The sequence below is a fragment of the Cryptomeria japonica genome, chromosome 3 (genome assembly GCF_030272615.1).
Source record: "Cryptomeria japonica chromosome 3, Sugi_1.0, whole genome shotgun sequence".
Lineage (NCBI taxonomy): Eukaryota > Viridiplantae > Streptophyta > Pinopsida > Cupressales > Cupressaceae > Cryptomeria > Cryptomeria japonica.
Genome location: NC_081407.1, coordinates 31967965 through 32040053, shown reverse-complemented (window position 1 = coordinate 32040053; position 72089 = coordinate 31967965). Strand labels below are relative to the sequence as shown.

Below are 72089 nucleotides of genomic sequence, written 5' to 3'. Positions count from 1 at the left end.
TGGAATTGCAGGGCAAGAAAGAACGTTTTGCTTCATGCTTGTTCATATGTTATGACTTGATCAGACCAGATGTGGCTTTGGAACTTGCCTGGATGAATAATATGATTGACTTTGTGTTTCCATACCTACTTCAGGTTCTTGATATACTTGATGATTATGTGAATATTTTAAATTTCTCTTTAATAAACATTTTAAATCTTCTGTAGATATAAATATGTGCCTATTTTGTTTATAGAATATGTATGCTCAGCTTCTTCCCCTTTGCTTTGCCAGCACCTCCAATGCCTGGCATGGGAGTGGGCATGGGAGGTTATTTTCAACCAGGTATGAGTGGAATGGGAATGCCTCCCATGCCATCTTATGGTATGCCACCTATGGGTGGCTATTGATGGGATTGAAGAAGTTAACGTGGGACACAATTCTTCAATCATACATGGTGTTTTGAGGCTGGTCTTCGAGTAGAAAGATTAGACTGTCAAATTGTTTTTATTGTCATTTGGTTGGTTGATACAAAATTATTGAATCTTTAGTATTATCGTATTGGTCAATTAGTTCAAATTTTTCCATCCACTAAGCATTCGACGCCCGAACCATCACATGATTAGATTGTCAAATTGTTTTTATTGTCGTTTGGTTGGCTGATACAGAATAATGAATCTTTAGTATTATCGTATTGGTAAATAAGTGCAAACATTTCCATCCACCAAGCATCCAACGAGGATGTTGTATGTCCGACAGCATCCTCATTGGATAAGCAGTGAGGGGGCATCGGAATTCCGAGCCCCACTCAATTTATTCCAATGACTTATCAAGTTTTGTCGACGGCTAAGCAGTGAAGGGGCATCAAAACCCAAATTATTCTGACAACTTATCGAGTTTTGCCGACGACTTATCGAGTTTTAATGACGGCTAAGCAGTCAGGGGGCATCAGAATTCTGATGCCTACCCAATTTATTCTGACGCCCGGACCATCGCACATACAGAATTCTTGTCGGTGCGGATGCCCTCGTTGTCATTGGAATTTGGATGGCTAAATAGTGACGGGGTCATCTGACTTCAAATGCCCAAACCGTCGCACATACAACATCCTCGTCGATGCAGATGCCTTGGTTGTCATTGGAATTCCAATGACTTAACGAGTTTTACCAATGGCTAAGCAGTGAGGGGGTCGTCGGAATTCCAATTTATTCTAATGCCTGAACCATCGGAACATTACTTGCAAGGCGTCGGAATTCCGACAACTTATCAAGTTTTACCGACGAATAAGCGCAGTCATGGTCGTCGTCGGAAGATTCTTTGATGTCATCGAAATTTCGACGGTCTTGAGCACCATCGGAATGTCCAACTACAAGTTTTCGATGGAATTGCTCATTGGTAGTCCGACGAATTGTAGTCGGAATCCCGACGAACTACCGTCAGAATTTGAGGCCAAATGTACTAGTGAATAATACAACAAGACTAAAATGCAATTCATACATTAACAACAACAATACTAAAACCACTAGAACTTGTATTCTATATTCTGAAACATAACACTGAAAAGACACCAATAGCAATTCTTCCAAAGATTACATAGTTAAAGTTGCCAAAATAAAGTATATATGCATACCTGCACTCCTGCTCTAGACAGTAAGTATTTACTCTATCATCAACAATAAACCCTAGACACCATTCTCTAGTTGATCTTAGGCCTGTTCAAAACCTCACTCCAAAGGAAGCCTGGAGTGTTCACAAGCCTTCAATGGCTCATCTTCAAGTCTTTGGATGCTTGACATATGTGCATATTCCAGATCAAAAGTGGAAGAAGTTGGATGCCAAATCCCAACTTTGTATCTTTGTGGGCTACTCTACTACAACTAAAGGCTACAAATTTTATAATCCCAAAACAAAGCAATGGATAGTTAGACGAGATGTGATTTTTGATGAAGGGGGAGTATGGCAGTGGAAAGATGATGTGTAGAAAAAACCATCAATAATCATAAACATGGAAGATAATAGTGTTCCTCCTCTTCTCCCCACAAGCTCAAGTGAAAGTTCAAGCTCCAGTTCCAATCCTCCAAGCTCACCTAGTTCTCCAAGTAGCACAAACTCAGGTGAAGATTCACCTCCAACATCCGTTCCAAGAAAGGTACAAAGTTTGGTTGATATTTATTAGAGGAGTACCAACATAAATCCGGTTGTTAATTTTTCTTTGTTTAGTACAATTAAAGTTTAACCCTCTGTGTATGAAGAAGCAATGAAACAACCCATATGGGTTAATGCTATGAATGATGAAATAAATTTCCACCTATTACAAACAATAGTCCAAGCAATAGTATTATAAGGAACATCATTGCAAGTAGGATCAAGCGAGGAAATCCCCTCAGAGTTTTTGTCTACGCCTAGAGAAGACTCACTAGGAGCAAACTATTGTTGCAAAATAGGAGCTACAAGAGTAAAAGCCTCAAGGACAGAGAAGGCCACGCCAATGGTATCCAAGGGGCCAACAGAGACCTTAATAACAATAAGAAGCACAACCTCATCCCGGGAGGATTCGTCATGATAAGAGTCATCTGAATTAGAAGCATCGATAGTCAACTAATCAACAACCTCATCTTTCCACCAATTTGCATAAACCTTTATGACGTGAGAGAGAGAAATCAGAACCTAAGTAACTACTTGACAAGCATCTACGACAATGAAAGGAGAGGTCCTCATAATCTAGCAATTGAGTCCATGGCTTATCTCCAACCATAAGAACCACATCTCTAGGGAGTTTCGTAGAGATGTCAATGTTAATTAGAATGCGAGAAAAAGTAGAATGACCCATGAAGGATGTGGTATCATCAACCTTCAAGAAGATTCTGATAGAGTTGCCAATGGCCTCATAACAAGAATGCTCCCAAAAATGTAGAGGAATATTGGGAAGATGAACCCATACTGATTGCACATTAAGTGACTCAGTAAGAGGGTTGGAAAAAGTTGTCTAGGGTTTGATCGAGAGTGAGTAAACTCCCCAATCCCATAGCTTTCTTAGCACCAAGTCATGATCCATAGATTAAACGAAGGAAGCAATAAAAAACCTTTAGCACAAGGGTAAATCTCAATGGTGTCAACAACCAAAGGCTTCCAAGAATCACTCACCCATTGATGAAGATTTAGAAGGGAAGGCTAGAACCCAATAAATCTGCACACCAACCCACAATATTCGCATAAGCGAACATGTTCTACCACATCTTGGCCACAAACCACAAAGGGGAGGTATTGGAACAAGGGAGAGGATGAGATTTGCCTTTAGGAGGAAGAGTAGTAGTATATTTGGCAACACGAGCAAAGCTCCACCTACCAGTGGAAGAAAAATGCCCGAGAGGAGGGGCTCCAACACAAGCCCTAGAAGGACCACCAAGAGCAACATCAGACCCACCCATAACCAAGGGGATGAGAGGATGCTCACCAACATGAGAGGTGGGAGAAACCATAGGTGTAGGACCACACACACCACCAAACAAAACAAGAGCCCAAGCAAAAACCCCCATAGAGGAAGTAGGGGTGGCAAGTGCAAACAGAGTCATAGAAGGAGTGATTGAAGATAGGGTTGTTGTAAATAGAGCCATTGCAGAAGGAGTAGCAGTCACCGATGAAGCCATTGCAGAAGGGATGGGAACTCTAGCCATTGCAACTGTTTCAAAAGTCATTCACACATATGAGTATAATCCAATAAACTAATCTATTATTCCATATGTCTGTTATAGATAACATGATGTCACAGCAGAACCATAGTATTTCTAATTCAAAATGAGTAATATGATTAAGAAACATAGCTAAGAATTTAGTTTTCCAAATATGCAATAATATAGTTTGTCTCATGGAATTAGCAACCATGTTATTATGACACCCAAGACACAAAAAAGCTTCTTTCTAGCTCAAAACATGATAAAAAATAGAAGGAAGTTGATAAAATATAGCAAAATGATCTACATAATCCTACTTTGCTTAAGTTGTCTTTACTCCTACTTTTCTAATAACTATATACTCATAGTATGTAAAGACCCATGTCCCTTTTTTTCAGATTTGGTTGTTTGACATTTTGTCAAACACTTGGCATATGTTTACCTTGAGGTCTCATTTCTGAGTTTGTTATTTTTCTTGGATGCTTGGAATAGCTATTATAGCAATAATAATACAACAAGACTAAAATGCAATTCATACATTAACAACAACAATACTGGAACCACTAGAACTTGTATTCTCTATTTTGAAACATAACACTAGAAAGACACCGATAGCAATTCTTCCAAAGATTACACAGTTAAAGTTGCCAAAACAAAGTATATATGCATACCTGCATTGTTGCTCCAGCCAATAAGTATTTACTCTATCAGCAATAATAAACCCTAGACACCATTCTCTAATTGATCTTAGGCCTGTTCAAAACCTCACTGCAAAGGAAGCCTGGATTGATCACAAGCCTTCAGTGGCTCATCTTCGAGTCTTTGGATGCTTGGCATATGTACATATTCCATATCAAAAGCGGAAGAAGTTGGATGCCAAATCCCAACTTTTTATCTTTATGGGTTATTCTACTGGAACTAAAGGTTACATATTTTATAATCCCGAGACAAAGCAATGGATAGTTAGACGTGATGTGATTTTTGATGAAGGGGGAGTATGGCAGTGGAAAGATGATGTGCAGAAAAAACCATCAATAATCATAAATATTGAAGATAATAGTGTTCCTCCTCTTCTCCCGACAAGCTCAAGTGGAAGTTAAAGCTCCAATTCTAGTCCTCCAAGCTCACCTAGTTCTCCAAGTAGCACAAACTCAGGTGAAGATTCACCTCCACCATCACCTCCAACATTCGTTCCAAGAAAGGTACGAAGTTTGGTTGATATTTATGAGAGGAGTACCAATATAAATCCAGATGTTAATTTTGCTTTGTTTAGTACAATTAAAGTTGAACCCTCTGTGTATGAAGAAGCATTGAAAGAACCTGTATGGGTTAATGCTATGAATATGAAATGAATTCCATTCATAAGAATAATACTTGGGCATTAGTTCCACTTCCCAAAGGTAAGCAAGTGAATGGTGTGAAATGGATTTACAAAGTCAAATATCATATAGATGGTTCAGTAGAACGCCATAAGGCAAGACTAGTTGCCAAGGGGTTTGCACAAACTTGGAGTGGATTATGCAAAATCTTTTGCTCATGTGGCTCGACTTGACACGGTCAAGATTATATTGGTTGTTGCAGCACAATACAAGTGGCCAATATTTCAGATGGATGTCAAATCAACATTCCTTAATGGTTACATGGATGAGGAAGATAAGTGGAAAAACCTATGGGTTATGAAGTTCCAGAAAAAGAACACTTAGTCTACAAGTTGAAGAAATCCCTTTATGGGTTGAAGCAATCTCCTTGTGCTTGGTATGCTAGAATTGACAGTTATTTCATGAAGAAAGGATTCAACAGAAGCCACTCAAAGCCCACCTTGTATGACCAATGTATTGGTAATGATATTCTCATAGTTTGCCTCTATGTTGATGATTTGATTTATACAGGTAATAGCAAAGCTCTCATGGAGAAGTTTCAAGCAGAAATGAAACAAGAGTTTGAAATGTCAGATCTGGGACTTATGCACTATTTTTTTGGTGTGGAAGTACAACAAACATCAGAAGGTATATTTATTTCTCAATCCAAGTATATAGCTGATTTATTGAAGAAGTTTAACATGGTCGCATGCAAAGCATTTGCAACCCCCATAGCCCTTGGTGAAATATTAACCAAGGAAGATGCAAGTCTCAAGGTTGATGCAACTCGGTATAGGATTTTGGTTGGTAGCCAAATGTACCTCACAACCACTAGGCCCGATATTATGTATGTTGTGAGCCTCGTCTCTTGATTCATGCAAGATCCACATGAGTCTCATTGGCGAGCTGCTAAAAGAATCACGAGGTATGTGAGTGGTACACAAAGTTTTGGCATTCAATATTCTCCCACTGAAAAGTTTGAACTAATTGGTTACACACATTAAGATTGGGTCGGTTCAGTGGATGATAGGAAATCTACATCTAGTTATGTGTTTTCATTTGGCTCTGGAGTTATATCTTGGAGTAGTAAGAAACATGCAACAATGGCTCTTTCTTCAGCAGAAGCGGAATGCATGGCAACTTCATCTGCAAGTTCTCAAGCAGTCTGGATTAGAAGGATATTGACAGATCTACATTTGGTTCCAGAGCATCCAACTACCATCTATTGTGATAACAATAGCATTATTTCCATGACAAAGAATCCCGTGTTTCATGCCAGAACGAAACACATACAGATCTGATATCATTACATTCATGACTTGGTTGAAGATGGACAAGTGGAGTTACAATTTTGTCCTTCATCTGAATAGGTTGCAGATATATTTACCAAAGCTCTTCCTATAGCCACCTTTACTAGTTTCTGAAATCAGTTGGGACTTACCACCTCCATTCATCATTCAGGGGGAGCTTGAAGATATGGATGAATGATTTTCTGGAAGGATATGCTACGTTGGAGATTCATCTCTAGTGTTTCTAATAAAACAACTTTATTTATGCTTTTTACTTTTATGATTTAGTAGTTCGTAAAACTGCTAAAGTTTTAGTTTTAGTATTAAAAACAGTCTTTTCACTATTTTTTTATTTTTAGATTTGCTTTTTGTTTTAGTTTAATCATTGTAGAAGATAAGCACTCTATAAAAACTAATATATGGTTACTGTAACTGCTAAGTTTTTTAAATATCAAGATTATCAGTTCTGAAAATTATTGTGTTCTTCTTCTTTAGCTTTATTTTTTTGTGTGTTGTAAATTTTAATCTTTCAACTTTATCCATTGATCTACCAGCTCGTCTCTTTGCAACTAATAAAGTTTTGTTTCGGACAAATCACATCGTTTTGTTTCCCAGACAAATCACAAAAAGGTCAAAGCATGTGTTTGCTTTATAATTTCCTCTAGAAGAAAATAATCCTTCACCAAAGATCCCAATCCATGGCGTTGGAATACTTGGGTGTGGTGACATCCGTCTTGTTACATCATCAAATTATCTGTTTCACACCAAGAGTGAAGACTAGAAGGTCGTGCTCTCTGGTTTGCCTATCCTTGGAGATAGTAGCCTCATGAAAACCTCAAGTGGCAGACTCAATGATCATAACAACACAATTGGCCAATGATGTACCAATAATCATGTTCTTAAAGATATCTCTGTGATCAGGGGCATTGATGATAGTGTAATAGTATATTTTAGTGTCAAATATCAATGGTAATACTGTATTCCCTCTCTGTCTTAAGCTGGTCAAGAACCCTGGCATACTTAAATGACCTTTCATTCATCTCAGCAACTTCTTTCTTGAGATGTTCAAGCACATGCTTGTCAATTCTCTGAAGCATGTCAATAAGGTGACCGATGGTGTTCGACTTCCCAAAGTTGACATGTATGGAAAGACAACAATGTTCATGTGGGTCTTCTCTTTTCTCTTTATTGATCAAAGAGATCAATGTCTTTTAATTTGGGAATTAATAATCTTTGACCTTGTTATAAAAAAGACTTTTTCTCTTAATTTCAATTGTATCAATTTCATTAAGGAGCTTTCTCAAAGTATCAGAAAATTATTTTGTCTTATAAATTATTGATACCAATAACAATATTTCCACTTTTGATATCAATGAAAAATTTATCTATAACATTGTCTTTTTATCTTCTTGACATCAATAACATCATTTCAGCAGTCTTTTTAGATTCTACAAAATTTTGACATCATCTATCTTGCCAACATTACCATTTATGTTTCTATTGTTTTCAATGTGCAATGCTACTTTAAAAGTATCTCTACAATTTTGAGGATCTTAGTTTCTCAATGCATACCTCATTTTAGGTTCATATGTATTATGAATATTACAAGACACATAGGCTCATTAGGTCTCATATAAGATGAAATCTTATTATAGACCTTCATGAACCTTGTGTTGAAATTAGACAGTACTTCCTGGTAGTCTGAGGAAAATTTGTTGCATTCTCTTGTTTCATTATGGATTTGCCTAAGATAGAATCTCTCACTCACTCAATTATCACAAGTGGAAATTCAATTTGGAGTTTTCATTGTTGACATTGCAATTTAAGTTTATCACATCAAGCCAAGATCCTAACCCACAGGTGCTATAGAAAAGAGAAAATGGTTTGATGGAAGAGATGAAGTTCTTGACACTCTTATTTTTTTCATTTTTTTTTATCTTCAATATCATGTTGCGTCTTGTACACATCCCAACGATATTTGGACTAGCGAAATCTCTTTGGTAAGCCAAGTAAAATGAGGAAATTTAGATTGCAGAATAAACTAATGAGTCTTGATCCTAGACATTTTGATAATATCGAAGACTTTTCCACCAAGCTCAATTCTCTAAGAAATCATTTGTCTAAATGTGTGGTTACAAAAGATGATGAACAATCGATAATTTCCATTCTCTCTAAGTTAGGTACTAATCATTCTATATTTGTTTTTGCATTCTATGTGTAGAGTCATAAAATTATGACCTTGCAATTTTCGACCGCATTTGGGTCTTCACATTGGCGAACGAATCCCTAAGCCTGATTGGAGACCCGAGACATGCTCATACCTCCCGAAACCTACATTTCCTCGCATCCTGCACTTCCTTTTGTTGTTTCCTATCCTGAATTAGGGCAGGATAGTGGCGTGGCGCCCCTATCCTTGCCCTATTTTGGGACCCCTCCACTTAAACTTTGCATTGGGCTTATCAATTTTGAAGCGGGAAAAGTCTCCCTATGTCAGCCTAAGATGAAAATCAGTCAAATAACCCTAATTGATGAATGTATAAGATGCATTTTTTCCCTCCTGTTCGCATAAGTTCAATCAATAAGTTCAAGAGTTCAAATAAGCACGATAAGCATTCAAGCTTTCAAGTGTCCATTCAAGCATCCATTAAGCATCTCAAGTCTCCTTTCAAGGCTAAGTGTTGCATTCAAGTCAAGGATTCAACCATTGAAATGGAGATCTCTTTTGACATTCAATTCTACATATCCTTTTAAACAACTCTATCAACATTTCAATTGCTTTCTCTCTCGAGGTGAATTCTACTTCAGTCATTTACTTTCATTTACTTGCAAGTACTTTTCATCATTTGGTTAATTCCAAAACCGAGGTTTGACCTGAAGGCAAACCCCCAATCCCAACAACATTTCCTCTCTTTTATGTGTGTAGGTTGTAGGTGCGCAGCTGTACTTGCAAATTTGGACTTCATTTTCAGAGACGAAAAAACCCTTTTCGGCGTGTAGATTTTTTAGAGGACCAAGTACACTTTCAACTCAGTCTCGACAACTTTGGCCCAGACTTGTAGGGGAGCTTCGTCTCAGCCTTTTACTGCTAATTCCAGGTGCAGGACTTCATCCCGCATTTCTATCTCAAGTTATAATCATTTCTTTGTCACTTTTACACTTAGTCTTAAATCGCATAATTCAACTTATCCATTCTAAAAGAGGGGTTAAAATCACTTTCTAAATTCATTGTCAATTTATTTAGCATTCAACCTCCTTCTATTGAGATTGGATCTAGTGAATTCCCCCCCCACCTTCTAAATGTAATGTGCATGAGAAGTTGAAGGAAATCCTTTGTGAAACTTTCACTCATTTTCTTGAGGAGAGAAAAGCTTTCCATTTGATCTCCTCTCATCACCTTTTTCACACCCATTACACTATGTTACACTATGGAGGCTTTGGGTAGAGCACACAAAATGCCACAGGGGCTTCACTTAGTGAACTTGGATCATAGCATGTGTATTCATGGCATACTAAAGAATCCCCCTATTTTAAAAAAAAATTGCCTGAAACTCCCTTTTTATCACCCCCTCCCAATACACGGGTTGAATTAAAAGTCCCCCTATTTTCACCAAATATTTCTTTTTTTCATAGCCCAAATTAAAAATCCCCCTATTTTCACCAATAGGCAATATATTGTACCCTCATTTTTGGGATATTAAACCCCCCAATATGAATGCACGTGATATAATATTGCCTAGCCAGTGAAGCCCCCGTGCAAAATGCCTTCTCTTGATATTTTGTAGCACAAGTCACTAGGAAACAAGCAAAGTTGGCAAATATGGGGACATTCATGCCTCCAAGGTCTCAAAAACTTCTTGCAAAGAACCCAAATCCAAAGGCTTCAAGTGGCAAAGACAAGAAACAACATAAGCATTCTTTAAAGTCTAATGAGAGAGTTTAGGATTCTCCTTCATAGCCTACTCTACGTCCAAGACCTCTTCTCAAGAGGAATCATCCAAAAAGAAGAAGATCAAATGTGCTTATTGCAAAAAGCAAGGGCATGATGAGTATAAGTGTTATACTAAGACTATTGATGAGCTTCGACACTTTCTTCAAAAACACCATATTCTATTGCCCTTGTTAGTGTCTCCATCTTCTTCAACTTCACAATCGACAACTTCTCCATCTTCATCAATACAATCAAGAATTGTAGGATTTGTACATGGGAAAGGTAAAGCACTCTTGGCTTCCAGTATTCCTGAGAATGGTAGATGGCTTCTTGATTTAGGTGCATCACATTATATGGCATCTTCTATGGATATGTTTTCTTCTTTTGAGCCTTTAGTTCACCTAACATTTTGATGGGTAACAATACATATATGAAGGTTTGTGGTAAAGTGTCTATTGTTATGGGTGAGAGATCATTTAATGATGTTTTGTGTACCCTCCTTGATCACTAATCTCCTTTCAGTTTATCAAATTACTCATGGTGTACAAGTTAAGATAGTTGAGTTCACTCCTGATCATGTATACATTAGAGATATGGAGACTAGAGATATCATTGCTACAGGGGTGGTTGATCATAAATCTTGATTGTATTCCTTTTATCATTTTGCCCTTGATGATGATGTTCTTTTGGATGATGTTCACACCCTTTCACCAAGGTAAATCATGTTTGTGGAGAAGTTTGGTCATTGAAACCTTGGTGTTATTGAGACTACTGTTGAGCTTCCTTTTCCACCTCCCGCTTCTTCATATTTAGAGATTGCTTCTATTCAACGAGTTGAAAATAGTGTTTCAAATCTTGCTATGTGGGATGAGTATTTGGCAGGTATTTTAGACTTGTTTGCAGAGTCTCATATTGCAGATTTGGGAGACATACTTGAGGGGATTTCTCTTCTCTTTGAGGATATTCAAGCACTATTGTTGATACAATGTTTTTTGAGATTGACATTGATGAATTTTCTCCTTCACTAGCTTTGTCACATGAACCTTGGTTGAGTTTGATTATGAGTATGTGGAGGCTTATTTGAGCTTGGAGACTCCTTAATTTTCCGAGATTCACTCTTGGAGACTTCCTTCCTCCTTTTAATTGGACATGGAGTGGCTTCTTCATCATTTGGTAGACTTGTTTCTTCCTAAGGGAAGATGTGTTGCTTGTAAGCATTGGATCATCTCTTGTTCCTAGGCATAATTGTGGCTTCTTCATTATGGGGGGGGATATTATGTATCTTTGTTTCCTTCCTATGGGGGGATTCTTGATTACATATACATGTTGTATGCAGTGCTTGGGGATTTGATTAAGTCCTCCATGCATCATCTTGTTTTTTCTCTCTTTTGGAGAGGAGTTTTCTCCCATGTGGTTTTCTCCTTTTCTCCGTTTGTGAGAGATTTCATCTTTTTTCATTGCATTTGCATTGTACATGGGCTACCAAAAATGATTTTGTAGCCAAGACCCATATTGCATAATAATCTTCTTCCTAAATTACACTTAAGGGGGGGTGTTCGAGTAATTATATCATTTACTCATGCTTAAGTTCAAATTAGGCATTTATTGTTTAGTTGTTAGAAGAACAATATTTAATATTTCCTAAGTGCATTAATGTTTGCATCACAGTAGTTTTACCTACCCTTGCATCTAATCAGGACACGTCATTACCTACCACCTTTGGCTCTATAAGCAAGACTTATGTACTTTATTTTTCATTTCAAATCAATTCATCTTCCAGGTGAAATATTTTGTTCTCTTCATGAAGATTAAATGTTGTTGGTTGCAGATTTTGGCAATGGAGTTTACCTCCAACAAAATAATGCAATTTTTGACACTATGAAAAATGCCCTCTACTTATCATTGGATAAGTTAAAGGGGCATTATAATGAATGAATAGGGTAGCAAGCTGAGTGGGCTTGATCTCGGGGAAACTCTTAGTTAAGCAGATTTGACTTTGAATAGTATTGAGATGGGTAACTGGTGCAGGAGCACCCTTCAAAGGGCTCCCACCATTTGATTTTGTTGTGTTCTTGCTTCTTTAAGAAGCCATTGTAAATATAATAAGAGCCATGAGCTCATTGGTCTTGTTAGGTCCTAGTTTAGGTCCTAGGCTCATGAGTCTAAGTTGAATTTTCTTGTGGAGTAGAGGGTATGTGTGTCTTTGTGTTTAGGGTCCTTCTTAGCATGGTGGTGTCCATAGGATGGCCCAATGTGGGCCTAGGAGTCAAGAAAAGCAACATTGAGAAAGTTGCTCAAAAGTTGCATGACAACTTTTCAAAGTTGTCAAGCAACTTTTCAAAGTTGTCAAGCAACTTTTCAAAGTTGTCAAGCAACTTTTCAAAGTTGTCAAGCAACTTTTCCACCTAGTAGGTCAAGATCCTTAGTTTAGCGTGGACAACCCTAATATGGGCACACAGGCCGAGGAAAGGGTATTATATGTAGTTGCAAACCCTAAGATAATGGGTTGGATGTTAGTTTTGTACGGCCCAAGGGAAAGTGACTTGACTGTGACTGTAATTTTGTTGCCAGTCGACACTAATGGAGCAATGAAGGATTGATAATGGATTGAAGTTCAAACAAAACTGTGTAGAGAGTCTTGTATGGTGTATATACTTTCATTTTGAGCATTTAGATTAGGTTTTGTTTTGCAGGTTTTGTGTGTTTGTAAATATTTTGTAAACTACCTTCTCACTGTCCAGTTTTGGACTGTTTTGAGAAAATGGGTTAATAACTCCTTTCCCCATTGTGGAATCACCATGAAACCATGGGGAAATGGAGTACAGACCCTGAACATTACTTCTAAGCAAGCAGGGCCCATGAAGATGTAGGGAAGCCAACCAAAGACCCACTCCTAGGCGAGACTAGACTGTGCCCGGCTAGGAAGGGTTGAAGTTGCAGAGGTCCAGGAGAGAAAGGAAGGTCAGATGAGGATGCACCCTTTGGAGGAGTTGTAGAGGGGTGAGTGGAGCACCATTGGTGAGAAGGAGGAGCTTCCACCAATCCAAACAAGGTGGTGAACACATCAAACCAACACTGTGACCCTGGCAGGCCTAAAAACCCTCTTTAAAACCCTTGAAAACCCCAAAATTCACCTAGGGCAGTGTACGGACACTTGGAGGCCCAAAACCAGAAAAATCCTTGAGCCCTTACCAAATGAATAGTAGGTCTTTTGGGAAGTTTCACAAGCATATGCATCGTCTGCAAGAGGGAGCCCTAAAAGTCCGAATTGGAGGCCTAATTGGGCACATTCCTTGTAGCCCTATTTTGTAGGAAAAAGACAAAATAGTGGAATCAGTAAGAGGTTGGAAGGTTGAAACCACTTGGGGGCACATGAATGGATGGAAAACCATGTCTAAGACATGTCCTATCCTTGCTAGGACCTAAGAAGGTGTGGGACAAGCCAAACCCTTATTAGCCTAAGTAAGGGTTCTTTGAATTTCATGAGTAGGTGAGACCTTAGGAGAAGTAATTCAAGTTGTTGGTGGGTGGATTGGGCAAGGTCAGGGGATTCCACAAGCAGGAAGTCCTAGAGACCCTAGGGTGTGGTTAGAACGCCTGGTGATCCAAGGAAAGGATCTAAGAGCATAGACTAGGCTAGTCTATCCCAAACCCTATCCCATCAGTAACTTCCCAAAGCAACCCGAAAACTTCACCCCTATGAACATCACCTAAATGAAATGATTATTACTTAGACCATTTATACCAAAAAAAAAATTTGTCTGAACTGCTACTCATAAAATGACTAAAAAAACAAAAAAAAAATATAAACATTTATGTTTCCAGACATACTGATGATTATAATATCAAAAGCACTCTTGGCTTGAAAAGTTAGCTGAGAATAAACCCATATCAGAATAAACAAGACTATCCATAATATATTGTAATAAAGCTTATACAAAAATCATTGACATACATTCAAAACAAAAGTCAACATATCACAGAAGAGGAGTCTACCACAAACACAAGATAAACAACCGAGAAGACGAAACAAGTTAGCTGTTGGTGGTTTCTCCTTCGATATAAAGTGTACTCAATCATTGAAATGAAAGACTTTGATGACATTGAGCACAAGCCCTAATTTCTTCCAACATTTTGATAAATAGCATATATTTTCTCAATTTCTTCATAATGCCTTTAATAATTTTATAAAAAAGAGTCCAACATAGAGGCCAACAAGTCCAACTGCATACAACTTCTACAATGGAGGCAAAATCTAGTTGAACTTATATAAAAGTTTATAAGTAATGCTAGTTACAGAGTGTGCCAATTTATTTATTGTATCTTAAGCAGCCAGCCTGCACAAAATAAAAATTCTCATTGGGGCAGACATTGGAAATAATAATGACGCCAGGGAAGCTTGGACACTTTTGTCGATGTAAGGAATTTTGCTATATTTTCTAAAGAAAAGAGAACTAATAGTTTCTTTGTGTGCTCAACGAAGGAACCTTCCTCACTTTAGTTGCCTGTTCAAAAGCATAGGCAATCTCAATGAGAGTGGTCTCTGAGCCTCGTCCTCCTCCAAAAATTATGCCGAAGGGAACCCCCTTTGTATCGTAGCCTGCAGGTACACTGATACCAGGATATCCTGCAATGGCTAGAACACTTGAAATCTGAAGATTCATGGACACCAGAGCGTGTAGTTTATAGCTTTTTAATACCTTTTCAATTCCAGTTTTTGTGAGCATGCGATCTATCTTTAGTGCTTTTTTATAAGGCTGTGCTTTCAAGCCAGATGTGTTCTGAGACTGGAGGAATCTCTCTTGTCCATACTCAGAAAGTTTTTCCTGATAGAAAATACAGATATAATCTTATAAGCATTTAAAAATAGAAATTAAAACATGCAGAAAACAAAGAAAGAAAGAGATGCTCTACCTCCTTAGGATGTTGTTTATTGAAGGAGATGATGTCAGCTAATGTGCGAACAGGAGACTGCAAGAGCCCTGAAAGGTAGATTTTTAGATCATGTTTGAACTCGTATCCTAGCACAATTTCCTCAGCATCGCCGCCTAAATTCAAAAAATTACTGAAAATGTGGTTTTCCACTAAAGTTGCCCCTTTCTTCCTGCACATCAGAGATCAAGAGAGGTCATGTAGTTCTTTCTAAAGAAGAAAATATTGTTTTACTTCTGGTGTTGCTTTAAAACATTTTTCTAATTCTGTGGGAACACACATAGTATAGCTATTTAATAATGCATTGTTAACGGAACGAAAACTGCTCTCAAGCAGTAGGTACAAATTTGCTTGCCACTGAAAAGGTTATGCTTGCCTCATAGTTGCTAGATGCTTCTCAAAAGATATTGCTACCGCGGATGCAGGTGATAAATTCGGGTTTCGAACTATACCCAGCCTCTTTCCCTGGAGCCCTCCTGTCTTGAGGAATTGCTTATACCCACCTTTCGGAATAAACTGAGCTGCACTCCTTGTAGCTTTGTGATCGTAAACATCATACCCAACAATCTCATCTAATAAGTAAACGGCATCTGTTACAGTTCTGCAAATTGGTCTGTCTGTTATCAACAGATTCAAGTTAAGTATCTTAGAATCTTGTTCAATCTGGTCAAACGTGAACTTGTAAATAATCATTGATTTATAAGATATTATTCATAAACCAAAAGACATTGAAACTTGCTATAGATCTTCGGCAAGGCACCTACCTTCCTTATTATTGTTTAACTTGATAACTCATTTATAATTTTAGCCAATATCAATGACGCCTCAGTTTGATGGTTGGGTGGATCACATGTTATTCTTCCTTTTTTTCATTGAAACGTTTTTATGTCAACAGCAAGCCATATGCTCTTTACTCTTTGGCATCCACGTTTGTAGATAGCTTAAGTATATGGCTTGCTGTTGACCTAAAAAAATCATTACCTCTTAAGAAATGGATTAATCTGCGTAGAATAGATACCCCTCAAGACTTTAGGAATTTGGTGTTCTATGATGCTGGAGCTTTCAACCAAAAAACAGCCAGGGAAAAATACTATTCCAACTGAAGAAAGAAAGAAATTATAATATTGGTTAATGAATTTGTAAAAATACTAGATTATAAAAAAGAGTAACTGGTATCACGTATCCAAGGAACTATGAAAGAAAAATTAGGGTGCCATGATAGGGTTATTCTAAAGAAAAGACGAAGATTCCAAGGCCCTGGAATGTAGCATGTAATTTGATAGAAAGAATTACTGAAGCTTTCACAAAGCAAAGCACCAAACTCAAGGCTGATATTTAAAATTTCAAAGAAGATCTAAATCAAGAAGTGTTTATGCGTTGCATTTAAGAATTGAAAAATCACGTTGAGATGGGCAATACAATAAATCATCCTTGACAGGTAAATATGCCTGTTTAAGAAATGAAATCCCAAGGTGCACTTTGGTTAGATAATTTACAGAAGCAAGAGACGAGAGGGCAGAAGTTAAGATAACAAAGTGACAAAATTTTAAACACTCGAAGTAAAATTTTGTGCCTATGGATAAATAAATTAAAAAGTTTTAATGATTTCACAATTTGAGATAGAGAAACGCTTGTACAATGATACATTGATCAACACATGAAGTTATAAATAAAGACAACCATGCTAGAAGATGGAAAGATTACTGCCACAATGTTTAAATGGATTATGTTTCCTACTCTAAGAAGAGTTAGCCTTAATCATGTTGCATTCTGTTGATGAAGCCTATCACGAAGCATAAAGGGATGAAGAAAAGCTGAGCAAGCATATGTCTAAAGTAAGACACTTGCAAAGAGAGGAGGTCTGGCCTTCAAAAAAGGTCAAGGAAGAGAGCCTACACCTAAGTCAGAAGATTCAAAGAACGATGTAGGTGAGAGTATTAGAGGAAGGGAAAACTTGAATGGAAGAGGTATAGAATCAACCCAAAGGGGAAGAAGACATAGTTGGTGCCATTACAGCTCAAAAAGAACATATTTATGTTATAGCTGTGGTTGGGAAGAGTATCGTGCTCTCAAATGATTTTTGAGGGAAATGAAAGATGCAGAAGAAATGAATAAAGAAAAATATAACACAGGGAGAACAGAAATCAAGGCAAGAAATGTCATGTCCAAAAGATAAATTGTGATGGTAAGAACTTAGAAGAAATGATTCAATTCAAACAAAGGAGAAGTACCATGAGTTTCCACACAAGATGCAAGTCTAAAGAAAGTGTAATAAAATTGTTATTGACAGTGGTAGTATTGATAATGGAATGGAATGAAAAAATGTAACAAAAACTTGATTCGAGTGCCAAAAACTTTCTAGACCATTTGTCCTTGTTTCAAAAAGGGCATGAGGTATCTACAGATTGAAAATCTGTAATTTATTTTAATATTGGGTGCTATCAGGATGTATTATGGTGTGATGTTATTTTAATATTGTGCATACAGGGGTTACGACACTAACTTACTGGTGGCAAGTTGTAGAATTAATGTATGTAGTATGGAAAATTTATATAATTAAAGATGTCTTGGCGGCATTGTCATCTAGACTTACAATCGAAAGGCAATCTGACGAAGATCCACACAAATGTTTACAATATGAATGATAAAGTAATGAAACATTATTCTATTTTCAGTTCTGGGAATTATAACAAATGTCTGGAAAAAACATTTTGTCAAACAATTGGAAAGCAAATTCTAAAATAACCGGAACAGGAGTTGATATATTTGAGAGTACAATGAAGGATGCAATAGTTCTACAAACTGTACCAAAACCACTAACTCCAGAATCAATTACCAAGCAGTAGAATAAAACTTTCAGCAATGAAAACAGGGAAAATATGATTTTTTTTGCAACTGATATTTATTTTAAACAATAATAATTATCAAAATATGAAGCTGTAGTCACATAAATCTGTCCATTTTAATTAAATACATATTTGCTATTTATCTGATTAAAAATCCACTAGCCATCAGTTAATTAAATTAATATTTAATTAATTCATCTTCAAAACATTCTCCTATTAATTAAATAAATTATTCAATTTATTTTAATTAATTCATTAAACCAAATTCACAGTCAATTAAATTAATATTTAATTAATTCATCTTCAAAACATTCTCCTATTAATTAAATAAATTATTCAATTTATTTTAATTAATTCATTAAACCAAATTCACAGTCAATTAAATGAATAAATCCTATTTATTCAATTTAATCTTCTTTCCTCTTTTAAATAAATTAAATAAAACATTTATTTAAATCACTATTCCCCCCCCCCCCAACTTGCATTTTCCTACAAATGCAAGTTGCAACCACAAGTTGAAATAAATTAATTTTATTTTAATTAAAATCCTATTTTCCCTCACCCACCAAATCCACTTGCACTCCTAAACCCCCTTCTAGATACTTCTAAACCCTTCCTAATTAACCTAATCCATCCCCTAATTATTGTCACATTCCTAAGCAACTTGAAGTCACTTCTCAAAGACTTCAAAGTCTTTGAAAAGCATTTAATGTTTTGTGTGTTCAACAATTTAACCTCTAAAGTCTTCGAAACCTCTTATGGCTCTTACATGACCATTTATGGTTAATCCCTAACTCAACCGGCCTCATATGATTCATGTGTCTCCTCAAGTATTTATTGCTTTGACCATGGTTATTCTTTTTACCCTTGCACAAGAGTTTATCCATTAGATAAAATCTTTATTCTTTAAATAAAGAATTTATTCACTCAACCCAACCTTGACCTTAACTCCCAACTTAACTCTCAAGTCATTTCAAGCATTTAATGCTTATTCCCTCTCCTCTCAACCTATCTCATATTGACACTTGTCATCCTGGGATTGGGTTGAAAGCCATCACATGGATTGAATATTATTCAATCCTGACCCTTGTTGAGATTACTCAATCTCAGCCATCCATTGTTCCATTTTTCCTATAAATAAAGCTCATTTCTTCATAATCCAAATCCTGAAAAACTTGTATGCATTTAATCTATAGGCATTTCTAGAGAGCATTTTAGCATAAAATCACTAATATATTATCATTTTGGACTAAAAAGAAATCTTAGTTCATTTCATAGCATCTCATATTTGGCTTATTTTTACACTTGCAGAGCATAGTTAATCATCTCCAATCTTGAACCTCCATAAGCATCCATAGTGCAAAAAACTGTTGAGAGCTACACTAGTTTGGAACTTGGAGAGGAGAGGAACAAAGGAGAAGGAGCTAAGAGCATGTTAAAAGGCATTTGGAGATGCCTTGTTGTATTTACTTCCATAGTTAAATACTTTAGCATGTTTTTAGTGTCTCTTTTGATATACCTGCTTAGATTAGTTTTTGGTTGATTAACACTAACGATTTCTTGTGTTTTTGTGTGTTATACAACCACAGATTTTAGTCTAACCATTGGATATTTTGCAGTGCATCAGAAGCTATAGCTCTCTCCACAAGCTACAGCTGATTTGTAGTGGATTATATGATTATAAGTTATAACAATGACACCAGCAGCTTGTACAAATGTTGTATAGCTTTGAAATGGATGCCACCTACTGCATGCATCTTCCCATTACCTGGTTCCCTATCACTTCCTTTTTAAGTACAGTCCTAACAAAAAAAAAGAATTTCAATGCATCCCCTGTTAGATACTTGCAGACATCAGCAGTGTAAGTGTCACAACATACATCACATAGCTATTAATCAGATTTTCACAGCTTATTATGTTGGAAATATTCTCATTGATGCCAAAGGTATTCAGCGGAGATTATCAGAAATATTGTCATCAATGTCAAAGCTATTGTAGAAGGAATTTGTTGTTTGAGTTTGATGTCAAAGGTATATAGACCATTAGATTCGTTCTTGACAGTAATTTCAAACAAGCATGGACAAGATTGTTGGATTAAGTATCATCAATGTTAAAGGAAAAGTGATATATATCTTGTTAAGGCCAAAGGCCACTAAATCATGAAACAATTCACAAAAACATATATGGAGCAGCGAATATATTACGAACAACAAAGGTGGCAGATTAAGGATAAAGCTGACTTCATTAATATGTGAACAACGATTATATTAAAGAAAATTTTGATGATACGTCTTAATGGAACATGGCTGACTAAACTAGAATCGACTTCATAGACAAGAAACAATAATAAATGAACAAGTCAAATTCTCTAAAATGAAGAACAGCAACGTTAGTATTCAAAGAGCAGTGATATTCAAAAGGTTATTTGAAGCGAGCACATTGGAAAGCAATTAAAGTTATCTTAAGATCAGCAACAACTATATTTACAATCATCCAAGTTTTCATGTATGCAGATCAAGAGATTGTTGCTACTAATTAGAGATTGTATGCAATCACTGTTAATTTTAAACAAGCAGAGAAACATAATAATCAACGGTAAAACAGAGAAACTATAACAGAAACGAATTCACAACAACACATAACACGAAGTTTAATGTGGTTCACCATTACTGGCTAGAAAGCAGGGAACACTTCTATAAATCTATATCCAGTCTCATTGTACATCATGTATGGGCTGCACACAGCCATTTATATAAACATATTCAGTCATGAAACGAAGAGTCTAGAGAAGGCAAATGGTCATGTGACTGTTGCGCTTCACATTCCCAACAATCTCCCCCTTGAAAGCCAACAAGTACAGCTATGCACTGACATCCCTGCATTTCCATTGCTAAACTCATATTATGACCAGGCCCATCAAAGATTTTAACTTCGCCAAACTTTGTTCACGAACACTTCGCATAAGCCTTCTCCATGCCAAATCAGAATTAAAAACTCTCAGGCACAAACTCACCCATTATGCCAAAATCAGAAACACGTGTGGCAGGTTCAAAAAAAACTCCATCACGGGCACCTGCTCCTATACTCCCCTTCTCTGCAACACTGGAGAGAGCATTTAAATGCCAATCATCTTCATCATACACTGCAATGCTAGGAAGGATAGTATCAAAGTAGTATGTAGAATTGACAGAACTTTGGCGTGTATTGCCATACATTCTTCTTCACTAAATTCAGCACTATGTGGACCCTCTGCACCATCCAATGCACACGTTGCCATGCCCATTCCTCTTCTGCCTTCCAATAAACCGCCAAAAATAAATAGACTGACCGGAGGATCAAACAAACCGTCGAAGGGATCATCAAATGGATCGCAACCAAAGAAATCCCGAATGAGGCTACGCCCTCTTGCGCCTCCTCCACCAAGAAAGCCCCTGTTTCTGCTACGAAAACTATCGTCTCTGGCACCTGGATGCATTTGAACTCTCTTTCAATCTGCAAATCCAGCATTAGAGTACCCAGACTTAGCAAAAGATTGCCCCAGATTAGTGAGATACTACAACATCTTGGCATCTTTGAAACTAGCACTCCCGTTCCATGGACAAGCACCAAAACCATTCCATAACTCTTCCATTTCTTCCAGCAGTGCATCACTCAGAGATATTATTGTGCACCAATCTTTCGGGGATAAGAAGCTATCCACACTGGTCATGCTTCAAAGCAACTCCAACTGTGCTCCTCGCAGTTTCTTAGCCACCAAAACCGTGGGTTGCGACTACATATCAGATGCCACTGCTTGATCTGCATCAACGAGAATGACTTGATCATCAAAGGGCATGAGGTCTAAGCTAGTGACATCGAGGGTCTGGTCACTGTCACATTTGGCATGGATGGTGAATTCAACAAAGTAGTTCTTGCACTGTGCGTCTGTGTACCGCAGCTTGAATTTCAAGTAGTCATCTTTCACCTCTCGGATTTTCACGCTCGGGAAGCGCTAATACGACATCTCCATCTTCCCTGCCTCATCTATGCTTAGCTCACTACTCCCTCCGCTCTCTATTTGTTGCGACCCTGTGGCAAATTGCTTCCCTCTATCTCAAACCTTGACATCATCACCGTCATCCTCTGCTGCTGCCACTCTGTGGCACTTCGCTTTCCTTTGGTGAGATAAAGATCTCTCCCCCTCTCTGTAACCGTCTTCGATCTTTCTACCTTGGGCGTGGTTATCGGCTGCCCTATCCTTGATCTTCCTCCTCTCTTTATGATCCTTCCTATCTCTATGTCGTCTATCATCCATTGAAGAAGAATCGCTATGTCTATTGTCATTCTCAACGTCATGGGAGTGCCTCTTCATCTTTGCTAAGGCCACACCATTTTCAGAACTCTTCGAAGCCACAATTAATCCCAGGTTCTTCCCTTTGAGAATCAAATTAAGGATATTGAGAGGGGTGAATCAGTATCTAAGATACATTCAAAATCAATTAGAACCAAAAAGAAGAGAGTAAATCTTTAACACGTGAATAACACAAGGTTTATCTCACGGAAAACCCAACTAGGTTAAAAACCACAACACTGTAAACTTTCTATTCAATGCAAGGGCTCCAACCCCAATACAAAGCTGAGCTACAACTCAAAAATAGAGCATCAACTCAATACAAAAGGCTTCAACCTGAAAGAGCACCAACTCAAAACATACAAAGAGATGATGCACAATATTTTAATGACTGTGTGGGCTCAATGTTTCACTTAGATATAAGTGAAACTCATACAACTTAATACACTGACAAACTAATTCTCAGTACATTTGAAACGAAGGAGATTATACTTTTTGATCACTGAACTTCAACTGAAAAGCATCGTATTCTTGGAGTTCTGCAGCGCAGATATAATCAGACTCACAGCTACTGATTTCAAACCTTTAGGCACCTCTTCTAACATATAAGTCTCTGCACTTACAGGCTTGGGAGAAACACAGAACATCACAATTTGAACAAATGTTGATTTCACAAGCATAAATGTGCTTACAGAAATTTTAGCTCGATACAATTAACCCAAAAACGAAAACTGAACCACCTCAACGCATTTCTGTCCACATCAAGAGGAGAATAGTCGACTACACACACAGTCACGCCAGATTGAATACATGTTTTTTTCTTTTAGACTAGTCGAACCCAATCAATTTCAAAAACAGAAAATCGAACTTGTTATTGGAGGTTCTCTTAAAACATAAAAACGACACTGTAAGGCTTCAATACAATGTTCTTTTTTATTAAAAAAACTTCACAGCTCCGCAATACACCCTTATATGCACTCACACAAAAAAACTTCACATGCCTTTCTCCAAAGAAAACGATTTCAAGAATTCCTTGCAGATATATTTTTGAATGCATACAAAGAAGTAACAGGTGTCAACAATTAATTTGACAACCATCCCACCTGAAAATGAGAATTTGTCCAAATATATTCTCTGTCGGCCAAAAGGAATTTCAGAGCAACAATAATTTTCTCTAGACGCAACTTCAGGAAAAACGTCCCTATCAAGAAAAACACACATGATAGTTGGAGTGGCAAAGTACCAAAACTTCACAACCACCACGTAGCATAGACTGCACTTCACATCTGAAGAAGACATTATTTGAACATAACAAACAAGCGGTTAAAAAATGCGCTTCAAAAGAATCAATAACTCAACTCATCTTTTTGCCCAAAACTGGCTCAACAAGTCTACCGTAACTCCAAAGATGACAAAGACACCACATAAGCTGGATAAAGACTACCACGTATACCTTCAAAAAGATCAATATCAGATACAATCATCACAATACAACCAAAACCGAACAAAACACACAAGAGAAAGTACATGCTACTTCAGCAGTGAATTCAGCAAAGAGATAGAAGCCACGTATAAAAACACAAAGTTCGATATAAGAAAGCGTTGGACTTTGAGATTCATTCCATACAAAAGAGTACTTCCAGAGACAAATTCTGAACACGCAGAGTAGTCAGCAAACAGGCTCAATTGTATAAGTCAGACCCAACTGATAAAGAACCTTGACATCAATGACAAACAAAAATCAACACCTTGCCCTGCTACCTCACTCCAATTTGCATCCTCCTTATCCTGGGAGGCAAAAGCAATAGCAAATTCAACTTGGGTCTCCGATGGCATACACTCTTCCTCCCAGAATCTCTTGAGTTCCTCCTCTTTAACAAAGACTTCTTTTTCATCATCTTTCTGCCAAGAAATTCCAGTGTCTACACAGGGACCAACATCAATTCCAACCGAGGCATCATGGTGTTCAACCTTCACCAATGTACACGATGCTTGAAGCATGGAGAAACATGGAACGTAAAACCACCATACATCTTCCGAATTTTATCTCCTTCCATCTCTGCTCAAGCCAACCACGGCTCTGATACCAATTGTTAATTTTAAACAAGCAGAGAAAACATAATAATCAACGGTTAAACAAAGAAACTATAACATAAACGAATTCACAACAACACATAACACGAAGTTTAACGTGGTTCACCATTACTGGCTACATCCACTAGAAAGCAGAGAACACTTCTATTAATCTATATCCAGTCTCACTATACATCATGTATGGGCTACACACACCCATTTATATAAACATATTCAGCCATGAAACGAAGGGTCTAGAGAAGGCGAATGGTCATGTGATCGTTGGGCTTCACATTCCCAACAATCACTATATTTATGAGTGTCAAGTATGATCACTCTACATACATCAGCGATTATACTAAGTTCAGAATGGATTATTTAGGAGATATTAAAAACACAACTGTTGACTAAAGGCTTGATTGATAAAGGCAAGCTATTTTATATATATAGATTATATAGTTTACAATAAACATCAAGCATTGCCCAAATAAAACAGCATTGAGGATTTGATTATCAGTGACCTAATTAAGAGATTTGTTTGCTTGTTAAGAAGACATTGATTATATTAAAGTGGAGAAGCAGGGATTAAGAAAGGACATGATCTTAATTAAAAGCTTGTTAATAATAAACAAAAGGCAGCTAACTTTTATGGAGGAGACATGACTATTCATGAAGAAGGACTATGTTCTATGTTAAAGAACACTAATTAAAAGAAACAGCCATTCAGAAAGTGAAAGGATGTGGTCATTATTTTGATCAATTCGCATCTCCAAATGGTGTGATTCATAAAGAAAATAAGACAATTGTGTTAGAGAAAGTTTTCTTCAAAAGGTGTGGTTTAGGATGATTTATGATCAAGAGACATGTCCTAAGGACTACATCCTTTCATAAAAGGACATAAGGAAAGGTATAAGAACAAGATAGTTTGAGGGATGGAAAGAGTGTGTGAATGAGGAGAAGACAAACCAAGCATATACACCAGTTTAAGACAGAGGGAGATTTATATGAAGATCATTGCAGACTTGAGGAGAAGTAGATAAGGAATTTATTGCCGATTTTGAAAGAGGAGATAATGGTCATCTAGTGATAGATTCATGATCAAATTATAAGAGACTTTATAGCAGATTTGTGAAAGACAATATAGCAGATTTGTGGAAGAGATTTATGGTAAAATTGTGGATCCGTCATCCATTGAATAAACAACATTGATAAGGTGGAAATTTGAATGAGGATTTGGTGCCTCAAAGAGAATGAGGGTTTGGTGCCTCTAGTTAGTTGGTGCTTAGGAATAGAATGAGGAGCTAGTGCCTCTAGTGGGAAAAGTTCTCATGAATAGCATGAGGGGTTGGTGTCTTTAGTGGGAAAGTTCTCACGACTTGAATGAGGGGTTGGTGCCTGATGCAATGGCATACACGTGGAGAAGGGGAGAAACTAATGCAAGAAAAGAATCTGAAATGGTATCAAAGAGATTCCAAAAACAAAATTCAGAAGAATAACAAGCAAGAGGAAGGTTAAAATGCAATGAAAATTGGAAGGGCATTGGTCATTTAAAAGGACTAGTGGCAGATCATAATTGACACATTTTTGTTAAAGAATAGTAGAGGGAATGAAGCATCGCAGGTGGTGACAGTTACATTTGCATCCGTGGGATACTAGTAGGAGGAACGAAGAGTGGTGGCACAGCTCTGAAAGGATACGATTTGATAAATAAAATTCTGGATTAATAAATGTCATAAACATTAGTGAATGGAGAGGGGGATGTGGTGTGGGGGCTGCGTGAGTAAAGACAAGGTGAAGGTAAGTGCATGAGGAGCAATTTTTTGTCAAGGCTGCATAGAATAAAAAGGGGGGCAGCAATTAATGTTGAGGGTGGAACAAGGAAAGCAAGGGGTGTGAGAAGACTCCCTAGTAGAAGATAGAGTGGAGCTGCATGGTACTTTGAAGAGATTTGGAGTTGCAGATTAAGAGCAAGAGAATTGCGAAGAAGGGGGCCGTTGCAGAGTTAATAGTTTGATTTTGAAATTGTTTGGTAATCTATGTTTGGTTTTCAGAGATGCAGATTTGAATACATTATGGTGATTTGTAATAGTTTCAGTAATGGAAGAGTTCGGTAATAATATTCAAATGTATTTGATGTAAGAAATAAATAGTTTTTTTCATTTTGTTGCAATTGTGTGTTTGCGAGTTTTTGTGAGTTGAAAGCAGGGGGGAGTGAGTTTTGCATCTGTAGTATCAGAGCTACAAGATTCTGAATGTGCTGGCAGATTCATTGGAAGGAGGCAGTTTGCACCAAGATTGAGCTTGTGGGAATTGAAAAAATGTATACGCGAGGAGCTCTATGTGGTTGGGGTAGAGGTAGAGTTAGCAGCGGAGGTGGAAATCCTCCAGATGCTATTTGTGGTAAGATTTCAAAGCCCTAAGAAGGCACATTCAAGCTTTACTAGAGGAAATTAGAAGAGGTTTTTCTCAAAGGAGAGAACCTAAGAGTGAAGAGGATGAAGCTACAAAAAATGGCAAGGATACAAGTGGTGAAGAAGATGAAGCAACAGCAATAGTTGTGAATGATCCTTTGTTGAAGGCATTGTTAAAAATAGGAAAAAGACCAAAAATTGGTGTTCCTACATTTAGTGGGAATTTGAATCCTGATGTGAGGATCCCAAGTTCCTCCAACTGCTGAAAGCAAATTGCTTTGTTTGTTTGCAATTTTTTTGGGGGGGGTTTGGTAATTATATTTTTATTTTTTTTTGCTCAAATATTGAATGCATAGGGAAAAATACAATGTTGGAACTATTTAGTCTTAACTTAAATGCATTTAATAACTGTAATTGCAAAACTAAAGATTGCTAAACCAATTTATTGTCCCTTACTAGGGAATCGATTTAAGGAGAGCAATTACAATGCCAAAAAAAGAACCTGATTACAGTAGCAGCAAGCAGAGTCTTATTCCTTTCTCCTTGTTGAGCTCATCTAGGGCCTCCAAAATGCAATGCCTAACCTCCTTGATACCCCATGGACCTATTGGAATAATTTCAGAATTTTTTAATGCTTCCACACACAAAATCGCCCAAGCCCTAATATGTACGGCCCAAGAGAAGGTACGGCTGGTAATGGCAGCAGCTGTACAGCTGGGAAAGGGTGCTAATAATGTGCAAAATAAAGCTCTTATTCAGCTCTCCCCATTTGATCATAAACTTCTTTCAATCTGCCCGAAACTTAGATGAATTCTTGCAACTTTAGCTCAAATAGAACCTCTGCGTGAAGTTCTCCTGTATGCCAAATTCAGTGGTTATTTCACCACCTCAAATGGCTGCACACTGAAGATTTTATCCTTCTCCAATGGCTAGCTGAAGACAGAAACCTTTGGCTCCTTCTTGTAGAGAAATTTCATGGAATAGATGCACAAAACAGAATGAAATCAATTTCATTGAGGGAGTATTTATAATTCCTCCTTAGGGCTCGATTTCTCATAAAAGACATATTAATAACATTTAAAATGTTATTTCATTAAGACTTAGGGAAAACATTTAATATTTTATTAAGTTTGGCATTCATAATTAATTCCTACAATGGCCCCCTTTTCATGATGAATTGACCCTCAAGTACATTAAGTTATAACTTATATTATCACCTTTTAATAAATAATTATCATCTAAGCCAATTAAACATTAATAACTTTTCGAATATTCATTATTTCTCAATTCCGTCTGAACCAGGGGGTCAACACTGCATTCATTGTTCATCTAACTGACTTACTAAAAATAGTAAGGATCCCTCTCTAGCATCCCCTGACTTACTATAAATAGTAAGTATGAGAAATTAAGCCCTGCAGCCCACACAAATGCCAAATCCAAAATTACCAAGCTCCGGAGGAGAATAATTACCCATTCCCTGACCAAGTCTCTGCCTCAAAGGATCCTCTATCCAACCTTATTAGCCTATGAGGGTCTAAATAATAGGCTAAACCATCCAGACAGGAACGAGCTAAAAAGGGGACATTACACCTAAAGAGCTAGTGGATTGGATCAATGACATGGAGGAGTATTTTGAATTTGAAGAAGTTGGGAGACCTCAATAGAGTGAGCTTTGCCAAGACAAGGTTAAAGGGACATGCCTTTACTTGGTGGAAAGAAGTGCAACTAGAAAGAGAAAGAAGAGGTAAAGGACAAAATTACAAAATTGTACTGGATGATTGAGAAAATGAAAGGCAATTTATTCTAGTAGACTATTAATTAGACTTGTTAAAGAAGATGCAAAGTCTCAGACAAGGAAGAAGAATGAAAGAATTCCATAGGATTTTGATCCAGATTGGTCATTTAGAGGCCAAGAGAAGTTAGTTCATTACCTTAATGGGTTGAAGCCAAGTATACAAGAAGAGATGGCTTTAGTGAGAGTTTATACAATGGAAGATGCATACTATTTTGCCTTGAAGATTGAAGAAATATTGAATAAGAGATTTGAGAACAAGCAAAGAGGAAGAGGTTGAGATGAAAAGAAAGAGGGAAGATCATATGGAGATAGAAATGAGGATTCAAATCTAAAAAATTAGAAAAATGGAGAGTATGGCAGCAATAAAAATCAAAGGAAAGATGATTAATAGCCCTGTGAACAAGATTCCTAGAGGAAGAGGAAGATCAAGTAGAGGATTTGGAAGAGGAAACTGCAAGATAACTTGTTTTGAATGTGGAGAAGGACACAAAGCATATGAATGTCCAAAACGTAGAAACATAAGAAGAAGAAATGAAGGCAAAGAAAGAGTTGCAAATGTTAATGAGGAAGCTGAATCTTCACAATCGAAGGATGTTGAAAATGGAGAAGTGCTAGTCACCAAGAGAGTCATGTTGAATGAACCAGTTCAAAGAAAGAATTTGTTTAGAACAAGATGCAAATGTCAAGACAAGGTATGTAATGTTATCATAGATGGTGGAAGCACTAATAATCTTGTTTCTAAAGAAATGGTGAGTAAATTGCAGCTAGAGAGGAGAAAACACCCGCATCTGTATAGGATAGCTTGGCTACAAGATGACAAGAAAGTTATGGTCAACGAACAAATCTTGGTAAAATTTAATATTGAAAAGTATTATGATGAAATAATGTGTTGGGTACATGCCTATGAATGTTTGTCATGTTTTGTTAGGGAGGCCTTCGCAATTTGTTAGGAGAGCAGGGTATGCTAATAAATACTCACTGATGAAGGATGGAGGGAGACACAAGTTGAAGCCATTGCAAGGAGTAATGGACAAGGTATGCAGCAGTGCAAGGGTTTGTTTAGTAGATGGCATAGATAATATGAAGCAAGAACATGTTTGTTTTGCTAAAAATAACCAAGAAGAAGTTGAGAAGGATGATTTGTTGATGCGTATTGAAGCAGTTGATAGAGAATGGGAAGAGCTGAACAAAGGTTGTCGTAGAAGGTGAGGCAAAATCAGATTTTACTAGTTTATTTGATGTGAATGAGAGTGAAGAGATAGAGGAAACTATTGCAGTAGTAGATAACTTTGACAAAAATGACACATGAAGTGGAGGTTGCAGCAATTGTATGTCTTTCAGAAGGCATTGAAACAATGAAAATTCATGGAGACAAGGTGGATAGAGAGGGAATAGTTAAAACAGCAAGAGAGGTAATAGGAGACCTTTATTTCATTGAAAGAGAAGGTACAAATTCACTTGTTTTATCTACTTTTGATAGTGTGTATTGGTGGGAAGTCAAATTTAAAATTTGAATTCCATGAATGATTAAAGAGGAGTGAGGATGAAAGGGAATAATGTTATGAGGCTGTAGAAAGCAAAGAACAAGGAAATACTAGTGGACAAACCAAAGAAGTGGATCCAAGACAGGCATAGGGTCTACAAATGTTTCCGAGTTTGACTTAGGTTACATTTTCTTTCTACAATAGGTGTTTGATGCAAGGACATCCAAGTGGAGAAGGGGAGAAACCGATGAAAGAAAAGAATTTGAAACAACACCAAGGAGATTGCAGAAAAATAATTAAGAAGAATAATGGGAAAGAGGAAGGTTAAAACGCAATGAAAGTTGGAAGGGCATCGGTCATTTAAAAAGACCAGTGGCAGATCATAATTGACACATTTTTGTTAAAAAAATAGCAGAGGGAATGAAGCATCATAGGTGGTGGTAGTTACATTTGCATTTGTGGTATATTGACAGGAGGAAAGAAGAGTGATGGTGCAGCTTTGAAAGGAATATGATTCGATAAATAAAATTGTGGATTAATAAGTGTCATAAACATTAGCGAATGGAGAGGGGGACATTGTGTGGGGGCTGTGTGAGTAAAGAAAAGGTGAAGGCAAGTGCGTGAGGAGGAGCATATTTTGGCAAGGCTGCATAGAATAAGAAGGGGGATGGCAATTAATGTCAAGGGTGGAACAAGGAAAGCAAGGGGCGTGAGAAGCCTCCCTGGTAGCAAACAGAGTGGAGCTGCATGGTAGTGTGAAGAGATTTGGAGTTGCAAATTAAGAGCAAGAGACTACAAAGAAGGGAGGAGGTGTTGCAGAGTTGATAGTTTGATTTTGAAATTGTTTGGTAATCTATGTTTGGTTTTTAGAGATGAAGATTTGAATAAATTAATGGTGATTCGTAATAGTTTCAGTAAGGGGAGAGTTTAGTGATAATGTTTGAATGTATTTGATGTAAGAAATAAATAGTTTTTTTTGTTTTGTTGCAATTGTGTGTTTGTGAGTTGAAAGCAAGGGGGAGTGAGTTTTGCATCCGTGCCTTTAGTAGGTTGAACCTATGAACTTTGTAAAAGAAGATTTTATATAAAAGCATTAATTTGTTGTGGCTTTCTCCTATTAGGGTTTCTACGTGTATCTTATGTTCTATTTGTGTTACATTATAGTTAGATCTCATGTGAATGTTAATATGGAATGAATATACTTTGAGATTAAGTTACATGCTTATGATATTAAATTGAAAAAGTAAAAGTTTGTTGTTATACTGATTCACCCCACCCCTCTTAGTATAATCGTGTTCTTAACATACTAAACCTTTTGAGTTAGTGGATCTTGACATCTATCACTTCCATGCCATTGGTGAAAGGTGGTCCAACCTGGTATGGGGTAGTTTGTGGCATCTATCACCTACATGGCACTCGTGAAGCTAACTAAGTCTTACCATACTATGGATAGCTCCCAAAATCCATCACCTTCATACTACTAGTGACAAATAGCCAAACCTTAAGATATGGCAGCTAGCTCCTCACATTGTCACTACTACCATACCAATGACAGCCAAATAAACCACTCCTTTATCATAACGTGAATAGCTACTATCATCCTTAACCTCTATGCTACTAGTGAAAGTTGGCTAATCTTACGATATGAAAGTTAGCTCCTAGCGTATGTCACATGCACAGTACTAGTGGCAGCTGGCTAATTGTACATATACCAAACTTGGTTTCAAATTGTGGGGTCGTCTTATAACCAAGCATACATAATCTAGATATCACAAGGATTCACAACATAGAGTGGGTTGAACCATTTACATACCACATAGAACGATCCATGGACCTATTCATATGGTCCTATAAGTCTTGGGATCAAATTACCAAAATGCAAGTAAGACGTTGAACGCACAGGAGTTGGCCTCTAGCCAAACACATATACATAAACAAATATAGATTCATAAGGTAGCCTCAAAAGCCATTTACTTTATTCACTTGTTATTTGGTAACATGGTATTTCTTAAACAGAAATTAAACACACTATAGTAACATTGGACAATATTCTACTTATTTTTGTATATTACCAATCATAAAGATCAGCATACAATCATCCTCAAAATAAATATAAAGGTAAAACACTATACCTTATTTGGTATAATTTACCATTAATTGCCCAAAATTGACAAAGGCAATTTTAAGGAACTCTGTAATAAACTGAACATAGATCCAAGTACACATTTAGAGAAAGCATATCATCTATGCATAATAAGTTGTTCACACCATAAGATCATAATGACTTAAATTCAGCATCACCATTAAATACAAAATTGGTGAGCCGTGTTTATCATTCCCTTATTTTTGGCAAAATAGAGTACATTACAATCTTGAGGTTAACTAATAACTTCCTACACATCACCAAGGAATGACACAATATCGTAGTGTTTCGCAATCAAAAATCTACTTATTTTAGTTGAGACAAGTCAAGATACATTCTCACACAATCACATCAAAGACCACACAATAGTGATGAAAATGATTCTAGAAGTTCACTTCGAATTGGAGTAGATTTGGAAAGACCACACAATAAAATTAGAGTAAATAAGTTCGATGATGATGAATTTCCTCTCATTAGCTCAAACCTATATCATGGGAAGATATAAAATGGGAAATGTGAGTTCACAATTGTTTGATACATATTTCAGCCTCAAGCTAAGCATGCTAAAGAGGGAGGGATGGTCAAGTTTGGGAACAAACCCAAACTCTAGAGTTATTCACTGAACGATCCCCTACTAACTTGGGTCCAATGTTATCCGTTGCCCAAGATCTGTCTACATACCCACTTCCCAATCAGATTGAAATCACATGTAATTCTCCTAGGATTTCAATTGTTAAGATGAGAAATTGCATTCTCAAGATAACCTATATAGATATTAGGCAGAACCATAAATGTCGCATACATCAATAAGGTATATCCCTCTTGATAAAAAATACAACATGCATCTACAAGGCCACATAACAATCATATAAACTTCAAAAGACATACTATTAATTATAAGCTTGCTTTAAGGATGATCAATGCATGAAATATACTCAAGAAATTTGGCAACCTCTATCCATTAGATCATCATATGAAAGTACACTCAAATATTAGTGATAATATTATTCTTAACCATTTGATTTCATTTACCCTATGGCGCAACCCCTTATTATTCTAATAGTCCAATTCATGGACTAGATGATTTTTGCACTTGCCATTTATACTGAAAATGATATTAATGGTCAACAATAACTAATTCCATATAGTAGCACTAGGTTTGCAAATCAACCCTTGTACTTATATTTCAATTGAATTGGCCTTGTAATCAATTACCCAAGGTTTCACAACCACTCATGTAACCTTCCTCATGGAAATGTAATAGAACATAAATATTACTAACAAAAGAAAACCATAGAAGGGTTTAAGTCCAACCATTATATTGCATTACTATCTACGAATACATATTCTAAACCAAGCCACAACTCAAATTTTTATTAATTAAGAACATATCTCAAAAAAATTGGATTAACATTGCATACCCCCAACAAGGTTAATTAACTAAATGACAATATAGTGATATTGGTCAACACATGGAAAAGAGAAACAAGCTCCAATGTTAACAATATTTTGGACCACAATTTCGTAGAATAGTTATAACCATAGATGGAACACTCGCAGAGTACTCAGCGAGTTTCAAAAACTCGCTGAGTTTTTACAACTTTAACTCACAGCAAAAACTCGGACTAAAAAAAAAGGGCCAAACATGTGAAAAAATTATCAATTTTTGATTTTTCAGGTCAGTTTCATTCTCTTCATTAGAATATACACATGAAATATAACATTTAAGTATAAGTGGCATTTCAATATGTCTTTTTCCTTTCTTATACTTTATAACACCCGACGCCTTTATAAAATAATAGAAGTATTTTTGGCCTCACGGGGCGCTGCCCCTCGACCCCGCCCTGTATCGCGACAGGGAGCGCGCAAGGGGTGCTGCCCCCAAACCCCCGTCGAAAAATATAGGGGGAAACTGCGCTGATGGAAGTAGGAAAAATTTAACCTCCGAGTCTGATTAGGCTCCATATAACAACATAATTAGCAATAGAGTTCATCCAGTTGTGAGCACAATTAGAGCTTGTTTGAAGCCATCGACACGAAGAAGAGGAGCAAGCTAGCTCAAAAACACCTCAATGACCTTGTCTTTGTGCAATATAATCTTCGATTGCGCGTAAGGAAGGTAGAGGAAGTAGCAGGTGGTCCACTTGACTTGGATGATATAGATCCTTACAGTGATTGGACATCACAAGAGCAGCCTCCATTGTTTTTTGAGGATGACAACACTGATTTGGAGAGGCAAGCTATGGAGGAGGAGGGGGGTGGATTTGGTTTCATGCTGGATGACATTGAGGAGGAAGAGGATGAGGATGAGGAGTCATTGCCAGTGCCACAAGCAGGTGGAGACATAGCTTCATCTAGGATGGAGGATGAGCCAACCATACCAAGAGAGGAGGCACAGTCATGCCCACTACAGATTTCTAGGACTAGACCCTCTAGTTTTACCTCTCCCCTAGTTTTAGCTAGAACTGGGAAGAGGAAGTTGTAATTGTAATTTGTAATGATGTATTTACTTTTGGTTTTACAAAAACTATTTTCTATTTTGCTTCCAGCCATCAACATTCCTCATGAGGATGCGATTTTGTAGACACTTTGCATTTAAATATATCTAGAATCAGCTTTTATCTTTTGTGTTATCATTTATTGACTCATTGGATGCATCTTCTCATTAAATTTTGCAAAAAAAATGCATTTTTTATTAAAATTAAGCGTGTTTTTACATTGCCGAGTTTTTCCCGAGTTTTTTTTTCAGGGGCTTGGCGAGTCGAGCCGAGTCGCGAGTAGTCCAACTATGGTTATAACCAACCCATTGACAAATAAATTGAAATAATCAGTCAGGACTAACATGCATTCCTAAGAATATAATGATCCAATGACTTTTGAGCAAACAAAATGTGGGTACATCAAACTATCGCTTGCATAGAGCTTTATTAAGGCTATGAACAAGATATCATACAACAATACAATTTGGTGATATTAAATATCACAATCATATAGCTTATGATATTATAACCCACAAATAATGTGTTAATGAAAATCCCTTTCAACATTTATGTGTAAGATTAGTCCATTAAACAAATTTCATGATCAAAATAAAATATTATCAATAGAAATAGAATCAGGTCATTTATACAAGTTATAACCCAACTATATCATTGTTAAATATGATTATCATATCTTAGTCTACGACTCTTTCAATCATGTAGCAGCCTACCATAGTAATCGCACAGTTTGCAATGAAATTTACATTACAACACTACTCAGTTCAAGGTCATGATTCAACCTTACTACTAACTATTTTACAATTTATCCCAGATGATCTAGGATTGATTTGGATGAGTCGAAGTCTTGTCACTATAGCTTCTTTAGTAGAATCATCCCTTATGTTGAGAATATAGTGATATAGGGATTATATCATGTTAGCAGGCATGAGAAACATTTACCTTTCATCTTGCATATTGAAGTAATATCATCCATATCCATACAAAATATGCAGTCTTCATTCTACTACTTATAGATAATAATAATTCTTATACACAATCATATTAACCAAGATCACCAATAGACAATTTAATTTTGAATTCATACAATAATAAAGAACTATAGAGGATATAAACCCATCCTATATCGATTTAAATCCTTTATTTTTTTATTTTTTTTCGGTACCCTCGAGATGTATCCCCGCGACCTAGCCTAGCACCCAACCTGCCTTGCCTTGGTCTTACATTTTGCCAAGTTGGGGTCAAGGCGGGGTGAGCTGAGGTGAGACGAATCCTCTAGGGCCACATGGACCTCTGCAAGGGACCCACCCTGGGCATGGCTGAGTTAACTGGTTTGGATACCGGACGAGGCTTAAACCTGCGTCGATCATCTGTGTCTTTCAAAGCCTCAACCAACCATAATACCATATATATTTAACCTACCTCAAAAGAAAAATTAATTAAACTTTGATAACCCTATATAACCAATATGGAAACTTGTTTGCAAGAAAATAAATAATATGTTTGGAAGAAAATGAATATTGTTTTGTCAACACTTAGGAATACTACCCCAATGGGAGCACAATAAGTATTTACTAGCATTAACTAACAATCAACACTTAAATCTACACAATCCCAATTCCCATGTTTTTATAAAAGAGTTTAACCATCGATCTGTTGGTTGAAAATTTTGTACACTTGGGAAAATATACAAAATTGTGGTTTCAACCACAATGTGTGAGTAAAACTCTCCTAATTAAGGGAAGTCTTCCCCTATCTATCTAATACTAAAACTAAAATAGGATGGAACAACACTCTTTCTTCTTTTTTCAAGAAAGTCAATATCCTTTTCTCTTCACAGAAAAGTGATAGCAATTTAACATAAAACAGAAATAACAACTTTTTGAAATGAAATGAGAGAAAGGAGATGAAGTTTCCTGAAAGTTCAAAGACTTCCGTCACTTCCTTCGGGACGGGACAGCAATATCAAGGTCAAAGTCTTGACTATGGGAAGTCCTATCTACCCTTTTCTATTCTAATGATATCAAGAACAAATTATGACAGCACAAAGTCTGAAATAACTTATTTCTTTCTACACAAGACTGCAAGAACTAGTGCGAGCTCAAAGTTTCACAGCTATTTCTTATTATAAAATCTACTTCTAATCTCTCTTAAGAACGAATGTAAACACAAAGTCTTACATCTTTTCTCAATAGTACTTCTATTCTAACTAAATGAATCTCCAATACTTGCAGCACAAAGTCTGCAAATAAACACTTGCAAGAAAGTCAATATTGAACACAAACTCAAGAATGTAGCACAAAGTCTCAACACTTGAGTAATTTTCTTCTATTCCTTTCAATTCTTCAATTTACACATAAAAGCTCAAAGACTTCTTTGTTGCAAATTTGGCAGAGTTTTTGCTTGCTTTCCAAAACATAAAGATTACAATAGACCCCCTCAAGTATTTTTATAGGGGAGGAGTCATGAGAAAAAGGTGGGAGGATCCTAACTAACTTGAGAAATTCTCTCAACCACTAAGACTTATTCAATAACTAACTATGACTTATTCAAAGTTACAAGTCTTATTCTAAATTGACTTGTTACTCCTCTATTTGTAATTACAAAAGTGCAAGTAATGACTTGACTTGCAATTTACAAAATGTTTTTACAAATAAACATGTCAAAAGAAAAACTACAATAAGAGTTTACAATTCTGAAAAATGCAACTAAGTGTTGAAAAACACTTAGGTTGCAACATGTGAAGACATGAATCCTTCGAAATTTTGGATGATCGTTCGTAGCTCAGCAGGATTCGGCTCGTGAGTGTTCTTGGCAACAATCATGGTCTTCACAATGGTATCATGGCATTGAAGAAGCATAGAGTTGTTCTTCTCCAAAGTGGACTGGATTTCCTGCAAGAAAATTTGATGTTTCATCAAAACTTGAATTGAGGCAGCTGAAAATTGCTCACTCCTCAACTCATTATGAATCTTCATCTGTAGATCTGTGAGAACTTCTTCTTCTGGTATCAACTCCCCATTCTGACCCATGATATTGCAAGAGGCCTTCTCACAGCGAGAAACAACACCTTGGGATACTTAAACTCGCAATCTCATTGCGTCATCAATATCTTCAATGAGGGATTTAAGAACGAAGGCTTTGTTCTCTAGGAGCTCTTCAAATTCTAGATACGTGACCCTGGAAGGAATAATGTCATGCTCCTGAAGAAAAACTCAACTGTTGTTGAGGCATCTTACACCAAACCGTCAAGCTACCTTCAACCCTTTCCAAGTTCTATTTGAAAGTCTCGGAGGTATGATTCAATTTTTCTTCAATGGTCTTGTTGACGTGCCTAAAATCGCATTGCTGCAAACTCCATACGGCCAACGCAGAATAGAATAGCCAACTGATTATCCTACTCTCTCTTGAAATAAGGAAGTCTCTAATGTTGTTTTCTAAGTTTGATCAAAGGAGACAACCTCAAGGTTTCTTTTGTCAAGTCTTGATTGCGGGATTTTCAGTGGCTTGATGTGTTTATGCTGGAAACACAAGGGGGACTTACGTTGAATGGGTAATTTATAAATAAGTTCCCTGGAACTTTTATAGTCTTTCTATCAGATGATTTCGGTTAATTTGATACTGTTTTAATGAGACTGCAGATTTTCTGAATAAAAAAAGGGAAAAAAGGAGGGAAGGATAGATAGATAGAGAGAGAGAGAGAGAGAGAGAGAGACATGAAATGTAAATTCTAACTAAGATAGCAAATTCAGTCAAGCAGACAAACACCTCCAGGAAACTAGATTAAACCTCACCAGCTGCTCAAGCACAATGTTTGCATAAATCCAATGCAATCTTCAAAGGAGAAACAAGATTTTCATGTTATCAAGTACAGTATTAGAACTTTTACATTCATAGTATGTGTTTGATAACCGAACTAAGCATGAAAGGTCCAGATTAACCATGCAGAAAGAAAGGCAATCAGCCGTTCCCTAATGGTGTGGACTGCAAGGATTCTATCAGATGCTTGATTGAAAAACGCTATGCAAAATAAATAGACATAACTGAAAGATTTCTAAATTAAGTGAAGAAGGAGACCATGCACTCACAAGGAAACTTGAAAACAGTCTTAATTCTTTGCATTAATTCCTGTAAATTTCTCCAGAGCTTTCGCAACAATCCAAGAACTTCTTACAAAAAAGAGGGAAAACCAGTCCCTTAAATAGGCTTCAAAAAGGATGAATGGCCTAGATTTAAATTAAACAAGTGGCCCAGATTCATCCATAAAGCATGGCTGCCCATACCCATAAATGGGAGGTAAATATCAACAACCACCCCAAAATGGGCAATAACTACCTAAAAAGGGATAATTACAGCAATTTGAAATAATCCCAAAAAGGTGCATCAATAAAGCTTTACGTTTGTTGACCGAAAGTCAGCTGTCACCTTTTGGTGCAAAAGTGCACTTTTAAGATTTAGAGGGAAAAAAGCACTTTTGAGAAATTACTTTCTCTATTTCAGTCTCACACTCCTTTTCTAGAAACTGATCTTCGCCATGCAAGTATTCCCACCATAAATCACGACCTGCTGCCCGTTCCTCGTGAACATATTCCTGGAATCTGATACATAACTGGAAGAGCAGACTGAATGGAGGCATGGGAGGATGGCGAATTTTGTATTGCATGCCCTCGAGATACTGGTCCACGTGTTTTAAACCGTCCTTTTAGCTGGAGCGATTACGCTCAAAGCATAATATGTCTGAATGGAACTGACCAGCAAAACTCAAGTCCTTAGTGTAATAGGTAATCCTATCCGTTCCCAATCTTTCTTCCTAGTCCGGCCGGATTGCATTATCGGACAAGTCGTTTATCCATCCTGAAACCATTGATCGAAGGATGGTCTTACCTAGTTCTTGCATGTTTCCCAGAATCACTTCACATGCGTCACTCTCCTTGTCAATAATTTCTTTGGTGTCGTTCTTCGTGGTGATAGTCCAGTACCACTCCTTAAGAACACTGATGCTATGAGGATCTAGGATGGCGGACAATGTAGGAATTTGCGCGTGTGTCCAGAAAAGAGCTCTCATGAGGGGAAGGGTAGTGGCTGCCACTTCGTGCATGTGAAGGGATTCCCTCTTTACCTCTAATAACTTGACTAGAGTGAGCTCTCGAAGGAGGGCCATTTCTTTTACTTCCTTAAGGATCTGCTCTCCCTTTTTCTTGATGTCTTGCATCCATTCCCTGACGGCCTTTGCGGTGTCCCGTACTCCTTCAAATTATGTTGTGGTCCTTTGCGCCAATGCTATCGAGGAAATATGGGATTCGGAGGCATTGTGCAATGGCCTTAGGAGTTGATCGATGTATCCTTCGGCCTGCTCAGCACGAGCCCGATACATGTCCTTTTCAGCTGTGATCTCTTCGAGCTGCCTGAGTATATTCTGCACTCAATCCTTAAATTCTTCTTTTTCTTGCTCTTTAGTGGCTCGTCCGATGGGGACAGTTGTGATGCTATAATCTGCCAGTGTAATCTGATCTGCTGGCTTGTCTACAGGCGGGGTGGCAATGTGAAGAGTGCGGTTCCTTTGGTCGTCTTTGGTCACTCTAGAATATGCCCTGGGCTTTTTCTTCCCCTTAGCTTTTGCTTGGTCTATGCGCGAGAAGATATCCTCTAGATCAATGGGTGGTTTGGTGGCGGCCTTGGGTTGGGCTCTGGCAATCAACCACTCTTGAGGCACTGTTTGGGTTGATGATAAGGTTAAGTCTACATTCTGTTCTCTAACGTTCTCAACCGACTCACCACAGATTCGCAACTGCCCTGCCACCGGAGGAGTGAAAGAGGTGTGAAGCCCTTTGCTTGCAGCTGAATTCTCCCCTATTTCGCTGAACAACTACCTGACATCTTCATGTGATGGTCGTTCTTCAGCTCTCTCGAGCTCATGAGTCTCATCTATCCTTTGTTCTCCTTCGACGGTGGAGTCATCTTTGGCTGTATTGTGGAGCAACAACTCGTGACGGCTCTATTGAGTAGGTTCATGCACTTTGACCCCCTGGGTGGATGGAATCTCTCCTTCTATTTGGTTACCTAGTTCGGTCAATTCGAGGGCTCTTAGCTCAGTGTCTAGCACATCGGGCGTAGGAGGATCATTGGCTTCAAATGCATCAATGTCGCTCTGGGAAGGCGGAGCAGGTATACAATCCAATTCTACTGCATCGTCGGACGAATTGGGGTCTTTTGAAGATGAAGTGACCTCTGGTCTCTTTATAGGAATCTTTTCCCTTCTTGTTCTTTTGGACGTCCGAGTCCCTCTGCAAGCCTTAGCCTTCTTCCTTTTCTCTGGTTTCTCAGTTCCTTCTCGGGGTGCACTAGACGTTCCTTCATCTTCTAAAGATTGAGAATCAAGGCTGCCCATTAAGTGGTAAGTGAACTGGACTCCCTTATGGATTAGCCTTTCGATCTACTGATGTAACCATTGATCTATGTACCTTGCTAGGGCTGCCATGACTGCCTCGAAATCAGTGATTGGGTCTTGGGACCAATCAACGCCTGGCAAGAGATGCCTTACTGCTTCAAATTCTCAGACCTGGAGGCAATTCCCTAAATCTGTGAGCTGATCTGGGACCCGACGGTATTCAAAGAGTCGCATTTGCTGCACACTCAGTCTAGAATATTCCCGTCTCCTGACCTCGTAGTCATCAAAGCAATTTTTCCAATAGTCTTCAACTGATTCCTTTGCTCTGTACCACCTACCATAGGCTCTTTTTGCCAGATTATCATGATCGAAATATTTTCTTGGAAAATGGTCCTGTAGGCCATAAGAGGCCAACTCTACAAGGGACTCTTCTGCTAGGGTAGGGGTCTTCAAGTGGACATCATGGTTGCCTATGATCATAGGGAATGTGAATCCAGCCTGCTTGCTTTCTCAAAGTAAGATGCCGACTGAGCGTGATTGCCTTGCAACCTCCATAAGAATTACTTTGTCGGTTGGATACCGTGGAAGTCGGAGGGGAGCACCATCGAAGCCAGCTATTCGGATGTAGGAGAACCTTTGGAACTGAATGAACCAGGCTCCATACCTCTGTACTAGAGTAGTAGCTTGCTCTGAGAGCCTTATGTGTAATCCTCCCTGCATTAGCCTAACCAAGCACATTGTGAAGGCGTCATTGACGCGCTCATATTGACCAACTGCATAAGCCGGGCTGCTCTTTTCCCTCTGAGCTATATCTTGGTAGTGCAGTTGCGGGTAACAATCATAGACCTTCACCTGACCGGGCCCATTCTCGATTTCACCTTTCATTATCAATCCTGGCAATGGCTGGTTCTTGGCGAACATATAGACCAAATAAGAGGTCATGGTGAAGTACTTCTTCGTTTCGAGCTTAATCAGCTGAGTGTGGATGTTATCGCTTATGATCTGGGCCCAGTCAAACTTAGACTTCCCGACGAAGACCTGCTCTGTAAAATAGAACATCCACTCTTCAAAGTAGTTGGACTTAGGAAGTCCCATGACTCGGCTGAGCAATGTGACCATATCCCCATGTTCATTATGAAAATCACTCCTGGGGGTCTTTTTCACAATTTTGGCGCTTGAAGGCCTTTTCTCCTTGTACCATTCTTCGTTGATCAATGCTTTGCATCGGGCCGGATTCATGTCATATGCCCCTTGTGCTTCATCTATGGTTGTAGCTGTGGGATTGTTTGGAAAGGGGATGTCAAATGCATCACCAATGGCCTCAGGAGAGAAGTCGGCGATAGTCATATTCTCGAGGAGCACTAGTCTGGAACTTGGTTCATAATGTCGGGCAACCTCTACTACTAATTCATAGTTCTATATCGTTGGAGGAGATCCCACCGCTTCGGCGATGCCACTTTCCACCATCTACCTAGGCCTGCCATATGCGTCGGGTGAGAAGACCCGATTCCTGAAGTCTTGAATATCAATATGGCCAAGGTCGGTATCACCGATATTGTCCCAGACGCTCTGAACCTTCGACTCCCTCAATCCTCCCCTCTGATATTGATACTTCATCCTTTCTACCTTACGCGGGATATCTGATTTGGATGCTCGCCATGTCTCAGCTGCAGCGGGCGTTCTTGATGATTCTACCGCCGATTTAGGCATTTATCCTGCATAGTCGGACGCGGGTTATGAGGTGATACACGAAAAGCAAGGCGGGTTAGTTAGAAAATACTCCAGCATGCCAGGATTAATTTAAAATTTAGATTGGACATGGAGCGACATTTCTAGCTAAAAGGGCTTAATCAATTTTAAACCAAAATATTCATAAACGAATTTATACTTATCACTTTCTGGATTTTAGATTAGTTTTCAACTGAGGCAAAGCATGAAAAGTTCTCCTAAGTTTGAAAAAAAAAGATGCAATTTTTGGTGAAGCCTTAGGAGTGAATTCTAGATTTCAAGTGCTTTGAACAACATTTTATAAGCAAGAGAGATGCAGATTTCAAAAATTCAAGCATTTTGATCAAATTTCACGCATTTGTCTATTCGATTTAAGCATTTTCAGATGATCATACGAGACAAAGCGTACTTACCTGATGAGAGCGGATGGCGAGAGATTGCCCGACCTTGCCGCGTGAAATGAACGGACGATTCTACAAAGTTTCGAATTTCAACGGTTATCTTCTTGATTTAAACTTTTCGCGATTGTTGGACGAGAGAGAATTTATCATTTTAAATGGTTTTTTACCCTGGGTAATTGCCAATTTAAATTTGAATGCTTTGGAAAATTTTACACAACGCCTTACCTTGAATATGATTTACACGAAATTGGCTTTGTCTCCCTTTCAAATCTGTCGTGATCTTTCTTTGCACGAAATGCAGCAGCATGGAGGGGGTTTTACGAATTTGAATGGCATTTTATCTTCTTATTTTCAAACCTTGGAGAGTTTGCAAATTTTAAACTGCGTTTTCTCTCCCAACTTTGGACCCTTTGACGAATTTGGAGGCCCTTCGAAATTTAAACTTGGCCTTACCTAGCCCGCGTGAACTTCAGAGCTTCAACGTCTCTTGTGAGCTTGGAGATTTCCAATCCTGCGTGAATTTCAGAGGTCCTAACCTGTTTCGCAAATTTTCAAAACTTCGGAGCTAGACTTGGACGCCCTCTATGCAAACTTCGGAGCATTCAAAACCTTTCGCGATTTTGGAGATTTCTGGAGTTTTCGGGCCTTAAGGCATACTTCGCGATTTTAACCTTCTGGAGCTTTGGGCGTTTTGAAGCGTATTTTGCAAACTTAAACAAACTTCGGAGCTCAACACCTTGTGGAAAACTTCGGACCTCAAACGCTATCTACAATTCTCGGGCTCTTCGATGTTTTCGCTGTCTAAGAAAAAGGGTTTTCGGACCTAAATGCCATTCGCGAAAACTTCGGACTAAAACACGCCTTTTACAAACTCGCACCAACTTCAGACCTTTTTAACCTTTTTGCAAATTTGATAAGTTTTGAAATTTCGGGGCTAGGGTCCGAAAATGGGCGTCTAAAGCGAAATTCGGACTTGGAGGAGTTTTTTTGCAAGGTTTCGCCGCTTTCAAATTTTTCAATTTTGCCCCATGGTCCGAAAATGAGGACTTTAAGTGATTTTCGGGGCTTGTAGCACTTTTTGCAAGATTTCGCACTTTTTACATTTTCGCCCCAAGGTCCGAAAATGAGGACTTTAAGTGATTTTCGAGGCTTGTAGCATATTTGGCGAATTTCGGACCTAAACGTGTTTTTTTTACAAACTCGATACACTTTTTCATTTACCCTCCAGGGTCCGAAAATGGAGGCTCATGGCGAGTTTCAGACCTATAGGGTCCTTTTACACATTTTGGAGCTTCAACGCCTCTTTTGCGATTTGCCATTTTTTAAATTTCGGAGCTAAAGTCCGAATTTGGGGCTTCAAGGCGTTTTTTGGACCTTGAGGGTCTTTTGGGAATATTTCGCGTTTTTCACATCCTCCAGTTTTCGCCCTAGGGTCCGAATTTGGGCATTTTTTAGTGATTTTCGGACCTTGGGCTACCTTTTGCAACATCTAAAAGCATTATTCATCATTTACGGACCAAATGGGAAACATCAAATTTTGAAATTTTCGCCCCAGGGTCCGAAATTTGGCCCCCTGGGCGATTTTGGCAACTTTTAACTTAGTGAAATTTCAACCCTTTTGGCCTCTGGGTCCGAAATTTGGCCCCTAAGGCAATTTTGAAAACTTACGTAAAACATCGCACCTCAGACTAGTTTTCGTTAGATTCTACAAATTTGGATCTTGGAGGCTTTGGAATTCTAAGACATTTAGGCAAGTTTTACAACTCCGGCATTTTAGCCAGAAAATTCGCTCCTTCACCAGTAGGTGAAAATCATCCTTCATTCAAATCCTACAAACATTCGCGGGGATAAACCTTATGCAATCCGCTTCGTAGCTCTTGATATCATCACTTTACGGACCAGTCGCAGACTTGCTCGAAAAGACGCGAGACACTCTGCGCGAAACTCAACAGGGCAAAGACGAAAGGCTCAAAACAGGAAGGGGGGACCCTGTCGGCAACAAGGAGCGTGTGCAATGCACAACAAGTCTCCAACTTAACCATCATTTGGAGTATGTCTTTCAGCACTTGCGAACACAGATCATCAAGATGATCCACCCAAGAGTCCAACGCTTGTACCTTCTGAGCAGCTCTTTCAATTCCCTGAATTGATTCTTGTGAACTGGAAGAACTTGAAGGATTACTCCCTTCACCAGCAAGTTTTGTGATTTTATGAACAGCTGCAACAAGTTGCCTATTCTCCTCTTCTATCTTGTCTTTCTTTGCTAGAAGTTCATCATACTGCTGTACTAGTGAAGCTACGGATTGTCAGGCATCATGCTTGACCACTTTGTGCGTTTGCTTACCCAATTCTATCCTTGTGACCTTGTAATCAGCAGCTTGCATTTCCTCGTGTGGCTTATCTACAAGGGGCTCAACAATTTCTGCCACTTTCATCTTGTTGCTGTCAACTATTACCCTTGAGATCGTCTTGGCTCTTTTAGCAACCTTGGGCCTAGATTGCTTAAGCTGCTAATAATCAAAGACATCAAGAGAAATTTCCTGCTTCTTCCTTTTGGGAGTGAAAGAAATAAGCCATGGAGGTAAAACCATTAGTTCTCCTTCAGTAGCAGCTAAAAGCGAAGGAGAAGCAATTTCTGTTTGAACAGTCATGATCATCCTAGGGGAAGTGTCTGTCTGGATGGCAACCACAGCTTGTTCGGTAACCAAAGGGCATGAAGATTGTTTCATAAACTCCTCAAAGCTAGAAATAGAGGTATCAATCTCTGACAAATGAGTACATGCAAGAGTATCCTCGAAGATTTCCAACAAACTCTCTTGTTGATGATCAAGAGGTGGCTCAACTGCCGAAAGGGGAATGACATTCTGAGGGGAGTCATCTGCTACTGTGTCAGGAGGAGATAGAGGCAGCTCCATGGAAACTAAGGAGGGAATCTTATGAGGTGACTCTGAAGCCAATGACTTAGGAGCATCATCTGATTGTTGTCCTTCCTCTGGATCATCAAGATCAATCACATGAATGTGAATCTGGGACTTTTCTTTCCCACGAACTGTCGCCTCCTTAGGAGGAAGCACCATTTCCCGATTAACCCGCAATTTGATCCTCATGCCTGAAGATGATGTACCTTCCTTGTTGTCGATCTAAATCTCAAACTTACGTCCAAGAGGCCTCGTAGAATCATCTTCTTTCCAACCTTGATCTTGATGAGCCTAACACCATTACCTTTGAGCCAAGTGTTGGTGTTAGCTAAGATGGGCTGAAATCTCTCAAGAATGGAAGTGCATTCTTTGTGTGACCACTGGATTAAAGGAAGTGGGGCTTCATCAACCCTCCGTGAGATGTACTCTGGATCAAACACATTCCCATCATCAATCATCCCTTGCGGAATGTCCACTAGGTTCAAATCAATAACTTGCTCAAGGGTGAGCCTGCAATAATCCATCTTAAGAACCTCCTTTTCTGTACAAAGATCCACCTAGATATCTTCTATGCGATGCAAATGTATGAAGGACTTTTTGATTTTCTCCTTCATACCTCAGTACTCAAAATCTTCCCTTGACTTAAACCGTTTGAGTTTTATCTCCTGCATCTCGATCTCCATAGCTTTGCCTTTGGTGGATGTGATGAGGGAGTACCGGCCAATCTTCAATGGGTTAGTTGTAGAAATCCCCATTCCAATAATATGCTTGACAGATTGGTGTGCATGAACCGCCATAATTTGCCTTCCCAACTCCATGAGAATAATCTCATCAGTTGAGTATCTAGGGAGCATGTATGGCTGCCCACTATAACATCCAACTCTCATATAAATGAAAGTCGGGAATTGAAGGAACAAGCAACCATACTCATTCACTCTTTCCCATGCCTCATCCGATATTCTTCTATTCTTTAGAGTCTTGTCAAACTGACACATGAAATGACCAAAAAATGCATCCTAAACCCTTCTGAAATGTAACCTGTTGGGTCTCAAGGGCAGCTGGTCATAGTACTCCCATATTGGTATAAGCAAGCGATCACCCTTGGTAGAAAGACTAGGGAAATGTCTAAGTGACGCTGCCAAATACACTAAGTATGAGTTCATGTAAAATGTCATAGTGGTAGGGACTACTGCAAGTTGTTCACACAAAGCATCACTAATAATCTCTCCCCATGAAATGTGATGGGACTGCCTTATGAACATGATAAACTGATACATCCAAGGCTCAAAAACAGTAGAATGCTCAAGAACTAACATTTTGTTGAGGAGAGTAATGGTGTCTCCAATTTCCCACTTGAAGTCACAACGGTATAACTTAGCCCACATTGTGAAAGCGGCTCATGGCTCATGGATCCATCTGTTAATGTGACGTTTGCAGTCCTTTTCCCTCTTGACATAGTACTTAGCTGCACTATCCTTGGAAATCTCCATATACACAGGTGCTGATGGTATTCTGAAGACTTTCTCAATAGTATCCGCATCAAGGTGGATTATTGCCTCCCCATCATCATTTCTAATGGTTCTTGTCTCCTTGTCGAAATGGTGAGCGCAAGCAAGAACAAATTCGAGTTCTAGGACAGCCACTGGAAAAGAAGATGCATGATGAATGTGGTTGTCCAACAAACGTTACATATTACTATCCTGCAGATCCTCCACCCTTTTGATGAATTCTGATATGTCAACATGCCCAATTTTTGTATCCTTGATGTTATCCATAGGAGAGGAAACCTAAGTAGGAGAAACCTCATTCTGATATTTGTCATATTTATATTTCATCTTCTTTGGAATAGAAGAGGATGGCAAATTTGACATTGAAGAACAACCTGGTATATTGCGATGAAAACTTAAAAGTGTCAAAGCAACATCAAGATCAACTGCAACTATCATCTTCCCTTCTTCAAATGGGAAACACTCTAACCCTTGCACTTCACGATTTTGTGAGAGGAAGATGGGAAATAAATGGGGATGCTTGAAACTTGGCTTTTGACCAATTTCGGATCTTGGGGAATGTTTTACAAGTATACAAGTGGGGAAGAACAACGTGCAATTGGACTTTTGAAACACGAATGCAAGTATACTTGCAAAAAAAAAAAATGAAGAAGTGGGTGAAAAATGAGATTTTGACATGTGGGAAATGGCGTGAATGGTATGTGTGGATAAAAGCAATGAGTATGAACAAAAATGGAAGGATTTTGGGAAGATCACTTTCAACGAAATGGGAAGAACCTTTCAACTTGTAATCCGGTTTTAAAAACCCGATTTTGAAAGGATGAGTATTTTCCAACTTAGAAATTTGGAATTTCACCAAAAGATGGTTAAAATTTTCCAGCCAAAGGGGTAGATCAATTATTTTCATCTTACTTGCAATCGGGATTTAAAATACCGAATGCAAGTAAAGAGGGAAAATGGGGAAGGACAATGCAATTCACGAATTGCTTTGCTAAGGGGAAATTCTCTCTCACAAAACCGTTTTTAGGCAAGAACTATCAAAAATAACACATCTACAACTAGAAAGATCAAACAAGAATAGGAAATAAACAATGCAAGAAAGAAAAAGAAAGCAAAATCAAAAGAAATTCTTACCTTGCTTGACCAAGATGCCTCTTCAAGAGATGAAACAATTTTTGAAAGGAAGAATCAACCTCTTAAATAGAAAATGACACCAAACCCTTGCCATGTTTTTTGCAAACTCGGATTTGAAGAATAACAGAAAAAACGTGTTTCAAAATGAAAGAAGAAAGGGTCAAATCTTTATGGAGATACCATGTAGGAGAGACCCAAAGCCAAACGCCCAAATATGTAGTGAAATCGTGGCATCAAAACCTCCAAAACATGGCACGTGAAAAACGGGCTTTGAAGAGGTAAAACGCAGTCAATGAAGTATGAAACGGCTACCAAATCAGTTGTAACGTGTTCACAAACTCACAAAATCCACCATGAAACCATATCGTCTCCTTAATCCATGAATCTCTCCACAAAAATTGGGAAGAATTTGTGGCAAAATCGGTTTAGGAGAGGAAAAATGCTTGGTCGGGTTCTTAGCAAGGAATAACAAGTTCAAAAAATGCATTCAATCACATGTAATCAGGTTTTAAAAACCCTTTAACAAGTTTAAAATGCCTCACTTTCATTCCTAAGGCAAATCGGGTTTATGAGAGAGAACAACAAATCACAATAACTTGTAAGGGGAAAATAAAATCCCCTTGACAAGTTTTAATAACTTAACTTCAAAAAGAACTTGTAATGGGGAAATAAACAAGTGACTTAGAAAAAACAATAAAACATGTAATAGGGAAATAAAATCCCTATTACAACTAAAATCACTTAAATAGGAACTTTATAAAAGAATTACAAGTTCATTTAACTTTATAATTTTAAAATTAACTTGTAATATATCCAAAAAGTTCCTATTATGACTTAAAAAGCCAAAATGCATCAAGGGGGAAATAAAAGGCAAGTTACAAGTTCTTTTTACATAAAGTGAACTTGTAACTAACTAAAAATTTCCCTACAAAGACTAGAACAAAGGAAAACATAAAACTTGCAACTTAAGGAAAATTTCCCACCGGTAGGCAAGGAGAAAAAACCCAAAATTGAAGGAAAAACATAGCAAACGAAATCAAAAAGTGATGAAATTTGAAATGTGGTTTGCGGATGGACTGAGGATTAGTCCAGTCCAAGGGTAAGGCGAAATTATGCCTCGAGAAGTGTGCCATAGAGTAAAATTTTCATTTTTTGACAAAATTTTTATGTAATGGTCCATCATTTTTTAAAAGAAAAATGAGGACAACAAACCTGTTACTGGATAAGTAGCATCATCTCCAATAGTTACTTCAAGATTGGTTGGTCTTTCAATCAAATTGGAGAGATTGTTTCGGAATCCTGTGATGTGTTGAGAGGCTCAACTATCGATTAACCAAGTGGTGCTATCGCTCAAGGTGTTGCTTGATAATGCAGAAATAAATAGAAACTCTTTATCTTTAGGTGCTTCATCATGAACACTGGCGATAGAAGCTTGTTGCTTGAATTTGGTTCTGCAGTCCCTGGCATAATGTCCTAGTTGTGCACATCTAAAACATTTGATTTTAGATAGGTCTGTCTTCTCATAGGATTTAGGATTTGTGTTTGTCCTTTGGTCTCTCTTTCTTTTGAAGTTTCTTCTCCGACCAAATCTTCCCTTTCTTCTTGAAGTTTTGGAGGCTAGTACTTGATTTTCCTCATTGTAGGAGTTTAAATCAGTTCCTCTAGCAGCCAATCTAGATTCTTCTTGTATGCAATCTGTTCTCAATCTATCAAACTTTGGTAGTTTGGACCTTGCACTGACTCCTTGAATAAATGATTCCCACGAGGAGGGAAGTCCATTTAGGGCTAACATGGTTAATTCCTTACTATCAATGACATCCAATAGTTTATAGTTGATCTCTCAATTCAGTGATCTTTAAAAAATATGATGTAATGGAGTCTTCCTTTGTCATTTTGATGTGATGAAGTTTTTGTTTCAAAGCTAATGCTCGACTAGTGTTATAGATTTCATACATTTGCTCCAATGTGTTGAACATTTCTTTTGGAATTGATAATCTGGAAATGATGGGAACTATATGATCTTTTACTGAATCTACTAGGAGTTTCTTTGCTTTAATAGTAATTTTCCTCCATTGGGATAATTCATCTACATTATTGGTTTCGGGTCTATCATTCTTTATGAAGTCTGCTAATTCATTTTCCTCTAATGCAAGCAACACTCTAAATTTCCATGAGGTAAAATTTGATGCTCCATCAAGTCTATCCTCCACCTTCAATCCAGTCACCATCTTGATGTTTTAATCTGATAGTTTACTTGATTAAAATCTGATTTTAGGATCTTGATTTAGGCCTACACTGATACCATGTAAATTTTAATCAGATTTATATGAATAGATATTTTAAATCAAAAACTGAAGTATAGATCTCAATAAAGAATGAATAGACTTAAGAATAGTTTTATCTATTGGATCACTGCTAAGTAATTACAAATTCGAATTGACAATCTGAAATAGTTTCAGATTGTAATACATATATCTGTTTGTATATATATATATATATATATATCGATCCTGCACTGTGAATTTGAACTTCGAACTGAACTGCAATCCTTATCTTCTGTCGATATTATTTTCCGATCTGCTATCTCTTCCAGATGTCTATCTAATAGCAAGCGTATTATAATAAATACGCCATCCACGGGGTCTTCAAGGGGTCGTGACTATTTGCACGAAATGGTGGCAACTCGTAGTCTTTACGCCCATAGACATTATGAACCGATTCATTAATGAATCAATATTGTAACAATAATCAATCGGTTAATCATAACTGATCTTGAACCAATAATTAATAAGCTTAACTAATGTCATCGATGTTATTTGCAATTCGATTGACAATTAAAAAGATAACCTGCGATAATATAAGAGATAGACAAGTACAAGTGTAATTCGAAATTAGTAATTAGAAATAATAAATATATATATATATATATATATATAACAGAAATAGTAGTTTACTAATTACTAACAGATCTAAAGCAGAATTAGATAAACAAGACAAGTAGTTGCAAAGTTCAAATGTCAAAGGCCGATAGGCCAATTTGACACTTGAATTTGATTTATCTACATTAGATAATTTATAGAATTAACACATAGGCTAACTGGAAGTGGAAAATTAGGATTTCCTATTTTCTAGGAGGACTTCTCGCAATTTTCAGGGATGTTTTGGTGGGAGTTTGGCAATGAATCGAGATTTCCTTCTAGGTTTTCTGTAAGCTTCGCAGAGGTATGACATGCAATCAGTTCAAGGGAGTTTGCACAACTTACTATTTTTAGTAAGTTGATGTCAGTTGTCATGATTACTGGGTTTTTTTTGGGTTTCTCAAGCTGAGCCACAGGGTTCGAAGAACAGTCTTTTTGTTGAAGTTTCCCGGACTTACTATTTTCGACAGTTCTATTTTTGGCAAGTTCAGTTGTTCAAGTCAATTGACTTAGTCTCAACTCTTTTTGGCAGTAATCAGTATTTGGAAGGGAAAAAGAGTATTTTTTAATAAATACTTTGATTATATTTGGCCTAGGCGTAATTGGTGTTCTGACTTAAGGGGTTCGACATGATATTTTAATCAAAAATATAACTTAAGTGAATGGGGCAATTTTGTGCCTAAGTAATATTATTCCTCTAAAGTCATTTTTGAGCGCCCACTTTACACTTTATGTTATAAACTATTCTTTATCCAAAGTGGCGATTTTGTGGTGGAATTGGCATTGGGCGAACTTTGCCTAGGAGGTGAAATGAAATGAATTGCATTTGGGCGCCATGTTAAGGGATTTGAATTTGAATTTGGCTTGGCAAAAGTTATAAATTGGAGCCTTGGGCTCTCATTTTGGTTATCCATGAAATTTGTATAACAAAGTGTTGCCGAAATGGTGCCAGACTTGTGCTTCGAAGTTGCGAGCTTCCTAGCCAGTGTCAGTTTTGTGCTTGAGATATAGCACCTAGCTGTAGAGAGACTATTTCTCATTCAAAGAAATAGATAGATCATATTGAGAATGGATTGCATTAGATGATTTTCTGATTTCTGTGTGGGTTAGTGTGTTTTCTGATTGCTAGATGGCATCATGCCTGAATCATATTTTCACTCCTAAGTCTTTGTGCGGGCTCCTACTGATTCTGGGCATTGGCTCTAATTATTTCTATGCACTGCGCAATGGGATTTGTAAGTTTTCAGCTCCTAGTTTTGAGTCTTCAATTTTTAAATGCAAATCGTACTTTTCAGCCTAGCCGTACTTTTTAGGGGCTGCATTGGGATGTGTGTTGTTTGTTTGGGGTCATGTTGCTGTTGTATTCCAGTTTGTACTTGGTCACTTAATGCATATTGTCAATTTGTGTGTGTTATGGCGTGATTTGAGTGAGTTTTGAGAGAGTTGGAAGCATTTTGGTGTGGATTGGTGTTGTTGGTTATGCATTTCCAGCTTGTTGTCTTTATATCAGATTTTTCGAAAGTTGGATTTTGAGTGAGTTCTTGAGAGTGATTTGTTTGGGATTTTAGAGGATGTTTGGAGTTCTTGTTGCAGCTGTGAGTTCTCAATCAACACTCGGTTGTCAAATTCTATATTCATTGTAATGCTGGTTGTCAAATTCTATATTCAAATTCTATTGGCTTTCTACTGACCCACTGCATAAGTGGAAGAGGTTGACCTTGCCGCCTAGTTTGGACAGTGATTCTAGTAATATTTTGTAATCCATGTTTGCATTGTAAAGCTGATTAGTAGTACTAACAACTATATACTTGGATTGTTGCACTTGTCCCACTGCATAAGTGGAAGAGGCTGGCTTGCCGCCTGCTTCTCTATTGTAAAACTGTCCTTCCACTGAATAAGCAGTAGAGTTGATTGTAATTCCATTTCTAGTCCTCCCATTGCATAAGCGGTCAAGTGATTGTTGTCCTTTCAGTTGTAATCTTCTATTTGGCTGGTTGCACCACCATACTGTTGTAGAAGTTCTTACACCTGCTGGATAAGCGGAAGGGGTTGGCTTGCTACCCAGTATTGTATTTGAGATTTCATTTCCAGCAGTTATTTGAGCTAGCGATCCCCTTGACACTGTATGCTCTCACCCTCCCATACTGGGCTCTCGGTGATTAGAAAGTGAAAGGGTTGCTTTCAGCATTTCCTTTCTGCGCAAGTTTGATTATTCTAACCTTAACGGGTGAATCTTGTTGTGTTAAAATCAAAAAAAAAATTAAGGGGAATATTTCAAAAATGTCAAAAAGGGGGTTCGGAAGCATACCACAAGCCTGAAAATACTTGGAAAGAAGTGCAGATAAGTCTGATTTTCAAATTTCAAAGTCTGAATACACCTTTCCAAGGTCAACAATGGCTGCCCAAAGTCTGAAGACAACCTGCAACAGTCATAAATCAGTCACTTGACGAGGTTGCAGCCATGTAGAATGTTCATATTTGATGATTTTTACCGTCCCAATGTTAAAATGGCCAAATCTGGGCAAGAATAAATGGCTGGTAGAAATGAGTAAGTCTGAAGACAAGTCTGACAATGAAGTTTCAGACTTATACCAGCGATGGCACACTCAAAAAATGGCCCCAAATCACTCTAAAAATGACCTCCTAACAAGATCGCCCAAGTATGGAGGGTTGGAAACGAAGATCCAAGTTTGAAGACAACTTGAGAATGAAGCTTTAGACCTACACCAGCAATGGTGCACTCAGAAAAATGCTTCCAGAACTCACTAAAATTGGCCCACAAGTGAAATCGCCCAAGCATGGAAATGGCTGGAAATGAAGATTAGTCTGAAGACAAGCCTGAAAATGAAGCTTCAGACCTGCAACAACAATGGTGAACTCTGAAAAAGTGTCTCCAAACCACTCCAAAATGGCTTCCCAATGAAATCGCCTAAGTGTGTGATGGCTGGGAGTGAAAAGCTAAATCTGGAAATGCACACTGCAGCTAACAATGGTGCCCAGGTAAGTTCCAGCAATGGTGAAAAGCTCAGGTCTGAGTGTAATGGCAGCCCCTTAGCATCAACGAAGCTCAGAAATATCACCAAAAATCACCCCCAAAGTTAAGCAACTAGCTTCCAAACAAAATTGTAGCTCCTCTAATGGTGGTGCCACCCCCAGAATCGATAAGTGTGGCATAAACAACCACCAAACACTCAGCAACTCCCCTCCAATGGTAACACCCAAGTCTGATTGGGCAGAAAACTCTTTTCAATCTACAACTCCAGCTCACAAAAATGGTGTCCAATGGACACTTAAGAAAGAATTGCCCAACTGGAAACTTCAACCTACACTTATAATATTATTTTAATGTTGGGCAGGGCTCTTTTAAACTAGTTTTCACCTTGTTGATTCAACACACAAGCAATGTGGGATAAAAAACTTGCCTTTATATTTGCCTGGGAAAATCGATTTGCTTCTAGAATTTGTTTAATTATTAAATGACCAATGCAAATCATTAAATAATTGTTTTTTATTATTAAATAATCGTTTGTCAACACAAAAAACAATTAAATTTGACTCCACTTGCATTAAATTTAATTCACTTTCATCAATTTTGAGCCAATTGGGGAAAAACGCCCCATGTCTGGATAAAAATCCAGATGAAAATTCATCAAAATTGCCACTTGAGGAAAATCGCCATTCATCAAGACAATTATCTACATAAAAATCCATCAAATTTGTTCACAAACTGTCCAAGGGAACATCGACCTTCATTAGGATAGGAAATTTCATCCAGATCAAAGTCATATGCATTCCCAGGGGAAGAACATGGGTCATCTAACAATTTCCCACAATCAAAAATTTACCTTCCTGGTGGAAAATCATCCCTCTTCAGGAACTTGAATGGGGGAAAAATAGGGTCCATCGGAAATGTGGGGGAAATTCACCTCCCATCAGGATTTTAAGTGGGGGAAAGTCATGGGTCATCGGAAATGTGGGGGAAATTCATCTCCCATCAGGATTTTGAGTGGGGTAAAATCATGGATCATCATAAATGTGGGGGAAAAGCACCTCCTGTCAAGAATTTTGACCTTTTGACCACTAGAACATGGATTTTCATCAGGAATTTAATGATTTTTCCACTCAAAATCATTTGGACACTTCAAATTTTATCAAAACGCATCAGGACTTAGCCAAATTTAGGCAAGACAATAGGAATTTCATCAGGATAAAGTGCAAATTTGACTTGAATAACCTTTGAGGAGCAAGAAAACAACCTCTAAAGGACCTCTTAACACTTAGGCACAAAAATATCACCGACTTGGACACTTAAGCATATTTACGCTCAAATTGAAAAAACTTGTTGCAACCTCATACTCGGACAAAATTTAGGACCACACTTAACAATTTGACATTTTAAACACGGTTGATCCTACACCCTCTCATTAGCAAAGGCAAACACTAGGAAATTATTACTAAACCAAGGCAATCTAAGCAAAACATCTACCCTAAAAAGCGAAAAAAGTGGGGGTCCCCATTTCCAATGGGGCGATGTGTGAAGACATCATGACAGGTCCCCCCAAGCAATTTTGTTTCCTACAATCGTTCTCCGCCCTGCAGCCACAACCATGGTTGAATCTTTTCTGCTCAGTGCTCTCAGTCTCCGTGATCTCAAGCTCCTCACCGCCACTCTGGTGGCAAGATTGTCTCGGCTTTTTAGGCGACGCTCTGTCTTGCCCTCGTGTGGAGGCTTTGCCTCATATTGATGTGTTTTTTATGACATCATGTAACACAAAATAAAATACTAAGTATTCTATCCTCTCTTGAACAAAAACCTCTCGAACGCTAAACAATGTGATCAAATGAGACAACTCCAAGGTTCTAATAGGTAGGTCTTGACCATGGATAGACTCAATGATGGTGATGTGATTTGTTGGAATCACAAGGACTTACATTGAACCTGAATGTTTGAATGCTGCTGGAATGTGGAGTTTTACTTAATTTGAAAAAAAGGAAAAAAGAGATGAAGGGTTTAGAGAGATCTAATCTACTCCCAAGATCAATGACAATAATGAATCATGTTTGGATGGACGCATTCCTTCAACCGAGCTTTGCTTCACCATGTTATTAACAACTATACAAAACCAATGCAATCTTCCAAGGTAATTGAAAGGTTTTCATATCATGAATCATTCATCCAAACACCCAATACACTGATGCAACTTGAATAAACTCATCCACAATTAAACAACACATTTTAATGTTCAGGCTAACTATGCACTGCAATTGAAAATCATCCAATCACAAATAGAACAAAGAATTATCAACATCCACACATTACTCCATCACAATCAATGAACTTCATCTAACATGAGGATTCAATAAGAAACCATGCAATTATGTAGAAGAAACAATGCATTCCACCATATCTTCAATGAAAAGGATGTTTATTTACAAGCTTGGCAACATTTGTTGCCTTCTCCTCCTACTCTACTTCTAACTTCTTGTTCTTTTCTTAACTATTAGCTATTAACCTTTACAAATGAGAGAATGGAGCCTTTTATAGTGCTCTCAATGCAATTGAATGGCCACGAGCAAATCCACATCAATGGCCAAGATTGAAAGATAGAAACCCTAATTAAGGTTTGTTACACCCATTACATGGCATTTAATGCTTAGCCAATGATAAAAATACAATGAATAGGACACATGTCCTTCTTTGAATTATGACCAATGAATGATGAGGTTAGGTACATCAAACGTTATGCCTTCACATGGTAGTTATCCTCCTTGTTGGATGAGTCAAGTAGACTGAATCTGGACGCTCTGACTTGGAATGAAGTGATTAGGTTGATGAAGTTGAGTTGTCGCCACCTCAACATGCTCATCTTGTAACTCATCACAAGTGTTTAAATAATTTAAACAATATCTCTTGATACTCAACATTTCCTTGCTAGATCAGAGATTTAGGAGGATGAGGAAGGTTCCTTTCCTTGGAAGGTTGGGGATTTTAGGCCGTGAGGAACATGTCGGGATTTTGAAGGCATGAGGAATGTCCTCAAGATCTGGTCAAGGTTTTTGGAGGACAAGGAACATGCCAGGAATTTTAGTGTGCAAGGGACATGCCGTGGATCTTAGCTAGCAAGGAATGTTGTCGTGGATTTTGAAATGCAAGGAAGGTGCCAGGGTTTTTGGATGATGAGGAAGGTTGCCAAGGATGTGTCGTGGATTCAAGGTAGCAAGAAACATTGCATTTTTCATTGTTTTCCCTTCAACATTGAAGTTTCATTGCTTAGTCATCTTCAAACAACACTCTCTTTGACTCACCAAAGCAATCAAATCCAAGCTTTCAACAATTTCAAGTCACCTATCTAAGTCACGGATTTGGGGCAGTGAGGAACATGTCATGGAATGGAAGGGGTCGGGCATGCTGTGGGTTTGGAGTGATGAGGAATGTTCCCTAACTTGGTCAAGCATTACTGGACCTAGCCTATCCTTCTGCCCTTACTAATGCATTGTCTTCATTTAGTCATTCCAAGTCAAAGATTGGGCATGTTTATGCTTCATCTTTTGATAATTGCTTCCATCTCCTTGCTTGTCCCTGACTTCCAAGTTTTGACTTGGGGGCATCCACTTGCTTGATCCTGACCAGAGTATCACCCCTAGGACCATACCTTGACCTGACATAAAAGTTGCACTACATCCTCTCTTAAGTGAGAAGTTAATAGCTAAAGAAACTACTGCTAAGTTGGACGACTACACTAAGACAACTACCTTATAGGCAAAAAGTGGGGGTCCCCATTTGCAATGGGGCGATGTGTGAAAACGTCACAACATCTGGTCGGAGGGCATGAATGCGAACTCTTGAACAGGCAAATTCAGTGGAAGATCAATGGAGAGTCATCCTCAATGCTCAATAGAGTTATCACAAGAAAGGAAGGTGATCACTGGATTATCAACTGGACTTGCAAAGGAAAGAGGCAATTCAATGCTGAAATCTTCAGCAGCTGGAACCAAATGAGCTTTCAAGTTATATTTTAAAAACATTGTTTGGAATTATTCATGGGATAGAAATAAATGGAAAGCAATTTTCAAACACCTCACTGCTATTTTTTATCACGTGCTATGTTGTAAAGTGTAATGTCCCTACTAGTTAGAGATCACTGTCCTGCAAAACAGATTGTTAGAATACAACAAATATATATATATAAAATCTAATTTGCAATTTAACTTAAATTACTTCATTAAGATTAATCATAATTCTTATCTAATAAAAAGGATACGAATGTCGTACGGAGATAAGTCCTTAGGCGGCCGTGAAGCTCGCCTTCTTGGAACCCATCTTGGTTCCAAGCCATCCAGGAAATCAAAGGTTAATTCGATTCTTGTCTTGGATGTAACTTCTTACACCCAAGCCATCCAGGAAATCGAAGGTTAATTCGATTCTTGTCTTGGATGTAACCTCTTACACCCAAGCCATCCAGGAAATTGAAGGTTAATTCGATTCCTGTCTTGGATGTAATTTCTTACACCCAATCCATCCAGGAAATTAAAGGTTGATCTTGGATGTAATTTCTTACATCCAAGCCATACCAAGGAAGACCATCATATCTGATCAATTCCTAGCCTTGGATGATGCATCCCATCCAAGTCTACCAGAGAGGACCGGCCAGATCTGTCTCTTCTTGGATGATCTTGTCAACCAAGCCATTCATATATGCATATAGATATTCAATATATATTGCCTACCAGGGATTATCTTAATCCCTCCCTTAGACTAAGGAAGTTTCCATCCTATAGCCTCCATCATATAATCACATTTATATTACATTTTTATAATTTATTACTACTACTTTCCATTCCATAATTCACATTTACATATTCCTAATTTAGCATATATTCCATAACATATATTCAAAAAATGCCCATTATCAAATATTCACATTAACTATATTCCTAACTATTCATTGATATGTATTCATTAACATATGTTTATACCTATTCATTAACATCTAAAAATCATTCATTAACATATGTATTAAACTATTCATTACATATGTATTAAAATATTCATTATTTATATTCATTAATATATATATTGAAATGTTCATTATTTATATATAATAAACTATTCATGCATTACTTACCTGTGCGTAACCTGCTGCCGTAGCTTCCAGACCTTCCTCTCTAACCACGTAGCAGTCCTCCTTATCCCTTCGGCTGCCTTCCTCCCCCTTCTACGAGCTGCTGTGTCCTCCCTTATACCCCGTGAAGGGTTGTATCCCTCCACGGGTTCCCTTCCGCATGAAGGGATGCGATGGTAATCGCAGCACCGTCGCACCACTTCGTGCAGGGGGTAATCGTGGGGTGGGGCCTCCTTTGGTGTTTGGTATAGTTTTGTATTAATGTTTTTAAATTAATAACACTTTTCTTTATTACTAGTTCGTAGTTAGGTTTATAATGTTGTATTAATAATTTGTTTTAATAATACTTTCTTTATTATTTTATATATTGACATTTTAATAATATATTTAATAATATTTTTTTTTATTATTTTATATATTAAATACATTAACATTTTAATCGTTTATTTATATTAACCTTATTTAATTAACAATATTTAATGATTTATTTCCTCTGTAGAAATTTAACATTATTTAATAATTTACATCAGGTGATATCATGGGGGTTATCACATAAAGAAGCCATATTGGGGCTAGGCTTTCATAATATTGTTGTGGCAAACTCTGTGAGACAGACTATTTTACTTAATATATGGAAAAGTAGATGTTTGGCAATTTTTTCAAAGCAGATTATTCATTAGGAAGCACAAATGCTTAAGTTTTACTTTGACATCATTTTCCAAATTTTCCATTTATGTTCTCAATTGCAGGGTGTACCCAAAGAACAGGTGAAGACCAAAAAGCATTTGGATGCTATTAAATATCAAGTTCTCCAGCTACATGAAAAAGACATTATGTGTTCCAGACAGATGCAATGTCTATTGAAGCTCAAAGAGTAAATCTGCTGATTTGTTGTAGTGTTACATTGATGGTCAAATTCAATCTATTGTACTGCTGTAATATGATATCTTGGACTGACTGTTAGCTGATTTTCTTCTTGTTTCTGGCAGCCTATTTGCTGTTCTTTTCTATGTATCTATATTTGTTTTGTTTCAATAAAAAAAAAAAAGGAAATATCAATAAACTTATAGCTCGCAAATATTTAACTCTATAAAACCTCACACCATCAATCAATTGAATACAGGAAATCATCAACATCTATAGCACAATGGCAATTTAATGTGAAAATAATCTAATGGCTAGGAGGTTTTCCATTTTCAAGTGAATTAAGAAAAATGCCCATCCCTCAAAGTTATAAAATTAAATATATTGAAGTATCTTTTTAAACAACTTTCATTTTATGATTCACTTATGACAATTTTTTAAATAATTAAATATTTTTTCTGACAGCTTAAATTAATTATTTAATTATTTCTTTAACACTCCATTAACCTGAATGTTTTTTGAGAAAATAGACTTAGAATCTTCATTAATTTTATGCTAGAATAAGATGTTTGATTTACAAGGCAAGTACTATCCATATAATTAGCCAAATACTTTTACTTTCTTACATGCTTGAAATAGTGATGCAATCTTATATAATTAATATAAGCATGAATCAAGCCACATATAAAAGAGACACATATATGAGAAATTATCCCGGAGAAGCTAAATTTGGGAAAAATTCAGAAGAATGAAGCTATGCTTCTTCACATTCACTACCGTCTTGCAGTTCTTATAAGCAGATTGTTCAATTTGACCTGTCACACACATTGCAACTTTTGCTGGCACCTCTACAATGCTTCACGGTCTGCCTTATTATGGATTGCTTCTTTATTCAATATGCTTGGCTGTTGTTCTGATCTGTTCGCAACTGTGCAATTATCTTCTACCTCGAGAATTCCTTTGGCAATGCTTAAATGCAATTTAATATCCTTTACTCAACTCCCAAGGGGTATATCAATCTAAGGGATGAGAAAATCAATTGTACAAAGGAATGTAAAGCCTCCCATATGGAGAGATAAAAGAAGAATCGATTGAACTTCCTTCTGTGAAAAAGGATTCTGCTATATGTCTCATAAATAAAATGCTTTTGTACCAAACAGAGCTCATCTTGACACCCTTGTTCTATCATATGACAGTTTCATACCCAGTTGAAACTATTACATGGTTCAATGGTTTTTACCCCTCTCCAAAATTACCATATTGGAACTTCTCTTCTATTCATACAACCCTAGGATGTCTGAATCATCACTAAACCCAAGTGCACCCATATCCCCTATCTTGCATCTGATCTACATCTATGCCTTTACCAATTTTGTCTTAATCACGTTAAAACCATGTCTTAAGTTATTTAGTCTCGTGTAGCTGGAAATATAGTTAATCATCTCAACCTACTGAATTACGAATATTTTCAGGATCCATGTAGGGATCACTCCGTAATGAGTAAAGTTTCCAACCACCAAGTTGATAAAGGAGGTCATCATTTGGTGGGAAATTTTGAATGAACAAAAGGATTAAACAAGCGAAGTAGAAGGTCTAGACATGGGACAAAATGGTTAAGAAAAAGGACAAGAAGTTTGGAGGAAGTGAAGATTCACCTTGCAAGAAAGATTGATCAAAAGAGATGGATGGACTGTTGTAAATAGAAGACAAGAGGATGAAGCAAAACAATGAGATGGAAGTTAAGGTCAGATAAGGAGCAAAGTTGCTAGAACAAAGCAAGATTGAATAGATTCTATAGAAGGTGGTGATAGAAATATAAAAGACAGTGACAAACAACTAAAAGTTGCTGTGATTACAATTAAAAAAGAGACCCGACACCCTAAGTTTCCCACTCTTACTCTCATGTTTTTAAAATTGTTATTTGTGTATATGTAAGGAAACTGAAATAGAAATATTGTTGAAGACCATACAGATAAATGTATAAATGGAGTGAAATCTGTTTCAAAAAGAATCATAAGACCAAGGAGAATTACAAAGCTGAATATTTTGTAAACGATCTGGAAAATGGAAGAACTTAGGTGAGTCAAGTAAGGAGTATGCCAAAGAATGTGATGCAATTTTTTTAGCAGGTGAAAAGATTATTTAAGCATGTGATTAATGTATATGCAAATAAACTTGTTCTAGATATGTAATTGAATCACCGATGTATACAAGCACGGGGTGGATATGCAGATGAGATGAACAAAATTTGGTCGAGTATGCCTTATGTTGAGGAGGAAGCAAACCAAAAGGAGGTTGACAATTTGGATGAAAACATTCTTGAAGATTAAGATTGATTGAAGATGTTTTGAAGAGACAATAGCAAAGTGGCTTGATTTCCAGGATAGTTTTGACAGGTCAACAAGTTAAAGAACAATTAATGATATTGAACTAGGGGATTCAAAAATTTCTTCCAATTGGGGGAGGAGCTTATGGGAGTTCAAAAGCTTCTTCTAACTTGGGGTGGAACATATGAGGTTCTTTTCTTCTAATTGGAAGAGAAGGATGTTAGTTAGAAGTTTTGTTTCTTAGAGATTAGAAATGAGAATTGCCTAAAGAGGTTCAAATAACTCCAAGCTCTCTGGAATGGATCTACACCTTAAACTACTTGGTTTTTTGAGCTCCTTTAATGAACACCTTAAAAATTCATTTTAAAATAAATTTTTGTACGAGGCAAGAAAATTTACCTTAAATTAGGTCTTTCTTACAAAGCAATAAAAGCATCTCTATCCTTTGAAAAGCTTAGAATAAAGCATGTAAGCTCTTCTATATAAGAAGATCGAAAGTAATTGTGTGGACAGACAGTCTTGTATCTAATAAAGATAAAATATAGATAAGTACATCTCTTGAATTTATGACAGCTTCATGTTATCTTAGTAAAGAATGATTCCAAGTTAAAACCCAAGAAAGAAACAATCAAACAAAATATTATATTAATGCCCACAAATGATGAAAATAGGGAACTATAAAAGCACATCAAGCTTGGAATAGAAAGGAGTAGCAGCCTATGGAACTGCAAAAATATGGCTAGCTTGAAAAAGAGAACAGTATTGCATATCCAATGAGCAATGAAAGAAAATCTAACATAATAAAGTTGCAGAATTACCCCACAGTATCTTGTGTGTGTGAAATGGGAATCACTCCGGCCCTGCTAGTAAGTCCAACTGTAGGCTTAATTCCCACAACACTGTTGAGACTAGATGGGCAGAGAATTGAGCCATCCGTCTCCGTCCCTAATGACACTGCTACCATGTTTGCTGACACTCCCACTGCTGATCCAGTGCTTGATCCGCACACATCAGTTGTAAACACATATGGATTCTGCACAGATTCACATCCACAGATATATCCCCACATTAAACTAAATGGTACTGAAAAGAAAGTGTGTGGCTAAATTATATAATGGGAGTGTTTGCTGCATCTCCTCGCAAATCATTCATAACCGAACTAAAATGAAAGTGTGAAGCACATGAAACTAAAATGAAATAGAAACAAAATGCAAAGCAACAAAACCATAAGTTGCTAAGTCTAATAACTATTAAGGGCATTTATATAATCTTAAAAAACAAGGTAAGTCTATCCTTAAAATTAGTGGACAGAATGGAATCACATTCCAAAGCTACGCACACATACAAATATTCTGCAGGGGTATGGGACTCATTTCCCTGCTAAATTTACTCGACTTTGACATACTTTCAGATTGCAGACATTATTTTTCATTTGAAAAGATAAAAATAAACCAAAATTAAAACAAAATGAGCTTCTGAGAAACAGAGGAAACTGTTTTACCAATATTTTATCATGATGTGTGCAATAAACCCAAAACATTGATGAAATTTTTTCTAAGCCTTGTCCTATTTTCTTGGACCATGGAAACCTTATGTCATTAAGGCTTAAACAAAAATTATGTCAAGTAGTCACTCTCCTAATACTGCAGATCGGGAAGAAGTTGGTGATGGAGTTCACACTATAATAAGTTGTATTGAGAAACAAAGTATTACTGATTCTAGATGAGGTAAGAAGCACGAGACCTTAGGTTGACCTTCTCTGCCGCTCCATCCATCGGGTGCATTGAAAGACCTGAAATTCGCCCATTCACTCAAGCTAGCCTTGCCCAAAATTATAGCTCCTGCCTTCCTGAGCTTCGATACAACACCTGCATCTCTTGGGACCTTCGAACCCAAGAGGGCAAAGGAGCCTGCAGTGGTGTTGAGCTTATCCTTGGAAGCAATGTTGTCCTTGACTAGTACAGGGATTCCATGGAGACTACCAAGGAGAACTCCTCCTGCACTTACCCTCCCTGCATCTGCTTTCTCAGCCAGCAGTAGAGCATCAGGATTCACTTCAATAACAGCATGGAGTTGTGGGTTAAGTTTTTTAATATGGTGGAGATAGAATTGTACAAGGCTTGTTGAATTAAGCCTGCCTGCCTGGAATTCTGATTGAATTTGTGGAATGGTTACTTCCTCCATGTGGAAAGAATGATGACTGAAAGCATTAGCATTCTGACAATTGTTATGAGAAAAAAACAGTATCAGCAAATAGAACTGTAAGAAGAGGCGGCACATCCTTTCTCTGTAATTGGGCATGTTCTAAGCTTAATGAGGGCCAACGCTTCACCGAGAACATCCAGAAGCTCTAATTGAAACAAAACCTTTAGCAGCCAATTTATTGGTTTGGATGTGGCTAAGCATTATCTGTAGAACGAGCTGTTGAGGAGGAAGCACATCCTTTCTCTGTGATTGCATATGCTCTGCGACGAATGAGGTCTAATCCAACAGTTTTGATGGAATTAATGTCTTATCAGTCAATTAGTTGTTTTGAATTTGGCAAAGTGAAGTTGTGGATTAAAAGCAATAGAGATGAAGCAAACGTTGAATAAGTGTTCAGTGCACACAGCACTAAAGAAAGTCAAGTTTTTTCTCCCCTCGACACAGAAAGCATAACTCGGGGCATTTTCCCTCGCAAAAAACAGGTAACGTTTGTCCAAAACTACCATTGCATTCATATGATTTATTAGAAACAAAATTTATCATTCAAATGTTAGAATTAAAATATTAAAATAGTTTTTTTTATTTTATTGGAGGAAAGTTGTGAATAGTCTTATTAGTGTAATATGTAAGCTATTGTTTTTTATTTTGACTTTTTGTATAAATTTATTTTCATGTCACTTATGAACCAATGAAATAGTAGAATTAAAACAGTTTGATCAATTTTTCTAATGTATATGTTTTTTAAATATCAAAATGATTTATCTACTACAATTTTATGAGATGAAAGTTATAAATATTCTTATTAAGCTATGTGTGCAAATTTAATTTCATGTCATTTTTGTATTTTATTTTTTGTATGTGTTTGGATAAATATCATTATTTATATTCAAAGGGTTGTGTGAGCTTACATCACACTAAAAAGACTATTCACAATTTTCTTCTAATAGAATAGTAGATAAATTATTTTGATATTTTAAGAAAAAGTTGAAAAAAATATACAGTAACAATTTGGTCAAACTATTTTAATTCTAACATTTTTTGGTTCATTTGTTGACAACCATTAAATCATGTGAATGCATTAGTATTACTCAACATTTTTCACATAGAAAATAACTCTATATTGTATATATTAGTGCTTATGTCATTGGAAGCATTGATAGACTTGAAATTTGATTTAATGAATTAAATGCACTGGATTAGATGTGTACCTCACAAAAAAGAAAAGAAAAAATGATTTTTATGTTTGAGTATTCCCAACATGAACCAATATTTAATAAAGGTTAATGAATAGTCTTAATAAATATTGGTTCATGTTGGGAATACTCAGACATAAAAAAAATCATTTTTTTTTTCTTTTTTGTGAGGTACACATCTATTCCAATGTATTTAATTCATTAAATCAAATTTCAAGTCTATCAATAATAATTCAAGGCCCCTCTACTTAAAGGACCTAATTGGTCTCTTCCTTTTCACATTCATACAAATGCATTCAATTTTGCAATAGTAGTTTTGGGGCAGAAGCAAGGAGTTTTGGAAAATGCAATTTATTATATCAGTAAAAATTTGCAAGGACTGGAGCTAGAGCTGAATTATACTGTCACTAAAAAGGAAATGTTAGTTGTCATCTATGTATTTAATTCATTAAATCAAATTTCAAGTCTATCAATAATTCCAATGACATATGAACTATTACATATATTACAATAGTCATTTTCTATGTGACAAGGTAAGTTAATATGAAAAAAAAAATTGCCCAATAAAATTTATTTTAACTCCTTAAGTGATATTTCTAACAATAGATAACGTTTTTTTTTTTTAAAATAGGGATAAAAATTTATTAATCAAAAGCATTCACTACAAAGCAAAACAAACCAACAAGCCCAACAAGGGACCACAATCCGGGATAGAATGTGAGATTTTGCCAAGATCAAGGGCTCAATGAAAAATATAATAGAGAGACAAAATATTGATAGGAATAAACTGTATTCTATCAAGAGAAAATACTGATCAACTGGATCATCAAGCGTTACATACAATGAATATGAGCATGCTTATATAGGCAAGGCTATATGGATATGTGAGCACACAAACATGACATGTGGCTCAATAAGAAACAAGGGTAGGTAGGAAATAGGTGTGGGTAGGTAGGAGAAACAATATAATATTCCACATGAGGTGGATCACCCACTGAATGTGGAATGTAACAACAAGATCAACACCATAAAAGGTGGAAATTCTCCTACACACACTATCCCAATGTGGCACAAACACCCAAGTGTCTCATACCCAAACTACTATGAAATGCATTTCTTAAGTAAAGTTAAGCAAGGTGTAATAATATCCAAGATGAATAATTATTTACACCAACACCCCCCCCTTAAGTGCAACTTAGCGGAATGCATTTAAGTCTACAATGCAACTAAGCAATGCAAGATGGGTCCCGACTACTAGGCCATGTTAGGTACGCATGTACAAATGCAAATGCATGCAAGCCAATGCATTGAAATCTCTCACAAAGCAAGGAAAGAGAGAAAAACCCAATGGGAAAAAACCCTCCCCCAAAAGAGAGATGAAAACTAGATACAAAGAACTCTCATAGAAGTACGTGAGGAACAAAACCCCATGTGAGGAAAAAGTCCCCCCCATATGAGAGAAGAAGAAGAGAAGCTAGGTAGCCCCCCCTCAATGTGGAATCTACACCAAAGATAGAAGCTCGATGATGAATGAAGAAACTACTCCACAAACGTCGAACCACGTTCATCCCCTTAGGAAGAAACAAAACCAAAGGTGTATCCATGAAGTCTCCCCAACCATGAAGGGAAGATGTAGGAAAAATATTTATGATAAATGGAATCTCTGAAAACTGCTTAAGTGTCCCCATGTCGATGTTGAAAGTTACCCCCTCCAAAGGTGGTAAACTGTGCCACACTGCTGAAAAAGGCACTCCAATATCTATTAGAGAAGAATGTAGAACAATATCCATAGACTCACATGTCTCCTCAAAAGATAAAGAGACCTCCTCCAAATGTTGGACAAAATTATCCACAATCATGGCAACCTCTAAAGATTGATCATGTAGAGAATGCACAAGAGGGTCAGAGTGATCCCTCGCAACAATCAAAGAAGGATCATCTTCATAAAAGAGAAGATGAATGTCATCAATGATGTCTCCCAAATCTGCAATGTAGGACTCCACAAACAAACCTGCAATGTCTGTCAAGTAGGCATCCCAATCAACTGAAGCTGGAAGACATGGAATATCCTGCTGCACTGAATCACAAGAAGGCAAAATTGTCGCACTAGCTACATCATCAGATGCAATAGGTGGTGTGATATCAAGAGGAGGAGTTGATATGCAAGGCTCAAGAATGGGGTCACAAGTGAGAATCCCCAAGTTCAAGTGCCCAAAGTTCTCCTCAAAATCTGAATCATCAACATAGGAAGAATCAACCTCATCAATAGGACCAAAATGTGAAAAACAGTACAACCGAGATGCATGATCAACCACCCCAGTCGCAATGATAGCTCCACTCTCCAAGTCTCTAATGATAACTGAATCAGGTGTGAACTCCACAGTTTTCCTAGTTGCCCCATGTTTGATTTGATAGATGGAAAGAAGATTGTTTGTCAAGTGGGGTACATGCAACACATCATTGAAGGAGTTATCCCCAATGGCAATAGATCCTTTCCCAATCACATCCATGTATGAATGATTTCCCATCAAATTTGTGGCATGTAGCAAGGCTCAAATGTAGAAAACATGGACTATGAAGATGCCATATAATGAGAAGCCCCTGAATCTAGAAGTCATCTCCCTGAATCATGACTTGTAGTAGCACAAAGAGCATGTCCCTTTCCTTTACATGTCCCAAAAGAGTAATCCTTTCCTTTATCCTTGGAAGAAGAAGTCGATGTAGACATTCTAGAAGGTAGGTTTCTTCTCAAGAAGATTCTTCAACTCATCAATATCCTTCTTATAACAATGATGTTCATCATGTCCCGACTTCTTGCAATATCCACAAAAAAAGATTGTCCTTATATGATTTCCTCTTAGGTGAGAATGGTGTATCACCTTGTTGTGGAGAGGAAGATTGTGCTCCATCTTGTTGTGGTTTTGACTTAGGTTGCTTTTGATCCTTGTATTTTCCTTGATTGCTTTGATTCCCTTTATTAGCCACCAAAGCTTGTGACTTTGAAGATTTGAGAATCCCCATCGTGGTCAGCTTAGATTGCTCAAGTATCAACATCTTCGTGAATGAATCAAATGAGGGAGAAGTGTATGAGGAACCTTGAGCTAACCTATGGGTGTGAAAGCTAGATACAAAGGCTACATACTCTGAAGGAAGCTTGTCCAACAAGTTGTAAACCAATTGAGCATCCTTTTTGTCAATTCCACAATCCTTTAGCTTTGCTCTTAGCTCATTTTCTTTTGTGACATAATCTTGGATTGTATCAAAATCCTTTGGATCCAAAGTTGTGAGTTCACTATCAAGCTTATAGCCCTTAATCTCATCAACTTGACCATACAATTTCTGAAAAATATCCCAAGCCTCTTTAATTGTGGTACACTTATCAATGTGAAAAATGAGGTCATCTGATACATACTTTCTAAGAGTTCCAAGTGCCATAGCATTTTTAGAGAGCCATTCAAGTTGAGCATTAGGATCAGCCTTAGGATTAGGTGGTGATGTAATAGTTCCAGTTACATAATGAATGAGTCATTTTTCCATTAGTTTACTCCATGCCTTAATCTTCCACGATGCATAATTATGAGGAGTTAAAAGTGGAAATTAAGGAGAACCCATAGCACCAAAATGAAAAAACAGAAGATAGAGAGAGGCACAATCACACAAGATACCCCCCAAAATACTTAATCAAGAAACCCCCCCAAAATGGTGATTTGGCACTTTATACTTAGTGTGTATACAATGGGCCACTTGCAAAACAAGGCAAAGTGGACTTCTGATTTCAATTTACAACTTCTCAAAATGAGATATAAGAGACTTCAACAAATACTGCTAGTGATCTAAACTGAGATCCAAGCGAAATACAAGTACCAAATATGCCAAGAATGGCCAAATAATGAAAGTAAAATTTCTACTCAAAATCACTGCAAACAAATGATAGAGTATGAAAGTAGACAAAAAATTATGCACTTTCAAAAAAAACGGCACCTAAAAGGGAGGTCGTATGACCCCAAACGAAGCCTCTGAAGTTGCAAAATCGGGGATTAAATAGGTACAGTCATGAAGATCTGCAATTTCTGAAAATTTTGTCCATCAAAATCAAAAAATTCTTCCACCACTACAAAGAGCACCAAATTCTAGCCCATTTCAAAAAACATTGCACCAAAAAAGGAGCAAAAATGAGCAAGATATGGCCTTCCAAAGTTGAACTGCAAAACTGAAAAGGTCAATGAGAGGGGCCTGCAAAAATTTCAAAATACTGCTGACGTGGTGCTGACGTCAGCAAATGACGAGCTTAAATTTGACACCCGTTTGATTGTTAGAAAAAAAATGCCTCCCTGCCCATTCGGCGTCCGTACAGTACGAACTGGGTGACGTGGCGAAATTGTTGACTGGGCAATGTTCGTGTGGCAGTATAGGTGGCAAGCTGATGTGTTTGTTCCACGTGGCAGGTCCGTAGGGAAAGGAGGTGGCAGGTCTGCGTGGCAAGGAGGTGGCGCTGACTGTGTTCCACATGGCGGGTCATGGAGCCCGCGTGAAGAAGGACCCGACAAGAAGGTCAACAGCACCGGACAAGGACTATCGTCAGTGGTGGAAGCCGTTGAGAGGTGGTCGGGAGGCAACCGTGAGGGGTCTCGCCAGAGACTGCACGGCACGAGATGGTGCGGAGCTGTGGGCCGCGAGGTAGTGACGGTAGCGGTAGTGACGGTGTCAGTCGGTGGTCCTGGGTAGAGGAATGCCCAGGGAACTGCAGAGGCCGGCGGGGTGAATGCACAGGCCGGTCAGCAGGCAAGCTGCAGAGGCCGGTGGGGACAATGCACGGGTCGGTCGGTAGGCAGGCTGTTGGGAGGTACACCAGCGGTGGACATGACAACGGAGGTACAGGTATCGAAGAAGACCCTGCAAAAAAATGAAATCTATAGTACGACGCGATCACAGGGGGGGGGTCTGCGGACCCCCCAAAAGAATTTTTTGATTTTTTTTTTTTTTTTTTTTTACTATCACTTTTTTTTTGTTGAAATTTTTTTTCACAGAAAATATTTTTTGTAAAAAAATTCTGAAATCCATACGACAATAACCAAAATGGGTAAAAAAAAAATCTCACCAAATATAGTCGACTTTATAGTCAAAATTTATGGAAACAGCCTCCCGGACTCAACCGTGATGTCCAAATCGTTGTATGACGCCCCCAAAAATGAAGATCCCCAAATCCAAAAATTGAAGCCTCCAAAATGTCTCCAAGACAAATCAAAGTAGCCCTTTAGGCTCTAATACCATGTGAGATTTTGCCAAGATCGATGACTCAATGAAAAATACAATAGAGAGACAAAATATTGATAGGAATAAATTGTATTCTATCAAGAGAAAATACTGATCAACTGGATCATCAAGTGTTACATACAATGAATATAAGCCTACTTATATAGGCAAGGCTATATGGATATGTGAGCACACAAACATGACATGTGGCTCAATAAGAAACAAGGGTAGGTAGGAAATAGGTGTGGGTAGGTAGGAGAAACAATATAATATTCCACATGAATTGGATCTCCCACTGAATGTGGAATGTAACAACAAGATCAATACCATAAAAGGTGGAAATTCTCCTACACACACTATCCCAATGTGGCACAAACACCCAAGTGTCTCAT

The 72089-nt window shown here is 37.6% G+C and overlaps 1 protein-coding gene across 5 annotated transcripts; it reads right to left on the bottom strand.

Annotated features, from left to right (window-relative positions):
- Positions 1-14468: 14468 nt before the first annotated feature.
- Positions 14469-65707, bottom strand: LOC131065997 (probable amidase At4g34880). Of its 5 annotated transcripts, XM_059218033.1 has the most exons (6): positions 64790-65704; positions 63865-64079; positions 15534-15770; positions 15140-15329; positions 14926-15051; positions 14642-14852 (listed from the first exon to the last, which is right to left on the bottom strand). In XM_059218033.1, exons 1-6 carry the CDS (start codon positions 65345-65347, stop codon positions 14793-14795), a joined length of 1386 nt encoding a protein of 461 aa, XP_059074016.1. In that variant the 5' UTR covers positions 65348-65704; the 3' UTR covers positions 14642-14792. The 5 variants fall into 5 exon arrangements, with proteins under 5 accessions (XP_059074018.1, XP_057856639.2, XP_057856641.2 ...); XM_059218035.1 differs by lacking the exon at positions 14926-15051 and having other exon boundaries at positions 14469-14852; positions 64790-65703; XM_058000656.2 differs by having other exon boundaries at positions 14469-15051; positions 64790-65700.
- Positions 65708-72089: the final 6382 nt, after the last annotated feature.

What these genes read in the sequence shown, in the direction of transcription:
- LOC131065997 (XM_058000656.2), bottom strand. Translation starts at nt 65,347, where the DNA reads ATGCCCAATTACAGAGAAAGGATGTGCCGCCTCTTCTTACAGTTCTAT. An exon ending in CACACACAAGATACTGTGGG is followed by an intron (nt 15,771 to 63,864) that starts GTAATTCTGCAA and finishes GATAACAGACAG; the next exon opens with ACCAATTTGCAGAACTGTAA. An exon ending in AAGCATCTAGCAACTATGAG is followed by an intron (nt 15,330 to 15,533) that starts GCAAGCATAACC and finishes TCTGATGTGCAG; the next exon opens with GAAGAAAGGGGCAACTTTAG.